This window comes from Papaver somniferum, chromosome 9, assembly GCF_003573695.1.
Source record: "Papaver somniferum cultivar HN1 chromosome 9, ASM357369v1, whole genome shotgun sequence".
Taxonomy (NCBI): Eukaryota; Viridiplantae; Streptophyta; class Magnoliopsida; order Ranunculales; family Papaveraceae; genus Papaver; species Papaver somniferum.
The window spans coordinates 73,792,792-73,864,880 of NC_039366.1; the positions used below are offsets into that span (position 1 = coordinate 73,792,792).

Consider the following 72,089-nt stretch of genomic DNA (forward strand, 5'->3'; position numbering starts at 1 on the left):
CGGACACACGACCGACCGACCGTGTCGTGGTCAATCCCACGCCAGTTTTATATTTTTAATGCATTTTTATTATTTTCCATGATTTGATGAAAATTCTCTCATTTTATCAAATCTCCTTCGTCTCGAGGAAACTCCTCGGTTTCATGGTACTTCCATAAATCCATAAAAAATAATATAAAATTAAGGAAAGGAGTATGGGGTGTGACCATTGGCCAACCGGCCATGCCTTGGTCCCAACCGGCCCCATAGCCGACGGTTCCTTATTATTTTATTATTTTTATTATTATTTCTCTAATTTCATGAAAAAACTCCTTGATTTCATGGTATTTTGCACAAATCATCAAATAATAATAATAAAATAAAATAAATTATGAAAACTTGTGGGACCGGGCCTTGGCCGGCCGGCCATGCCCTAGACGGTCCCACACGCCCCTTTGTTTTATTGTTTTATTATTAGTTTTCCTTGAATTCATCAAATTCCTTGATTTCATGGTATTTCTCTCAAATTAGGAAAAATTCCCTCAAATCATCAAAAATACCTAAAAAATATTAAAAAATTATGAAAACTCGTGGGACCAGGCCCAAGCCGGCCAACCATGCCTCCACGGTCCCACACGCCCTTGTTTTTATTATTTTAATATTTTTTGCTTCCCTGAACTCATGAAAACTACTTCAATTCATGGAAACTCCCTATATTCATCAAATTTTTCATAAAATCATCAAAATATTATAAAATTAAGGAAAAGGCACCACGGGACCGTGGTCACGACCGGCCAACCATGCCTTGACCACGGCGGTCCCACGCATCCTCATTCCTTATTTTATAATTATTTTTCATCATCTCATGGTGTTTTCCTCAGTTTCGTCGAAACCCTAATTTTGGCATATTTTCTCGAATGGATGCTCAATTGCACGCCAGAAAATATCAAAATTCTCAGGACTGAGACGCGGACGCCTTGGGGACACGAGCATGCTATCTTGACCGACCAAGATTGGCTCTTTGGCTCACGGAAGCCGGTCCCATCAATTTTCACAGTTTTGACCTAATTTGTACAATTGCTCGTATTAGGTCCAAAACTCTTCCAAACACTTTGGATTTTCATGAAGTGATCGTCAGGAGGTCACGTGACAACCCAGGGCCGGTTTCATGACTCCATGGTCGGTCCCTCGCCTCGTCATAATTAATTAGGTTTTCTCACCTAAGGCTCAGACGAGCGTTTTCGAATAAATGATTAAACCAACATTTGATCATTCTTTCACCAACAAATCGTCAACTCTTCAGGAGTTCTTCGTATTTGCTCAGGTGAGCATATGGACACTACATGGTTGATCCACGGTCCCATGTAGTCGCTCCCTCCTTCGAACCATGGTTAAACTTCCGACGAACCATGAATTGATCATCAATTGATCAAATTAGGGTTTCTGAATCCAAGGATCATCATTCCAGATTCCAACCTTAATAATTTTACGACGGCCTCATGGTCATTAATTTTATTAATTATGCTCGATTCAACGACCAGTATTCTAATTAATATTTTTGGTACGCTGCCAATAATCCATCAGATGAGCAACACATGCTCAGACGATCAAATATTCAACAATTCATCACATGAGAAACACTTGCTCAGATGATAAATATTTGCTAAAACCAAGGAATATTGGTTCAACAGTCAATATTCAACAATCCATCGAATGAGCAACACTTGCTCACTTCATCGTAAGAATTATACCTTTGTCTCATGGCATGTTCAATTCATGAGTTTCAGAACATCATGTTCGACGCTCAGCAACTAAATGGACTCATCATCCCATCAAACCACGAAGTCATCAATTGACTAACAAACCACGAGACGTCAATCGTGTCACTTGGGGGGATATCACTTAGGGTTTCGGTCCGGCGGTCTACGGCACGTGTGTTCAAACACACGATGGAATGTGAGCAAGTCGTGCAATCAGTTGAAGGAATTCACGAGGTAGTGGGTGGAAAATTGACCAAGTCTCCACACGTTGAGCAACTGGTTTCAAACACGATCTCCACTTCCCCACTCCTTGATTCCATCAACTGTCACACTTCATGGAATCATGGTATCTACAATTCCAACAATATAAATAAGTCTCTGAATCATGATTGAAGGATCATCATCATCAGTATAATCAATCTCACGTCTCATCGACAACACGAGATCATCAACTCATCAATTGAGCAACTACTCTCAATTGAGCAATTTCAATCACTCAGAGCTTATCGTATTCGGATTTCACACACCCAAAATCTTTGATTACCATTGATTCCACACATTTCCCATCTTCCCTCCTACAGATCAATCCATCCTCTCTTGTGACCGAATTTACTCTGAAATGGTCATTGTCTTGATTTAGGACGGAGTACTACAGATTGATCTCTCGAATCTAAAGCACCCCCTTTACAGCGGTGCATCTGTGTGAGGTTTAATATTTCGCTCGGTTCGAGGAGTCTCCTCCGTACGGTCGTCTCCTCAATTCCTTAAAAACCATCAAATCGTTTTTCCCCATCTACATATTGGCGACCACAGTGGGAGATCATTCTCTCGGTTGCAATCTCAATTCGACAGGATGGTCGGTCTTAGGTATGGTTCAGTTACCAATCCGGGTTCAACACCCAACTCTAACATTGCAAGTCCTAGTGGTACTCCCAACAAGTACTACTCCTATTAACGTTGCAGGCTCTAGTGGTAGCGCTAACACCACTCCTCCGGCCAGCAATATCACGTCACATGTTACTATCACTCTTCCAAGCACTGGTGCTCCAGAGATCGCCCCTGCAAGTGACGACACTGGCGCCATCAACAATCCACTCTTCGGTTGGTCTCCTGAAGAAACCAGAGGAAATCAGCTTGATCTCATGAAGGTTCAGACTGACGTGGCTGCAACATAGAAAGAGTTGTATGCTTATCTCAAAACTCTCACAGACAAGTTTGCGTCTGAACGAACTCAGCCTCAGCGCGAAAAAGGAGAAGCTAAAGAAACATCTTCAACTGCTGATCCTGAAATCTCTCCAATCCATGTTGTACAAGATGAAGAATTCCGCAAAGCTGCAGATGACTCTCCAGCAAAGGAACTTGCAGGCTTCATCGCTCGTGAGGACCTGGAACGCTTCATGGAGGATCGAGGAAAAGACAAAGCATCATCTGTTCATCGTTATCAACCTTCATACCCTGTTGCTACGCAAATAATTTCTTTCCCGAAGGGCTACACTTCCCCAACGTTCGCACTATATAACGGAACATGGAGCGCTCGAGAACACGTCTCTCGATCCCTGGAGGCACTAGGAGAGCATGAACAAAACGAAATGATCCCAATCTACAGAGCCTTTCTCTGCGACTCCAGACTCTCTCAGAACTTCATGAAGCAGCCAAACGATCAGCGACTACTACACCTGCTTTGCTGAGCAAAGTCTACAAGGTCGAGGAACCTCGGAGCAGCCGATGCCTGATCAACAAACAATACAATGTCCAACCTTCCATGAACGTTATTCTCAAGCAAAAGGAAAGCTCCTGCTCAAACATGAGACATCCAACACCTCATCCTACAAAAGCATCAAGAAAGGATAACCAATCTTACACAAACCTCGATCCGGCATTAACGAACGGGGAGATGATCGGACATACTCAAACTTATCATGAAGCAGTGATCGAGTTACTAGAAGTCTGGGTTCAAGATGGTGCAATCAAATCGCTGCTCATCATAGAGAGCCAACTGAAGAAAAATGAAGAAACCCAGGTTGTCACCTTCATAGATTCATCAAATCATCCAACAAGTAACTGCAATATTTTGAAGCAAATTTTCAAAGAGAAGGTTGATCCACAAATCAACGAGGGACTGAAGGAGTACACAAGAGTCCTCTCCCAATCAGAAGCTTTACACTCTCTGAACAACCTATCAAAGAGGCAGTTCAATCCTGGTCGAACGTGAATTGCTCTATCTGTCGAAGGCACGAAGGAGAGACATGTTCACAGCACTGAAACATCATGTCAAGAAGTCCATTCCGAAAATACTTCTTGAGCCTCCATCCACGGACCAAGAGGTGTACGACTGGGGACTGCTTACCACAGTCAATCTCAGAAGAAACGAATTGGGAAGAACGTTGATCGATGCTGACACCGCCATCAACAACATTCCACTGAAAACCATCGGATCCACATGCATCACTCGACAAGAAGATACTCATGCTCCATCTCAATCAGACCTTGAAGGAGCGCTCGGAAATACTTATGGCTACATCATTCTCAAAGTGAACATAAGTTCAACCTGGACAGAAACCAAGTTTCACATAATCAGGAAGATCCAGGATATGACACGTCCTTCAGAAGAGCGTGGATCCACGCTGAAAAGATGGGTACTTACAAAGCGCCTTTGGTTACATATCTCTCCAACAAAGAAAGTTCTGATCCAGAAGATTTGACGGACATTCCATCATCAGAGCACTTGGAGGAATTTCGAACTTTGACGAGATTGAAGCAAGAACCTGCAAAAGATGCATAGACATTCATCAAGAGGTTCCACACTCAGGCAAGTCTCATTCCTCCCGTGTCTACGTCATTTATTTCCTCACATGCTATGTAGCATGGGGACTTAATTCTGCTAGCAACTCTGCAAGACGTTATGAATGGTAACTTCACCGCATTAGTATTTTACCAAGTGGTTGAATCTGACATTTCTCTGAATCGATCACTGAGACGTTTATTGCTGAGATGATGTCCAAACATGGCAAAGAACACTTTGGGAGTTTCTACATAGCCTTGCAGGAGCGTCCATGTGTGTCACCAAATTAGAAATCTATGACTTCTACAGAAGTGTTGAATCCCACTGCTGCAACGAAAGGAATGCTGAATCAACAGAAGAAAGTCGGGGCCCAGACGATCAAACCTAAGACATGCTCAAGGGGTATGACGCTTCAATGCTCAATCATCTAAGAAGCCTTCAAAATTGTACTCCCAATCAAAGAGTACACCTTCGATAATGGCGCCTATGGCTTCAACACAAATATCTCAACACTGATTCAACACCAGCACAACACTACATTCGATAAGTCTTCATTATATCATTATAAGACTTCTGAAGCAGATGCAACATCATTCACACATGAATGTTACCAACTACTTCAACATACACTGGGAAACCTGAGGTGATTCCGTGAAACTTCATCGACGGGACTTCTCTACATCACAAAACCCTACATGACTGAGGAACTTGTTCCCTTCACCGATCTAGAACGGAGATTTCTGCTGCTATCTTCCACAACAATGTGGATTTACTTACAAAGCCGCTTCACGATACAGTCATGCTTTCAAGAGCACTCAGGTTGAACTACCAGTATACCGGATTCTCAACTCACTAACTAGTTCGTGAACGTAAAAGGCTCACTGGATGAAGGAACAAAAATTATATCTATAATCATAGTTCTAGCCTTTTCGGTCTTTAGAGCAACTTCAACCATGGTATCAACATCAACAATAATCTCTAGAGGAACACCATCCATGATCTTAGCATCGACAAGGATATCTGGAGCATAATAATTCATGGTCTCAGCACCAATAACGGTCTCAGGAGCAACATCCTCATGACAAGGCTCCATCAACTAACCATTCTCTGAAGTATTGCTCGAGGAAACGGACTTCTCGAAGTACTAATGATTCATATCAAGGCGTGTAGATATGAAATATGCTCACATGAAAGTCTTTCTGAAAATTGCACGATGGGCGGGCACAACACCAAAGTCTTTTACAAGATGTTCTCATCACCTCTACAAATGAGATACAACATACTTCAGCAAATGGGTTTACAAAAACGTACCAACGAGTGAGGAATGAGACAATACTTCCTCAACAAAATATGTTCGTCTATGTCTCTTATAAAACCTACCAAAAGGGCGCATCAATCGGACATACGAGATGAAAGATATGGCCTTTACCGTCAGGTCTACGAAATCTGAAAATTTTGTACGGGATTAAAAATTACAAATGTGCACGCTTCGTTGGATGACCTCTACAACTCCAAATTGAGTGATTCTTGTTTCATGAGATAACTCATTCTCTTAGATTCAAAATTTGGGGTAAATCATCAAATTCCGACGCCGTATGAGGTTCCTACATCTTCCAGAGCGTACAATATGCAAGCAGCAATTCTTAGACGGTATTCATGACTTCCACAGTCGATCGGTGTCCACCAGGTCTTTCCACTAAGTACTTCATCAAGGTACCTCCAACTTCGACCATCTAGGTCTTTACATAAATTTTTCTACATGGGTCCTCTATCCAAGTCTTTCCAGAAGAAGAGAAAATGAAGAGGAGAGATCTAACCAAAATACTGGGGACCGACGATCCACTGATCATGACGACCAGTTTCACAGTCCAAGACTCGTGGCACCAGACTCTCATGTGCTAATCATTCATCATAAAAGTAATGCTACCATTGGGATATGAAACCGTGGTCATTACATCATCCCCTCTCAAGAGCAACCTCAGCTATGGTCCCATGACCAGGGTTTCAGAAGCGATGTTCCTACGACTGACAGAAGCAAGATGGCGCTGCAAGCACCATGATCATGTATCAATCAAGGTGTCCTGATATAAAAAGAATCAACGACATTAAAATCCTTCACCAACCGTTCAAGACACAAGCGAATGGTCTAAGAAAACAACATGAGTGTTTACAACAAGCTCGGCTGAGATGATTTTACACTGTCCTGTACAAACCTACGAGCTGGGAGCAATTGGTGAAGAATCAAGGGATGGGTCATATACCATTCTCTTCGTATGAAGGTCCTCTACAACATATCCAAAATTCAAAACAATTGGAGAAACTAGCAAAGAGTTGTGGCCAAAACATTGGACCACATGCCAGCTGAAAATTTTCTGAAGGTCTCCTGGAAGTTTACTGTTTCGTCGATATCACATCCTAAACATGCTCGGAACTCAAAAGGCTTCTTTGTGAAAGTTTGGAAATATCCTGGGCATGAGGATACATGGGTCGACCGCGAAAATCCGACATCGGACGAAGATTCTACAACAATTTCAACGAAGACCTAACTTCTGAATTTTCTGATGACGAAATTCTTCATTCATCCAATCAGGAGCTACACCATCAACACAAAGCCGAACTTCATCTTCAGCCGATAGTCTCACTTGCTGAAGTCGGCGGTGCTTCTGCTAATGAGGGACGACTCTTGGATGATCGAGAGACATACAATATGTCAGCTTCCAGTATCTCTGAAAGGTTGATTTTCCTCAGTATGAGCATCCGCAGAAGTCTTCATCTTTGACTTGATATTTTTGGAGCGCTCCACGGAAGATCCCGAAGAGTGGCTGTAACCAGAAGTCACCACTATCGCCGCAAGGCATGGAGTCATGGATATACCAATAACAAACACGCAACAAAAATGGTAATCCTCGACTCTTACTTATTTACGGTTTCAAGAACCTAGTGATAATAACGTAAAAATCTCGAAAAACTTGCTCGCTTCTTCAAACTTGCTAAGACGAGCAAAATTCATCATTTAAAGTCAACACCTGACTTTGCGTGAAACTATGAATAATTCACATAACCTTTCATGTGAACATTCGCTGATTTTCTACATGTGTGCATACACCATAAAATCGCAAAACTCATACATACATTATTTCATCACGTATACAATTGCTTACTTTCAGCAATTGCTCAAAAATCATGACTTGATTTTCATAAAGCCGTGAACAACCCACGTAAATTTTTACTATGTGAACACTCACTGATCTTCAAAAATTGTACAAACGTCCATTCTACAATTGTGAAAACTCACATATAGACATTATTTCACCATGTATAATTGTCTACTTTCAACAGTTGTTCAAAATCAAAACATTGATTTTACAAAATATATATATTCAACGTGAAACTCATGCAAATTTGAAAAATACATCTATATATTTTTGCTCCCTCGCACGAGCATCTGTCTTTGAAGCGAGAGTATATTTTCAAACATTTCGGGAAGCTCGAAGATAAAAAATTTCATGAAAGCTCATAAAATTTTTTTTATTACTAACAGACGCACGTCTATTCAAAAAAAAAAAACTTTTCTCTCGTACGAGCATCCACCTTTGAAACGAGAGTTTATTCCACTTTGTGAAATCTCACATATAAAATAAAATTTTGGTTTTTGTGAAAGCTCATAGACAGAATTTTATATCATTAGACTCAGGTCTATTTTGTTTGTTCCTGAAACTAACGAACGAACAAGCATCTCTTCCTAAAACAAGGATTTATTTTTTAGGTCGGGTCCGTGAATCCTGAACCAACCAAGATTCCATCATCGAATCAGCGGTTCTACACCAATTTATGCTCATCAAACGACGCTCCAATCATGACATTAAAGCCTTCATCAAGTCGTGGTTTGCTCATGCTCTCTAAATCCGGTAACGTCTCAACTTACGACTAAGTTCAATTACTGGTATTATTATTTATGGCCGTAAAATCACCATTTAATGCTGACTTAGGAACACAGCTTTCCTCAGTAAGCAGGGGACTTAATGTAGATGGTGGATTTTCAACAAGGGCTAAAATCGTAAACTCATAATTATACGAAGCTCTGATCCAGCAATCAGACGTGAGTATTGAGACACGGGTCTCTCATCGAATTCTCAACGGAGAGTACTTTCTCTCAAAGTACATGTAGATATGTAGTCTCACGACTGGACAACAACATATCTCATGAATACTGAATACTTTCAGTGGTTATTTCTATATAGTATCACGAGATGGACGGCTCTTAGACAGCTTCCTCTGCTAGTATAGAGCGATAACGTCTTCAGGAACAAACAACGAGTTTACCCTGACTATATAAAGGATATGACTTACCGACAAGCTCATATCGGGATAATTAATGCTCCTAGACATCTTGCTCTGCTAGTATAGAGCCACAAAGTTAATTATTCCTAATTTCTCCTATTCCATGGTCGAATCCGCGACTGGCCATGAAATGGCAATAACAATTGTTCTGATTCTATGATCGAATCCACAACTTGATCTCATAGAATATCAATAACTATATTATCTCATTACTCTGATTTCATGATCGAATCCACAACTGGTCTCATAAATGGTAATAGATAAATCTTAATTACTCTGATTCTATGGTCGAATCTACGATCCCGTGGAATGGTAATGCTCACTTTATTATTCTTAATTCGTAGTTGAATCCTCAGCTGATCCTATGAATTAATAATAAACATCTTACTGCTCAGTTTTGTGAATTATTCTCCACCGAATTCCACAATTAGTAAAAAATAATCAACAACCGGGCGTCTGAGCTACCTCTAAGTAAGCCCCGATTCAAATGGTGAAGGTGTATTCAACGAAGATACACTAACAGTCACCGCACGAATGAGTATTTCAAAAATACAACGAAACGATGAACCTATGCAAAATAGGGAAGAAAATAATAAATAATTAAAAATATTGACCAGGGTGCTGGGAGCATGGACACACGACTGACCGACCGTGTCGTGGTCAATCCCACGCCAGTTTTATATTTTTAATGCATTTTTATTATTTTCCATGATTTGATGAAAATTCTCTCATTTTATCAAATCTCCTTCGTCTCGAGGAAACTCCTCGGTTTCATGGTACTTCCATAAATCCATAAAAATAATATAAAATTAAGGAAAGGAGTGTGGGGCGTGACCATTGGCCAACCGGCCATGCCTTGGTCCCAACCGGCCCCACACCCCACGGTTCCTTATTTTTTTTATTATTATTTCTCTAATTTCATGAAAAAACTCCTTGATTTCATGGTATTTTGCACAAATCATCAAAAAATAATAATAATAAAATAAAATAAATTATGAAAACTTGTGGGACCGGGCCTTGGCCGGCCGGCCATGCCCTAGCCAGTCCCACACGCCCCTTTGTTTTATTATTTTATTATTAGTTTTCCTTGAATTCATCAAATTCCTTGATTTCATGGTATTTCTCTCAAATTAGGAAAAATTCCCTCAAATCATCAAAAATACCTAAAAAATATTAAAAAATTATGAAAACTCGTGGGATAGGGCCCAAGCCGGCCGTCCATGCCTCCACGGTCCCACACACCCTTGTTTTTATTATTTTAATATTTTTTGCTTCCCTGAACTCATGAAAACTCCTTCAATTCATGGAAACTCCCTAAATTCATCAAATTTCTCAAAATTCATGAATTTTTCATAAAATCATCAAAATATTATAGAATTAAGGAAAAGGCACCACGGGACCGTGGTCACAACCGTCCGACCATGCCTTGACCACGGCGGTCCCACGCCTCTCCATTCCTTATTTTATAATTATTTTTCATCATCTCATGGTGTTTTCCTCAGTTTCGTCGAAACCCTAATTTTGGCATATTTTCTCGAATGGATGCTCAATTGCACGCCAGAAAATATCAAAATTCTCAGGACTGAGACGCGGACACCTTGGGGACACGAGCACGCTATCTTTACCGACCAAGATTGGCTCTTTGGCTCACGGAAGCCGGTCCCATCAATTTTCACAGTTTTGACCTAATTTGTACAATTGCTCGTATTAGGTCCAAAACTCTTCCAAACACTTTGGATTTTCATGAAGTGATCGTCAGGAGGTCACGTGACAACCCAGGGCCGGTTTCATGACTCCGTGGTCGGTCCCTCGCCTCGTCATAATTAATTAGGTTTTCTCACCTAAGGCTCAGACGAGCGTTTTCGAATAAATGATTAAACCAGCATTTGATCATTCTTTCACCAACAAATCGTCAACTCTTCAGGAGTTCTTCGTATTTGCTCACGTGAGCATATGGACACTACATGGTTGATCCACGGTCCATGTAGTCTCTCCCTCCTTCGTCCCATGATTAAACTTCCAACGAACCATGAATTGATCATCAATTGATCAAATTAGGGTTTCTGAATCCAAGGATCATCATTCCAGATTCCAACCTTAATAATTTTACGACGGCCTCATGGTCATTAATTTTATTAATTATGCTCGGTTCAATGACCAGTATTCTAATTAATATTTTTGGTATGCTGCCAATAATCCATCAGATGAGCAACACATGCTCAGACGATCAAATATTCAACAATTCATCACATGAGCAACATTTGCTCAGATGATAAATATTTGCTCAAACCAAGGAATATTGGTTCAACAATCAATATTCAACGATCTATCGAATGAGCAACACTTTCTCACTTCATCGTAAGAATCATACCTTTGTCCCATGGCATGTTCAATTCATGAGTTTCAGAACATCATGTTCGGCACTCAGCAACTACATGGACTCATCGTCCCATCAAACCACTAAGTCATCAATTGACTAACAAACCACGAGACGTCAATCGTGTCACTTGGGGGGATATCACTTAGGGTTTTGGTCTGGCGGTCTATGGCACGTGTGTTCAAACACACGATGGAATGTGAGCAAGTCGTGCAATCAGTTGAAGGAATTCACGAGGTAGTGGGTGGAAAATCGACCAAGTATCCACACGTTGAGCAACTGGTTTCAAACACGATCTCCACTTCCCCACTCCTTGATTCCATCAACTGTCACACTTCATGGAATCATGGTGTCTACAATTCCAGCAATATAAATAAGTCTTTGAATTATGATTGAAGGATCATCATCATCAGTATCATCAATCTCACGTCTCATCGACAACACGAGATCATCAACTCATCAATTGAGCAACTACTCTCAATTGAGCAATTTCAATCACTCAGAGCTTATCGTATTTGGAATTCACACACCCACAATCTTTGATTACCATTGATTCCACACATTTCCCAGCTTCCCTCCTACAGATCAACCCATTTTCTCTTGTGACCGAATTTACTCTGGAACAGTGATTGTCTTGATTTAGGCCGGAGTACTACAGATTGATCTATCGAATTTAAAGCACCCCCTTTGCAGCGGTGCATCTGTGTGAGGTTTAACATTTCGCTCGGTTCGAGGAGTCTCCTCTGTACGGTCGTCTCCTCAATTCCTTAAAAACCAGCAAATCGTTTTTCCCCATCTACACTTGCAAAACTTTACGAGGAGTTGGAGCATATTTCTCAAGGTGCTCCCACATTAAAGCTTGAAGAAACATGGTATTAGCATATGTTTCAATCTTCATGAAACCATCGGAGACACTGGAGTCTACAACTAGGGAGTCTAAATTGGCAAATAGCGAACCCAAAAATAGACTACCAATGGGAAGTTTCTCACCTTTATCCATCTTTATAGCGAAGGGAATCACAAATGGCTTCAACAAGTGTCCACTATCTTCAAGAATGTCTCTGGAGAGCCAGAGGACTTACCAACTTGTTCTGAGTAGTGCTTCTGGGATTTATGAGCAACCAAAATGCAGAACCTGAAGGACGCTTTTCGGGTTTGTACTGAAACACAAAGAATTCGTCATCAACGTTTGGGATGTTCTTGGTATTGTCCTCTTTTCTCCTAGAAGTCCTAGAATCATCATTTCTTGAAGATACATCAGTAGAAGCCTCCTCTCCGGAAGAATCCTCTCCAGAATCATCATCTCTAGAAGAATCATCATTTCTGGAAGACGCGTCTATAGAAACATCTTCTCTGGGAGTTCCCTCTCTAGAAACATCATCTTCAGAAGCGCTACTACGGGGATCAGTCATTTTTGGAAAGTTGTTGTGACATTCATACTCGAATTTCATTAACATAATGGAATTAAAGCAACAAAATAATTATGATGCTCACATCAACGTCTACAAAAATGGTAATCCTTAACTCTTACCTGTTTACGGTTTCACGAACTTAGTAATAATAGCTTAAAACTTTGAAAACTTGCTCACTTCTTCAAACCTGCGAAGATGAGAAAAATCTATTATTCAAGAGTCGACACTGACTTTTCACGAAACCATGAATGATTCATATAACCTTCCATATGAACATCCGCTGATTTTTTACGTGTACATACACTATAAAATCACCAAACTCATACATACACTACGAATTCATCAACTCATGGAAATATTGTTTGCTTTCAAAAAAATTCCATAAATCAAAGTTTGATTTTTCTTTTTAAAACAAAAACGTGAACAGGTCACGCAATTTAAAAAAAATCGTGAGTTAATAACTCACGTGAACTTTAGATAAAAAAAAAAGAAAAAAAAAACTTTTTGCTCGTACGAGCATTCGTCTATAAAACGAGGATCTTTACTATTTTTGTAAAGTCTACATGTTCCAAACAAAGTTTTGAATGTTCACAAATAAATTTTATCATGAACTACAGGTCTTTTCAAAATTCCTTTAACTCTAAAGATCATTATTCATTGTTTCTACTACAAACGAACCTACGTTCCTAAAAGTATTTGTGAAAGTTCATGCTTTGAAAATAAATTTGGGTTTTCATGAAACCTCATAAACAAAACTTTCTCTACTACAACTAGACCATGTCTACTCAATAATATATGTATCTCTTTCATATTAGGGATTTTTGCTTGTTTCTTATACTATTGAACGAACGGACATACGTGTTTTCACAAACAACAAATTTCTCAAAACCTATGCATGCATGCACCTATGGGATTTTTGTTTTATGAACAACTCATGAAAACACAAAACTCACGGCAAAAAAAAAAATCACGCACTTGGTCGGTGTCGGCCGGAAACAGGTCGGACGGTCGTCGATCGACGACGACTGAAATTTCCGGCGTGATTTTTTCTTCCTCCTCCTGTTGCCCGGCTGTGAGGGTGATGAGAGATGGTCGGTCAGCTTAGGAAAAAATTAAAAAAAAAAGGGTCTCTTTCCTTTTATATTAATTTTATTTTCAAAACCTAATAAAACATGGGTTTCCTTTTTTGGGCTTGGGTCCATAAATCCTAAATCGACCAAAACTAGACTTTTGACCGGCCAAATCAGCGATGCTTCGTCTTTCCGTGTTCAAGAAATCACACTCTATCACACTATCAGGGTCCTCATCCGAACATTTGCTCGTACATGACACCATTGGAGCAAATCGAGGATTCTGAAAATACCTTTGTACGACTGAGTTCAACCGCTGATCTCGTCGATTGAAAATCACCATTTAATGCTTACTGCGGAACATGATTGTCCCTCACTAAGCAGGGGACTTAATGTAGATGGTGGATTTTCAACAAAGGACAAAATCGTAAAATCATGATACTGCATGTTTCTGACACGACTTTCAGGCATGTGATGATTCATATTTTACGATATATGGTGAATTTGTTTTCGAAAGGCCTCCACTAGCTGAGCGTTCGATACCTCGCATTTCATCATGCCCTCTATGTAGAATAACATAATTGGGCGGTTATCCGTAAGATTGAGAGCATTAACGCCTTCAGGACGTCGGTGATACTCACTGTTCCCTAACTACAAGAGAGATACCCCCCTCTACATATAAGAAACATTGGGCGGTTCTCCGTAAGATTGAGAGCAATAACGCCTTCAGGACTTCGGCAACACTCGCTGTTTTCTGACTATGCACCTTTCAGAACGGGTATGACGCTTTAACTGGCTAATATCCCTTTTGATAGGTTAATTCTACCGTGACATTCACCACTGAATTCCTAGAAGATAATGTATTTTATCTCATTGCTTCGATTTCATGATCGAATCCACGGCTAATCTCATGGAATGGTAATAATCTTATTACTCTGTGGTCGAATCCACGATCCCATGGAATGGTAATGCTCGTTTTATTATTCCGCATTCATGGTCGAATCCACGGCTGATCCTATGGATTGATAATAAACAACTACTCACTTTTATTACTCAGTTTCATGAATCATTCTCCACTGAATTTCATAAATTAGTAATAAATACTCAACAATCGGGCATCTGGACTACCACTTAGTAAGCCCCATAAAATGGTGCAAGTGTACTTGACAATGATGCGCGAACGAGCACCCAAATGCACGAACGAGCATGCGAAAATATGGACAAATGAGGAATCTTGCATAAAATAGGAGAGAGAAAATAATAACATTAAAATAATGGAGAAGCGCCCATGGGCCGGGCCCACTGACCGGCCGGCCGTGCCTTAGCCGAGGCCGGTCCCATGCTTCCTCCATTATTTTTTCTTATTTTGTTATTTTCATGAACTCATGAAGACTCCTCAATTCTAACAACTTTCCTTGTTTGAGCAAAACTCATGGTTTCTCCATATTTTCGTGGTTTCATGAAAAATAATAATATAAAATAGGAAAAGGTGTTGCGGGTCCGAGCAACTTAGCCGGCCGGCCATGCCTTAGTCGTGGATGGTCCCACACCTTGAAATCCCTAATCTTTCATAAATTGTTATTTCTCTCATCTCATGAAACTTCCTTGTTTCAGCAAAAATCATGGTTTCCCCATATTTTCTCAAATATTGCGCAAACCATGAAAAGGCCAAAAGTCAACATGGTCGCATGACCAACTAGGCTACTCATGAAAATATATTAAAATATTATTATTTTAATATTCACGAAATATTGATCAAACGGGCATACTTGCTCATTCGAGCAAAATCGAGAATTTCAGTCAAAGATCGAACTCTTCTGAAAATCCAAGATATTGCTCAAACGCATCTCAAAAAATGTCGAAACTCTCAGGACTGAGACACAGGAATTATGGTGACACGAGCATGCTCCCTTGACCGACCAAGGGCGGCTTTAAGGCTTGCAACGACCCGGTCCCACGCGTTTTCACAATTTTGACCTAATTTGCGCAATTGCTCATATTGGGTCCAAACTCTTCACAACCAACTCGGAATTTGTGCAAATGCCCATCAGTTGTCCCACGACCACCAAGGGCCGGTCTCATTCCATCTTGGTCGGTCCCTCACTTTTTCATAATTAGGTTTTACCACCTAATGCTCAATCGAGCACTATTTCAATAAATGATGAAACTGACATTTAATCGTCATTCCTTCACCAACCGGTCAACTCAAGACCCTGGTGTACGCTCACTCTTGGGCATCACATGGACGTTTGTAGTCCCATGTGTTCGGTCCCTCCTTCGCTCATGACCTATTTTCAGCAATTCTTCAATTAATGAGCAATTGATCCAAAATTAAGGTTTCGATCAAACGCTCAACAAATCATCATTCTGAGCAAGTTCAAACACTAAATAAATTTATGTTGATCCAGCAAACAACACACGGATTAATTATATAATATTTGGTAATCTACCAATATTTTAATTAATATTTTATTGGGTCACGTCACCAATAACTAAGTAATTCGTCGAATTGAGTAATACTTGCTCAATTGCTCGAATATTGATCCAACTATCAGTATTCAGTAATTTGTCGAATTGAGCAATACTTGCTCAATCACCCAACTATCAATATTCAGTATTTCGCAATACTTGCTCAACTGCTCGAATATTGATCCAACCATCGATATCCAGTAATTCATCGAGCAATACTTGCTCAGTTACTCGAATGTTCTACTGAGCAATTCATCATTCATGCTCAATTCAACAAACCTAGACTCATTGTCTAATCAGTCAACGTGACTAATCAAATACACGTCTGTCATGCAGACTCCACGATTCGTGAGACATCAATCACGTCACATGGGGGATATCAATTAGGGTCTTGGTCTGGCGGCCTACGGCGCGTGGATTCATCCACGATGAGAATGTGAGTAAGTCGTGCAACGGTTGAAGGAGTTAGCAAAGTAATGGGTGGACGGTTAACAAAGTCTCCGCACAACCTGGAACTGGTTTCACCACGATCTTCCACTTTCCCACTCTTTCATTCAAGAAACCGTCACACTTACTTACAAGGATCAGGGTGTTCATCATTCTTGCAATATAAATAAGTCCAAATCGAGGACAACCGATCATCACCATCATTCGTTAACAACTCGATTAAAACTTATTCACAGAACTCAACTTCAGCAGTTCATCAATTTGCAGAAACCTTCAACACATCCACAATCCTTGATCATCATTGATCCCATACAATTCTCAGCTTTCCTCCTACAGATCAATCCATCTCCCTCTTTGTGACCGAATTGACTCTGGAACGGCCATTGACTTGGTTTAGGTCAGAGTCCTATATATTGATCTCTCGAACCTAAGCACTCCCTTTGTAGTTTATCTGTGTGAGGTTCAACAATTTGATCGGTTGAGGATTCTTGTCCACATGCTCGATTCTTCACTTTCCTAAAAAACCAGCAAACCTTTTTCCCCATCCACAACCACCATTATTGTGATGCTTTCAGTCTAGAAATGCACGAAGCCTGTATACATTTGTATACCCACAAGTGCACAACTCAAATGCAGCGAAGAACTAAGTATGTATACATATGTATACCTTAACTCTCCAACCTGAGGAACATACAAAGTGCCAAAAACTAATGCAAGGGGCGTTTCGTTGCAAGAAGAAATTCCCCAATACTAAGAAGAAGCAACAATTCAATTCTATAGGGTGCCCTTCGAATACACGGGGTGCCAGAGGAATTTGTATTTCTATACAGGAAAGAAACCTACAAGAGCAGCTCACTACAACCATAACGAAGCCTACAAGGGGCATCTCACTACAAGCAAAGTACCCTGTGGCACCCAAGGCGAACATGTAACTGACAAAGACGAGGAGGAAACCTCAAATTACACGGACGAAGGCTCGATAAATGCAAATACTTTTCCTTTCAAAAGCTGCAAGAACCAACTTTCAAAAGCAAAAGGGGGCAAACATACATCAATCATGGCGCCTCTACAACATCAACTAAAAAACAACGTGAAGGTACTACAATTGTAAGGTATGCTTATATATGTAGAAATCAATATAAAGCTTGGATTTGGAATATAGCTTTTAATGCGTGTGAAATAAAACAAACATGAAAAAACAAAGGGTTAGAACTGACACCCACCGTCAGAACTGACGATGAGGCAAGGCAAGACATAACTGCGCATATGTCAATACTCGGATCCTCGGGGCAATAGCTCCCTTCATGAGCCAGTAAGAAAAATTAAGATATCCCCTATATAGATACCTTGTCGAAGTAAAGCAGTCTTCGCGCTGAACGCGTAGGGTTACAGGAAAACTATTGCCCACGTAGGAACCTTCGCCACCACGGTACCTTCTGGCCAAAAAAATACTTAGGTAGGACGATGAATGTTCCACCACAGGTTAATCATACCTTAGCATTGAGCGATAGCTTGATTGTGCAACAAACTTGACATACTATGTCACACACGTAAATATTGTGCAACAAAACAAGCAAAATGCTATAACACACATTACCAAAAGGTGAAAAATACCAAATGGCGTATGTATGTATTTTATTTACGCAGGTACAACAATACGGCGAAAAGCTTAACCAACGATAAAAGTTCCAAAAGGTATACTTCCACTGCAAAGCAGTGAAGTTACAACAACGAAGGTACACCAGGAGACAAGTCCATACCAGGAAAGTAAAAAGATATCTTAGAGTCACCTTAGCCGAAAGAAAAACTAAAAGGTAAATAATATACGCCTAATCAATAAGCTCAAACTCAGCTAAAACTTAGCTGCATGCTAAGAGGGGGTACCCTTTGGCCCTGTTATATCTTGAACGAATGACGGCTAGCCCAAAAGTTAGCAAAAATACCTAAGCAACGAGCGAAGGCTCCGCTTTTAAAAGGGTGAAAACCACTACCCCAGTCTCAGCTTTCATTTAACGAAGGCGTGGACTTCATACATACATACATGCATACGTACGTACATACATACATAGGTACGTACATGCATACATACACACACACATGCATACATACATACATACATACATATATATATACAAACATACGCATATTTGTGTGATAATATTAGCATCAGAATCTTATACTTTGAGGGTACCTCAGCAAATTACTTCGATACTTCTATACTTCGATAGTACCTCAGCAAATTACTTCGATACTTCTATACTTCGAGGGTACCTCAGTAAATTACTTCTATACTTCGAAGGTACCTCAGTAAATTATTTCGATACTTATCTACATCGACAAACTACTTCAATACTTCAAAGGTACCTCAGCAAAATACTTCGAAGGTGTCTCAGCAAACCTATTCGATACTTCGATGATACTTCAGCGAAATAAACGAAGGAGAATCAAGATTTTTTCTTAAGGATCGTTCTTCGAACAACCCTCAAGAAAAGGGGAAAACTGTAGATACCAAAAATCTACCGTGCCACGTGGCACAATATTAAAGGTGGAGCAACTTATTATGTTACAACAACGCACACTACATATCTCCTTAGGATGCTAAGTTATGAAGTTATCTCTATCAACGTGTGGCGCAATGTTAAAGGTTGGAGTATCAAAGTACGCTAAAACAGAGTACACCAAATCACTACCAAGATTGCTTAATTATTAAGCAATAGGTTGTAGTATAGGAACATGGTTGTGTCTGTCTGTCAGAGGTAGCTGAGCAGTCTGCACAGCTTTTAGTACAAAGGCGCAGTCGTCAACAACGTGGGCTCGGAGTACGTGGCATCCTCTGACTGGCGAAGGTACGCGGCCAACGGAGGTGCAACTTGTACGGAGGTTTCACAGTTCACGATGGCACGTGGGGGAAGCTAAGGTGGCATCGTCTGATTGGAGATGGTGGGCGGCCAACGAAGGTACAATCTGTACTAAGGCTGGGTAGTTCCCAAAAGGAACGTGGGTCAGCTGAGGTGGCATAATCCGATTGGATAAAGCTTGCGGTGAACGAAGGTACCATTGGTATGGAAGATATATCAGGATATGATGGACCCAAAGACAACAAAGATATATCTGGAGCAGAAGAGGCTATAAATACCAAGCTTCACCAACAAAGAAAGGGGACTTTTGGGTGAGCTAGGATTAGAGAAAAGACTCATCTCTCTACTTTGTCTCTTATTTACTAGAGCTTCATACTTTCTTTAATGGAGTTCTTCCACCCAAATGTAACAAGATCAATAATAAACTTATCATCTTTACCTGTGGACGTAGGTTAAGATTAACCGAACCAGGTAATCTCTTGTGTGTTGATAACTTAGATGCACTTACATTATCTTCTCTCTTAGAGATTTACTTACTGAGTTATCTCTGTTTTCTGAGTTATCTGTTCATCAGAGATATCTCTTTATTTAGCTTATTTGCTTACTCGTCTCTGTATTACAGATATACCTTTGATTTCTTAGCATCTGCTCTTGCGAAGTATCTTTACTTACTTAGTATATGGTCTTCTGAGTAGATCTTATTTCGAACATACCTTTTACTTACTCAACAATATCAATTCAACTGAGGTATCCATACTACTTAGTATATGATCCTCTGAACTGCTCATATTACGCAGACTATGGGAAAATGAGTAGTCATAGTGTTTGAGCAGGTGAATCATTCTGAACAGGAGAAGCTGCGTGATGTTGTGAACAATTGTTGTTGTTTGATGCAACAACTGACCCTGTCATTGCAGTTTGGGTATCCTTCAAAATGTGACATAGTGATCCTAAACCTGTGATCAGAACCCCTACCTTGGCACCAAGCTCCTCCAACTGATGCTTGACAGCTCCATCCTGGATTTCAATTCTTGTACTTTGGCATGCGCAGGAGCAGGAAAATCATATTGTGTACGAGTAACATGACCAACAGCACGAACCCGTTCTCTACATTCCTTCCCAAAATCTTTAGTCACTACATCTATGTTTGGTACATGAATACCCGCAGCTTTTTTCTGGTTGATATCTTGTTGCACCTTCTTAAGCTTAGCCTGCCATGTTGAGTATAACAGCGCATGTGTCAGATATAAAATATATAGATGACTAGTAGAAGGTATACATATGAGTACTAAAATTTAGATGGCACACAAGCTGACTCACAGAGTGTTTTTGCGCACTAGGTATAATTGCCCCTCCCTCTTGAGTATGAGCTTTAATCCACACATCAGAGGTGTTGATTTCCACATCAGGAATCTCGCGCTCCTACCAATATGACGAGTCGATTTGTATTAATCAATCTAAAGAAGGATAATCATAATAGCCATAAATTGAGATTCATAAATCACAACATTACAGAAATCAATATACATACCAGTTCAGCTTTGACCAAAGAATGAGGTTTACGACTGGAGGTGTGAGAGTGGTCATATAGTTCTCGCTTCCTCTTGTATTCCACTCTACTTTCCTGTTGTTTAACATTGCTTTCATTCACACAGAATTATATCCATTCCTCCCTAGGTACACCAGGAGGAATATGTGCAATCCTTTCTTAATGATTTGGATAAATATCATAATGAGTTATTCGTAACTCATGCTTGCGTCTCCTCCATGGAGAAGCCATCGACTTAACCATGACAATCTTAGAAGACTCGGGTAAAGGATATGTCTCTGAGAAAAGATGGTTATCGATGAATATTCAGATGCATAGAAAGTATGTAGAGCTAGCTAACAAATTTATGTCATCATTTTAGCGAGCAAATCAGTATGGAAAGAATCAAATCATCACAAAACCAAATATCTTAATAAAAGTGTGAACAGAAATTATATTTGTGCTTGTAGTTCCTTCCAAATATCATCTTTTTTAGTATCAGACACATGCTTCCATGTTTTGAATGAGAAAGGGACGTGAGTACGAGCCAAGACGCCTTTCAGGTGGTCGTATGTTGTTGAATTTCTGGAAATGGGAAGACATTCTCATCTACTTCCGCTGCTGCCATAATAACCTGCAAAAACAACCAACATCTATGTGAGAAAGAAGTTAAACCTATAACATCTAGCCTTTGTCACTATCCACATAAACATATCAAACATAACCTATCAAGGATGCGCAAGTGATAACACAAAAATTAGGAGAAAGGAGCACAAACAGAACATATCAGATAAAAATCTCTAATCACACAAAGCTTTAAACCACATAATCGACACATATAAGCTTCTCCAAACTCTCATTGTAAGTAAGAGCTGACTGATAAATACCAGGAATTTCAATACTATCTATAGAGGAAGTCAATCCTTGCGATGAATGCAATACCAAAGACCACCCTTTTTCAGACGGATCCTTTGAGTAGAGCACTTGTGTCGCTTCAGATGCAAGAATAAATGGCTCATCCATAATTCCATCAATGCTTTTCATTTTAGACAAGTTAACCTTAATCAATTTTGTAATTGCATTAACCTTGCACCCATTAGTCTTGTCTTTCAACCTTCACCCAATCACAATAAAATATTATTTCTTCAAATTCCATAAAATTCATCTTGATAATCTTTCTAATGACTCCATAATAGGTCATTTTTGTTTCCTTGTAATTTGTGTCTGTGGACTTCGATCTATAACTTGTAATAGCTCTCATCGACACACCACTGTTATGTGATACAACCAACCCCTCGTAATCTTCAGCACAAAAATTAAATCTATTCACTTGGTATCTCTTATACGATTGCGCCTTGAAGAGAGGTTCATGCACTAGTCGCCAAAGTGTTGAATTTGCTTCATTAGCTTCTAACAACTGCAAGAGAACATGTGTGAAATCAAGATAATTAGTATCAAACCCAGTAGACACAAAGTAGTAGTAAAATATGAATTGTAATTACATAGATTAGAGAAAGAGAGTCAAGGTACATAATTTAGGCTAATATGTTACCTCTTCGTGTAACCACAAAATAAAACTCTTTGAGGGACAGTTTCTCTGACCATTAACATAGGATTCATACTTCCTATAATCAAAGGATAACTCAAAACAATTATATCGATAGACATATAACAACTTAACAGTTATGGAAAACTCTTTGCAATCCATCGTACTTAAAACACTTAAAGGTGTAAAATTAAAAACCTTTACCTTTGCTAATCATCTAATCCATCATACTTAGAGAGAAGCCATTTGCGAGCTTGTTCAAACTGCACCTGAGTTGGAGTGATATCCTTAACTTTACTTAAAGGCATCTCATCAGCAAACTCATTGTCATCATCAAAAAATGTCTGGAAAGTATGCTTATGAGTACCATCACCATCCTTTGATAAGCCCTCCATACCATACAAGCTCGCTTCTCGCAGCGTATACCCTCTTGCGATGCACCCATCAATATACCTTTTATTGCACACCAACCCTTTGAAACCCTTCATTAACCTACAAAATATCAACATTAAACAATAAAGTCAGTTACGACATGACAACACTCAAGATATATACGTTGGATAACATAATCAATTACTCAAGTTATAGACATTACTCAGATTACAGACATGAAACAACAAAATCAGTTGTGAAATTTTACCTCTCAAATGGATACATCCACCTGAATCTCACCGGACCTGAGATTAAAGCTTCATTTGCTAGATGAATCATCAGGTGAATACTGAACGACGGAGGAAAATGTTTCTCCAGAACACAAATTGCTTCTACAAGGATGGATTTTGCTTTTAGCAGATATTCTCGGTTTACAACCTTCGCGCACAGAATGTTGAAAAAGATGCTGATCCGGAGAAGAGAAACGCGTAACTCTTTAGGTAATGATGTTGCAGTATGAACCAGCAGCCGAAGCAAATGCTGCATTACTACATGGTAATCATGAGATTTAAAATTCCTTAGCTCCGGATGAATAACACTGACGCAGTTGCGAAGATTTGAAGAGAAACCGGAAGGCACCCTTAGATTCTTCAAAACTATACAAAAGTCAATTTTATCCTTCTTCGTCATCTCAAATGATCCTTTCTCCATTGTTGTTCTACCAGTCTCAGCATCCTCTTTCAACCACAACTTCTTTCTTATCCCCATATCTTCTATATCTTGACGTGTAACATGATTATCTTTTGACTTGTTGTTTCCCATCATAGTATTGAGAAGGTGCTTCATTATATTCTTCTCTGTGTGCATGACATCTGTAATATGCCGAATCGCATTTGAACCCCAATTGCGCAAATCAAAGAGAATAGATCTTCGAGTTAACAAATAATGGTTATTAACCTCATCTTCAACATTGGCATCATCTTCCAGTTCCTGAAAATAGATAACATAAAAACAAACTTCAAGTTACTGAAATTCAAACCACACCAATGACATCGAGAAGAAACAGGGGAAAGCAGGTAATGTTGTAACAAACAAAACAAGGAATGGAAATCCATGACACGGGGTATAAGATGACAGATTTGTATCAAAAAGACAAGTGAATTTTCATCCAACAAAGACAATGATAGCCAACAGCTTAAAAGTTCACCCTTAAGTGGCAGAGTCACTTCACAAAGCATATGTGTCGACTCCACTGTAATACCACTCAGCATTTACATGACATACATGGTATCCTCCTAAAGAATGGATCCAGACACTACTACGTGCATCATTTAAACACAATCATTTGGCAAACTCAAAAATAAAGAAACTGAAACATAAAAACTAATGAAGACAACCAAATGTAATACATCACAGAGGACTAACCTTGATGGTATCAGCTTTCCTTTTACGTTTCATACTTGCTTGTGATGGTTGTTTTCTCTTAGCCTTCTTGAAAATGATTTTACCTACAATCTCTTGTATCTACAGCCTTGTCAGTGGCCATGGAGTTGTACCATGCTCCACCCGTCCATCGAAATTTGTCCTATCATCTCGATACTTATGTTTCGATGGTATCCATCTCCGGTGTCCCCATGTAGCAGATCTTCTTAGTAAATGGCAGATAATCAGTAACAGTGCCTTCCCTACAAGTAAGAAAAGCACAATATCCATGAGTTACACATCCCGCTAAAGTCCCTAACGCTGGAAAGTCGTGAATAGCCCACAACAACCGTGCTCTCATAAAAAAAATAGTTTTGCTGAAAGCGTCAAATGCTAGTATACCATCCCATAACTGCTTCAACTCATCTACCAGTATTTATAAATAAACATCAAAGTTTTTACCGGGTGCTTTTGGGCCTGATATCAGCAACGACAACAATGAGAATTCCCGCTTCAATACACTACAAATGAGGCAAATTATAAATACACATAATCACCGGCCAAAAAATGTGTGCAAGACCGAAACACCCATTCAGATTGAACCGTCAGTTGATATCCCAAGTGTAACATTCCTTGGTTCCTTGGCAAACTACAGTGAAAAACTATCTGCACATCGCCAAGCTGAAGAATCGACGGGATAACGCATGAAATTTATTTATGACTTTGCTCTAGAATGCCAAGTCATTGCCTCCGCGATCCATGGTTCGCTGTAAAATCTTTTCAGCCTTGTAATCAACGAAAAAATGTCTTATCGTCTTCTGAGCAACAGTAGTAAGCTTCCTCTCATGATTAAAAACCTTCTTATACCTAGATTCTTGAAAAACATGACACTTCACCAGAGATGCACGATCCTTCTAATACAAAACACAGTCATTTACACATGCATCATATGTTATACAATCCATTCCTAGTTCTTGGATCATCCTTTTCACTCCTGGGTACTTAGTTGGCAGTGTGTTTTCTTCGGGAAGCAACTACTTCATCAACTCTAAGAGTGCAGTCATACCATTATCAAAAAGCCCATATTGTGTCTTTAGGTGATTCCACTTGATAGAAGCATACAATGCTGTCACTCCCTTAGGACACGACGGATACAACGGTTCTTTTGCACGCTCATAAACAGATTCATTTTTCTTCATTTTCCTAGTTCCAGCATCATTATGAACCCCACGATCTATTATAATATTGTTATTTACTATATCAGCATCGACATCCTCAACAACATCTTTTAAATTTCCCCCTCACCTATAGAAGGATCAACAGCTACATCTACATTACATTTTCTACATTCTCAGCTACATCGTCATTACTAGTGTTATCCACATGTGACCGTGATTCTACTTCTAAGTTTTCCCCATGAAAACGTCATGTCGTATATGTAGAGAGAATACCATACCTAAGAAAATGCATTGAAATTTCACTGAGTGGCCCCAATCATTTACCATTCTTACATCTACTACAAGGGCATGAGAATAAGGTATTTCTGCCACCAGTTCTATTAACAAACTCTATAAATGACCTAGCACCTTCTATGTACTGAGGATACATACAAGGAAATTTCATCCAGCCCTTATCAACCGTAGATGACATACCCTAAAGATAATATCTATGTTAAAATTCAGACAATATATGTACGCTACATCAGTACAAAATCAGCAACATTTTTTGATATGATATCTACTTCAATTATAACATGTACCTATGAATTTGATATGTACACAACATCATTTTTTAAAACTTTACTAAATCCATTCCATGAAATTGATATATCTACTTCAATTATAACCCGAATGTACATTTATAACAATAAATGAATGCAACCAAACAATAGAGCTAGTTGGCTATCCAAACCATAGAAACATATACTTTTTTTCACTTAAAGCTACATGTTAGAATTCAAGTGTATATCATGAATTTGATATATCCACTTCAATTCTAACATGTAGCTTCAACTGAGTCCCAACGGTAGGGTTGTCAAATTGAGCAATACTTGCTCAGTTGCTCGAATATTGATCCAATTATCAATATTCAGTAATTCGTCGAATCGAGCAATACTTACTCAATTGCTCGAATAATCCATGTATATTCAGTAACTCATCAATATTCAACAACTCGTCGAATTTACAATATTTTCTTAGACGAGCGATATTAATACTCATAAATCACTAAGCATTCGTCAATCATGCTCGATTCAACAAAACTTAGACTCACTGTCTAAATCAGTCAATAACTGACTAATTAAAACACGTCTGCCTTGCAGACTCCACGATTTGTGAGACATCAATCACGTCACAAATGGGGGGATATCACTTAGGGTTTCGGTCTGGAGGTCTACGGCACGTGGATTCATCCATGACGAGAAATGTGCGTAAGTCGTGCAAACGGTTGAAGGAGTTAGCAAAGTAGTGGGTGCACGATCAGTCAAGTCTCCACACAACATGGAACTGACTTTAACACGATCTCCCACTTTCCCACTCTTTCACTGAAGAAACCGTCACACTTACAGGGATCAATATGTTCACAACTCTGACAATATAAATAAGTCTCTTAATCCATGATTGAGGACATCATCAACAATCGTCCACATAGAATTTCTCGAGTAACTACTCTCAAGAATTCATCAATCCACCAGAACTTATTCGAACTTATCAGTTCACTAATCATATTGCAGAAACCTTCAACACATCCACAATCCTTGATCATCACTGATCCCACACATTTCTCAGCTTCCCTCCTACAGACCAACCCATCTCCCTCTTTGCGACCGAATTGACTCTGGAACGGCCATTGACTTGGTTTAAGCCGGAGGCCTACAGATTGATCTCTCGAATCTAAGCACTCCCTTTGCAGTGCATCTTTGTGAGGTTCAACAGTTTGCTCGGTCGAGGATTCTCAATAACACGCTCGATTCTTTACTTTCCTAAAAAACCAGCAAACCGTTTTTCCCCTTGTACACTTATATGAACATAAAACCCTAAAACTTATCTTGAGAGGTAGAGAGATCAGAGAACTTCTTCAAAAATTTCAGAAATCATAGCAATACCAACTGAAAAAGATTTTCAATCGGTTATAAAACTACTTCTCCAATCTTAGTATTCGTACCATTTCTTTTCACAATTGGCTGGAAGGCTTTATATGACAGAGCACTACCATTTTGTTGCCCTTAGAGGCCTGATGCCCCAAAGTGGAGCTTTCCCTGCTTCCTCTTCAGGGCCGGCCCTGACGTCAGCTAGGACAACCACCTAAGTCTTATAAGAGTGTTAATCTAGCAAGTAGATTAGCAGTCCACATCAGTGGCCAGCACTGTTTGGTTCAACGTCAACGCTATTTGGTTCAGCGCAACCAATATCACCCGTCAGATCAAAAAATAAATCTCCCTGCACTGAACCATTCAGCGAAAAGGTGATTTTCTCAGCGTAATTATCTACCTGCTAGTTCACCTGCGAGTAACTGTTAGGAGAGAGAACTAGTGTTAACAAATAGACAACATTTTTTTTTCTAAATTGCAATACATTTCTGCTAATCTAGATCAATTTTTTTTTAATCTGCGAGAACAAAATTTGTTTGACCCAGTATGAGATAAGTCTTGGCTATGTTCCTGACTGTGGTCAAATGAGTCGTAATTTTCAGTTGTTTCCTGGCTAAGTAGCAATCATCAAATAAGTCAGGTGCTCATGTCCATTTTCAAGAAAACACACATTTCGACCGATCCGTATGACTAGAGATAAATCAATGTCATCCATTGATCGTTTTTTCCAATCAATGGATGGTAATACTTACTAACACAGATCCGCATGATGCCTCCACGTGGTTACAAGAAACCACAAATTTGTCACCGATCCGTATGACTCCGAATAAATCAATTTCAATCATTGATCATTAATTTTAATCAATGGCTATCTTTCATTCAACACTAGACACACAGATCAAATCCGTATGACTTAACATAGTAGCTCTCATCCATCAAATTCTCTTTTCATCAACGTTCCAAATCTCTTCCTGAAAATCATTTCGAAATGAAATCTAATAATTCCCGCCTGAACTCTTTCCTCTATTATCTATAAATACCCTCAAATCCCACCATAAGTCTCACACCAAAATCAGATTCCCAAATCTTCATCAATATCGAATAGAGAAAAAAATTCAGAGTCGAGAATTTGAGTTTTAAGAAATGGCAAGAACAAAGCAAACAGCAAGGAAATCAACAGGAGGAAAGGCACCAAGGAAACAATTAGCAACAAAGGCAGCCCGGAAGTCAGCACCAGCAACCGGAGGAGTGAAGAAGCCCCACAGATTCAGGCCAGGAACTGTTGCTCTCCGTGAGATCAGAAAGTATCAGAAGAGTACAGAGCTTTTGATCCGCAAACTTCCTTTCCAGAGATTAGTTCGTGAGATTGCTCAAGATTTTAAGACTGATTTACGTTTTCAATCAAGTGCTGTTGCTGCTCTTCAGGAAGCTGCTGAAGCTTATTTGGTCGGTCTTTTCGAAGATACTAATCTCTGCGCCATTCATGCCAAGAGGGTTACCATCATGCCTAAAGACATTCAACTTGCTCGTAGAATCCGTGGTGAGAGGGCTTAGATGTTTCAGCTATTCTAGATCTGGTCTAACAATGAGTTGTCCTTTTGGGTATTTTTAGGGTTTCTTTTAATGTAAAATCTTATGAAGTTAATCTCTGTAATAGCTGTTGAAGTTTGATCTTAATGAATATAAAATGATGGTTTTAATTTACAATTTTGTTCTCTGGTATTGATAAATTATGTGATTTTTGATAAGCTTTTCTACTTATGGTTTGTGGGTTTCTCATAACTTCTTACTGGTTGGATTTGAAGTTTTGTTATGCTTCAGAACTGTTAGATCTATATGCTCCAGCAAAAATATAGATTACGAAATTGAGATTTGAGACACAGTGAAACCTTCAAACTGTTGTGAGAATAGAAATGCTGTTAGCTAGTCCTCACTGCAATGGTGGATTGAATCTCAGCAGATTTTCAAACTGTTGAAGGTCAATCCAGATTTTCAAACTGTTGTTTAAGACTTGAACAACGCTTTCAGTAATTCAGACATAGAAGATTTTCTAACACTTAGAATTCAATATAGATTTTTGATATAACACATTCTTGGTCCTATTTCAGTTACACAATGATCTCGTAAAACTGGATGACATGACAAGAAATGAAAAGATAACAAATGGTCTTTTTCAGTTGTGAATTATGGATTTAATCAGGATTTTGCTGATCCTTCAGTGCGGGAGAGGCTCTATCATTTTGCAGCCTTTGAGTATTCAATTGTAGATCTCCTCAGACATCAATGTTGGTTAATTTTTGTTTCGCCCTATCATTCTGCAGCTTTTGAGTATTTGTAGTATTCAGTTACTTGCACAACTGAGACTAGTTGCCAAATTCTAACCTAACTGAAACCCAAACCAAGAGATTGTTGGTGTCACCAGCTGCTGAAATCCAACCATGAGATCGCTGGCCAGACAACGTTGACATACTCAATAGAATGTCAATCCAGTTTCTGCTCTTCTGACAAATCTCCGGCATTGGTTGAATTATCATCGTCTACGCTCCCGAAAGATTGGTGTCTTTGAGAAATCACCAACAAAGATGATTGCTGAATAAAATAGTTAAAATGTTCATTAGAAAAGGGTTTGAGTTTTACTTCATCCTTATTAGTGCTAAAAGGAACTCAGAAATTTTGCTTAGATACAGAAATATTAGTGTCTATTAGTTTCTCAATGACAAGCAGAAAAATAAAGAATTAACTTTTATACAAACTGATGAATCTAAGAAACAAAAACCTTAGTTCCGGCAATGATGGTCCCATTGAGGGGATGTGTAGCACAGACAGAAACACCTTCTGACAAAGGAATGAACCGATTTCGTGCTTTTTTATTCTTCTCTTCAAGAATGCTCTGTATATCCTCACTACACAAAAAGAAACCAGTAAGACAACTTTTTGATAGCAACCTTGAAAGCAGATGAATAAACCATAAAAGCATCATGGCACGTTAATGCATTGTCCATTTACACAAAAGTAGTATTTCAAACTTGGTCCAAAAACTTAGACCTTCAGACTTCATATTTTTGTTTTTCTAATCAGCAATTCAATTTTGGTTTTGGAACCAGCATACCGAAACTTCCCAATTTCCATCCCCAAATTGATTCAACAAACATCTCCGCACAATGGCAGAATTAATGCATGCATGGAAAACAATAAATTTATAAGTCAACATTTTTCAAAGTAGATTTAGCTTTTCTTACTTCAAGTCCACATGGCAAGCTGAGTCTGGCCTTGGGTAGAAATCTAAGAGATGAATCCCATCATCAGATGATGATCCGACCGCATAAATCTGCACCAATATTGAGGAAGTATGGTTATTACGAACAGTATAAGTACAACATAGCTAACAATATAAGTTAATAACAGTTTAACCTACTTTTGTTATTCAGAATTACAACAGTGTGTTTTCGTATTATAATACTTATTGTATGGATTAATTTGTTTATCATAAAACCGCTAGGCGGCTAGAGAGATCAACTAAGTATTGACACTATATCTCCTTCGATATCCCTTGCAAGAAAAGAGGGAAAAAGCAAATGCCAACAGTATAATTGAAAGGACAGAGACTAATATTTTACATTAATGGTGTTTGAATCCTACCGAACTTGTAGGCAGCCATGATGGCTTTCTCAGTGACAAACAATTGTTTGACATGTCTGGACCATTCCTAATTCCTCAACAGTAACAAAAATGGTAAGTAGAAGAGCAATAACTGATATTACATCAATTTGATACAGTCATGTAAAACTTAATCGACTTTACTTACAGCCAAGCAGGGGGCGGGCAATGCATATGGGTCACTTGAAAGTTATTGGTATCCAAAACACCAGACCTACGGAAATGGTAAAAGTCAATCTAGGAAACTGATTTATTTTCTTTAGTCAACAGAATTGCAGAAACAAATAAAACCCATACATAGGTTTTCATGCAAGCATATGATCTTTGCAGTGTTACCTAAACAACAACCAACAGCCTAACTATGATTAACTTGAAAATACTTACAAAGCATAAATGGAAAATGTAACTAATCAATGTAACATACCAACCATCATCGAGGTGGAAAGCCAACTGATACGAGCAAGATGGATCAAGGTCAATAGAGTGAATCTCCTTCGACCGAATGTCTGATTGTGCCTACAACATACTAATAAGTTATAGAGAGAATCACATTTTGTTACAAGATAATTGATTAATATGTTGTCTGAGAATCTTAGGTTTCCATACTTTAAACTCGCTATTAGATTCGAATTAGAGATCACATGGGAAAAACAGGTTTCACAATCAGCACATACAAGGTAGAAAGATTTAAGGACCATTATGCACATGATGTGTTTTTTGGTGATGGTATGACAGTAGGCCTCTCAGTCTCTCACCTTCAGAGGGGGAATGTGGAGAGTTTTGTAAGGAGGCCTGACTTTCTTTCAAGAACTGAATTCACAACACAACCTACTTTCATTTTGCTTAGTTCTTCACAACAAAATTTTATTTTAGGAGAAAAAATAAATGGTAAGAAGCACAGTCTTTTCCTATAATTGCCAATGGGAAAACAAATTGACTTGCCATTTGGAAATACCAAAAGCAAGATAAACACTTTGGAAAAAAACAGGATCATGCAATTGAGTGCTACCAGATGTAAACTTAGGATACCTTCAATGATCCAATTCCCTCCAACAGCAATGCTATCTTCCATGATGTTAGGGGAGAATGAGATACCTGATACACCAAGGAACGTATTCGATAATAACAGATTATAGATACAAATCAAAAGTCAAAGCAGCGAACCAAAAATCAGGGTTTCGACTTGGTATTCTAAATTTCATCTAAGACTGACTTCCAGTCCTGTCATTTAGATCAGACTAGAGAGTAATACATATTTGGGATGGAAACTGCCAGCTTCACATACTGAGGGTAAGAATACAAATGTATGCCAGTTGTTTTTACCTCTTTATGACTCTGAAACGCACAAGATGTTCTTCCTCCACGAAGATCCCAAGCATAGATGATTCCGTTTTTACCAGCTCCAAAAACAATCTACATAACCAACAAGTGTAATTTTGCAAATGTTCCCCAGTAAAGAGACTAAGTAGAACAGAACATCTTTTCAGAAACTGCATGTAAATGGATTTATGTAAGAACATTATAGGAGTTTCCAAGCACACAACTAACTTGATTTTCCACATTTAACTGGATACTGTTAAGATTGCTCCGGGAATTAGTACTAAGCTCCAGACATGGAAGGTTGCTCACTCGCCTGTCCCATAGGTTGATAGCTCCACTCATATCAGATGCAAGCAACCTGAACAAGATGATAAGATAATTTGGAATCAATGGCACAACTAACACATAAAAGCATGGTCTCAACTCTCAAGAAATCAGTACTAGCTGTCTTAGTTCAAAGAAAAAGAAGAAGCAGAACTACAAAACGGAAGTGACCAAATATTAGCACAGGTTAAAACCTGACAACCTAAATAGGAGTCTTAGATCGTTACTGTAAATCCCCAAAATATTGATGTTAGAGTAGATACTTCCAAAAAGCTCTTAAACGACTTAACATGGGTTTAGAAACTACTTTTCTTATGCCATCAGAAAGAGTAAATGTGAGCCAGTCTCTGTATTCAAGACAACATTTACTTTCAAAAACAATTCTAGTGCCTTCAGGCCTCAGGTTTTTTAAGGCATGTAATTTTCAGAGAAATTGGCAGTTTGGTACCCATATGAATGTTTTGTGAACCTCACAGCGAATCACTCCCATTAGCGGTTCGCACATCACAATAGCAATTGCCCATGCTAGGCTGTACTTCACGGCTTTGTTTCCATTACAAAAAATTCAAGAAATAGTGTAATTGGCGTTCTAGTTCCGCCGAATGAAGAAGAGTCAACTGCATTTCCCCGTACTTGTTGGGGTGTCTCTCCTTGTGTGCAATCAGCCCCTAATTTTCAAAGGGTGTTACCTTTTTAAGTTATGGTAGTGGACAAGGAGTTTCCGTAACAAGTAGCATAAAGTTTTCTTGCTCCAAAAAAATCAGACGATCATGTGCGCACTTCATTGATGTTAGAAAGAGAGAATTTGAGTTAGAGTTTGTCTTGACAGAGAAAGGTGCTCCGTTACGGGAATGTTTGGTTTGGGTTTGGCAAAGTCGACTATCCGTCATATCTAGCATATATTCTTCTCTTCATTTGATTATACAGCTGAAGGACACCAAAGGTTGTGTCCTTGTTACTAAAACGCTAACTAACAAAACCTAGGTATTGGAAAAGCACTGAAGCCTGGTTACTTAAGTTAATATTGCATTGCTAGGTAAAAACTGAAAAACCTATTCGGTATCAAATAAACAACAAAATTTATGCTAAACATTGCAGGTAAGCAAAACAAGGTCAAAACATGCATCATAATGCAACTAGAAGGTAATGCATATTATACATAAGGAAACCGTAAATTAAAGAAAGACACAATAATGTAAAGCATAATTAACCAACCTTGACTTGTCAGATGAAGTAAAAGAAATATCAGATAAGCCTCTGGGTACTTCAAATCCATACACAGTGACAGAAGGTCTCTTCCTTAACACCTGACAAGAGATTTGTCATGAATATTGGGGGTCAAGGTTAGAAAACATGTATGACCAAATTTGGAAAAATCTGCATTGCATGTTTTAATGTGAAAATGATTAGGTGCACGAATTAAAAGCTTCTAAAGGCTATGGATGTGAAAACATTCTCTTTAGCTAGTGCAGACACTACCATACAATGCTAGTACCTTTACGGTGTACTAAAGAATGCAGAGAACCATTTGCTTTTTTCCATTCATCAATATCTTAAAGTTATCTGCAAAAGTGAATTTGTGGTGTATGAAAGTTTCTTTTAGTTATCAAACATTTTCCTAATTCTTTTATCTTCGACGGGTATCCAACTGATGTTACATAGTAAAAGTTCCAGACACTGATTAATGAAGTCCACATATCAGGTGTATTTAGGGTGCCATGGATGCTATATAAGTACTTAGGAATACACCATAATGTGCTCTACTGAATTTATAAACACTGACAAGTCACAACCATCAACATATTCCCTGAGGCTATTACGAGCTTATGATGTAAAGCAGACAAATGATAAGAGAGACTCACTTCAACTGGTTCGGAAGAGACATAACCAATATCAAATATTAGAACTTCATTACTCTGCACCGATGTGCAAGCAACCTCGTCTTGGTTCGCAATATTCCACCGAACAACATCAAGCTGTTGATTTGTAGAAAGGTGCAGCAAGTGCTTTGTTTCATCTTCCTTCAAACCTACAAATAGCCAATCATAGATACTTTAAACAAAGACGTGCAAACTCGGGCTGGCGTGTGTGTCTGTGTCTGGATGAAGAAGAGCACCACTAAGTTTCAGAGTATAACATACGTCTATCAAATATGGGCAAGCAAGAAAGCAGTGGACAGAAAGAACTACATCAAGGAAAGTTACGCTTTTTCTGTAACTGAACCAAAGATTTTTTATGAAACCTAACAAAATAGATAAGAAAAGTGCTACATGCTCGGTCATGAAAAATTTAAAACACCTTTAGAGAACGAATCACTCAAGTTATGGACGCAGGCCTACAAAAGCTCAAGTCAAGCAGGATGGATTACTAAGCCAAGTCCCAGATGCTCATAGTAGAGGACGCATCTTCTATTAAGCTGGGGAATGAAAGGATCTAAGAGTGACCCATGAAGCAATGGTCCAGTGACCTTTCCATGGCATTGAGTCCTCTAGTTAAACTAGACTATCAAATGATGTACAATAAGAGTCCATGTTCATTGATTTTCTGTGCAGGAACAGGAAAACTTGGAGAAAATGTCTTGTCCTAGAATCAGCCAAGCCAAAGTGCAAAGTGTTCAGGGAGAAAATAGCTTATCATATAGTTAACAAGAGTTTGAATTATTACATGGATGCATAATATGCGAAGGCCTCTTACACAAACTCATTACACCCCATATGCAAGTAAACATTAACGTATTCTGTTGATAGTAGTAACAAACTTACATGGCGACGAGCCATTGCTGAGGCAATAGAGAGTTTCAAAATCATGAACTGTTAGACACCCGGATTTTGTTACCGAGGCGACATATACCCCCTGCAAGTCTCAAAAACAACAATTCACTAAAAGAAGTAAGAGAAAAAGTTAGAGAAATATCGACGAATTAGAATGTTAAGAGTAATGTACAAAAGAAAAGCACTACTCTAAATCATTTAATTGAAGTAGAACGTCACACTTGATACATCGAACCTGAAAAAATGTGACGCCCCAAACTAATTAAATGCTTTTCACTTCAAGCACATTGAAACAACAAAATAAAGAGAATCCTTATAATTTGAACAATACTGAAAGTTTTTGACAGTCGATGATACTACGACACTACGAAATGGATTCAGTGTTCACCTTGCTGTCAAATTCGAGTGCAGATATCCCATCCCTGTGAAATCAAATGAAGAAACATGGATATTTCAAAGAAAAAAATTTGCCCCAACATTCATGAATATAAATAAACAAAAATAGCAATACTAACCTTCTAAGAAATAGGCTAGTGTTTCTATTTGCAATATTAATCACCCGATTCATCTGACAATTATCAAAACTATTCAACTCAAATGAACACATCCACAAATATAAACTCACAAAAGCAGAACAAAGGGTATAAATTTCGTACATGAGTTCGACAGGCCAATCCACCGGATTCATACTCGTGTGGAAATGCTCCTATCTGGCCAATCATATATACAGTATTAGGTTTAATTTCGAAGTGAAGAGTAAAGAGTTTAATTTCATAAGTTAATCAGAAAAATTATCGGTCCCCTAAATGTAAATGCAATGAGAAAGGAAATAACCTCAGAGTACGATTCAAGCAACAAAGTGGAGACATCGTGGCGGTATTTTGGAGAATATCTACCAACCAACTCAGCAACGCTCCTCTCCCATGGAGGCCTGTAAAAGTTAACCAGTCAAATTCTATTGATTGTAGTGAAAGTGAATATTAAGAGGAAGAGGGAGAGAGAGAGAGAGAGGATTGCCTGCACAGGAAAGATGGTTTAGGGTTATCAGGAGAAGGGGGACAGTGAACTACGTATTTCTCCATTAGATTGAGAGCTAAATTAGGGGTTTGAATATGTGAGAGACAAAATGAAAGACTAGATAAAGGCCGAGGAGATGATGATTCACGGATTTAGAAGGCGGATGAAATTTCATTTCCCGCCAGTTTTATTGTAAGGGCGAGTAAAACGGTGTCGCATCGGGTCGTAGACTGTTAAATTGTCAAAGTACCAAAGGGGATAAATACCGAGAAATTTTGTAAATTATACGAGTATAATTGTCGGCCTAATTGTCAGATTGCGGATATCTTAGATATCTTGTGCAATCGTCGAGTCTGCTAGCTGGGTGTTATCTCTGCTGCAGTAGAACAAGGTAGTCTGTGAGTATGCGCGCAGCAATCGGCGACAAAGAGCAGCATTGTTACCACCATCGACGAGGCCTTCAATTTCACTATAATTGTTAATCGAAACATCCATGTGAAGTTGGTGGCATCACAGATCTTCAGCAAATAGTGGTGATGGTGCTGATCCAGGGCTAAGAATGTTGATAAACTATCTAATGGTTGGTTAGGGACTTGTTTGAGGTCACACACATGGCAGTCATCCGAGTACGGCTATTACATGCTCTTTCCCAGTTTCTAGCTCTAAGACTAGGGTAGGGGAGGAAGAACCAAGAGGTATTTCTCCCAAGTATACTAACAGCCTAACAGAAATGTGAATACATCAAAGAATCAAACACATGAAAAGAACTTAAAACAGAAGTATACTAACAGCCTACATGAAAAGAACTTAAAACAGAAGTACAAAGACACAGCATCCAGGAATTAAACCAGCAATTCCAAGGCCATACTTCCGGAATGGCATTGGTAGAGTATTTTGATTAGGCTCTGTTATTCGTTCAGTACAATGGCGCTCTATTTCATGGACCAATTGATGATTTCCCGTGAGATTAATTTGTATATATATCATAATTGAACTTTAGGCCACCCCGCCCACAATAATTTTTTTTTTTAAAAAAACTTCAATTTACTGTCTTCCTCTCATTCTTAGCTATCACTGTCGTTAGTTTTACCCTTGAGATTGATTACTGCAAGCTCCAGTTCAACAAATTCTCCAGCACACATCGGTGGATATTTCTCAGCAAGTGGGGAATCTGCAAAGTGACCCAAGGGTTCTATCGTCGCATCCGAAGCTATGTGCGCGAATAACTGCTCACCCAAAACATGAATATCGTCAACTACTGGTACGTATCAAATGAGAAACATAATATTTTAGCAATTAACATGTGCTATTATGAAATGAAAGAACGAGAAAGAAAGAAATAAGTTAACGGATTGGAAAAAATAACTCACTGTTGAAGACACTCGCCACAGACTGCGGTTTTGTTGGCGCGCTGCTTCTACAGCTTCTAGAGTTCTATTGGTCACAACAACCTCATGCATTCCTGCTTGACACTCCCCACCTGTCAACCACTCGAGCTGCATAGCACAAGCATTACGGTAAGATGGAGGCGTTACCCCTGAAATACTTATAACTCAATAACTAGGTTCCCAAGTATATGACTGAACCATTTTAAGAGAACTTTATGGAATTATAGTTCAAAAGAATCACAACCAAGATACTCCAGATAGATTTAGGTCATTTTCAACTTAATGCAATTTATCGATTGTCCACTATTTGAACATTTGTGGATAAAGCTATCACTTCGTTTGAAACATCTCTCATTTTTCATACTCATATGACATGGTCTCATAAGGTTAGTCCTCTGGACCATCATTGCAATGTATATGGCCTATATGTGAGAATTCAATATCATAATGTGTGTTATTACATGATGAGTACGATACTTCATTGAGAGAAATATTGTTTTAAATCATTGGTCCTTTTCCATTGTGCTCATTTCTTATTTCCTAGTTCAATTTGTTGTTTAAGTTAGCTACCGTGGCAGAAGTATACATATTGTGAACACTAGACGCTAAACTGATTTTCACTTGCCTGCTTTCCTGTTTGGATAAGGAGACAGCCAACGGGAACCTTCACTTCCATTTTCTGCCCACTTCTCAACCAAATGTTAAGTCCAGGAAATCTGCTTCTGCCATGGATAGTTAAAAAGTTCAGGTCATAGTGATAGCCTGCAAAGACGGTGCCCTCCTTGCCATATCGTTGAAGATCACTTCCTGTTGGAGCAAGCAAATGAGGCCCCTGTCGATTGATCAAGAAAAGAATCTGTCAAAAAATCTTTTCGTGTGGAACTGGAAACAATTAGAAACTGAATTAACATTGATTCACTCACTAAACCAAATAAGTTTTCCTTTCTCTTCCGCGTTCCATTATTATTTAACTATCTGCTAAAGGGATTTACCCAAACAAGGCAAACTTTGTTCCTCAACAATATTCAAGCACTTCTAATTCCTGTCGCCTAACAATTTATGTTCAGTTCAACAGTAGCTTCACAGCTTTGGCCTTTGCAGGTCTCACTTTTTGACTCCAAGGAAGAAAAGTACACATCGGTTCAAAGAACAGACACGTGTACAACCTTATATCTTCTTTGGTTTAAAATTTCAAAGAATTGCGGAAGGACGAACTAGGCAGGTTATGCAGATGATATTCTTCAAAATGCTAAGCAAAGAACAAGTCATTTTTCCATTAACGTGGTGTATTATAGCATAACCACAAGTATGGTGAACCTAATTTACCTATGTAAGCAACATTTGAGCATATTACAAAGTACAATCCCAGGCAAGGTTTTTCAGATGACAGTAAGTGCATTAGAAACCGTAGTTTACCTGTTTCATTAGGGAAGTGAAGGCATCCTTTGGCAATCCGAATCCAATTGCCGCCATTTCAGCTACAACCTAAAGATGATTTGAAAAACATAACACATTACAGCAGTAACTAAGAATTGCCAGGCACAAGGAAGAATAAAAGATCACCTCAATCGCGTTAATCATTTTGTAACCCCACGAATCCATGGTTTGCTTCCATTCCGGAAAACCTTCTGGTATGACAGGTTCAGCATTTAACTCCTACATGAAACGGACAAGAAGGATCATCAAGACATCAAGTGCATACCGATCACTCGATTAGAATGCCACTGTGACCGAATTTTTACATACCTGAAAGCAGGTTTTTGATGGTCGAGGACCCACTCTCCACATATACCGCCACTTTGGATCAGGTCCAACTGGGGTAGATGGTTGATTCTCCTTGGGCATTGTGCTTAGTTTCTGTTGCAGGTCCTTATCAACTAAACTTCGAGGTACCTCAACTCCTTCTGGAGTCACACCTACCTGTTACTACCACAAAATTCGAACAAGTCAAAAATTTGGCGATTTCAGACTTTCCATTGCTAGCAAAAATTAAAGGAATTGCAGTCTTTTCATTATTCATTTCATAATCAATCAACATAGTAACATCTCAATTACAAGAGTTTCACACCATAACAAACAAATATGATCAAAATTAAATCATGCAAGACATTGATTCCTCGTGAATGATCAGACAGATATTTCATGACATATCTAAAAGAAAAACCTAATTTACTAGAACTTCGATTTAACATATCATACAGATAAATCATAAGACATCCAACTCTAAATAAATATCTGAAAAAATAAATTAGTGATTTCATCGTAATTGATTAAAGAGATAGAGAGACCTGGTAATGCAAATGAGAGCGTTCCTGATGACGTTTAAAATCGTCTGGTTTATCGAAATACTTCTCCATCATATCTAAGAAACGATCATTGTCTTCAACAGAACATCTTGGATCTTTGATTAAAAGAGCACCAGTATCTCTCAGTATTCTACTTACTTCATTACATAAATTTTTGGTTTGGGGATTCAACTCTTGTTCTACTGATGAATTGGACTCATCACTTGGACTTAATAATTTAGTTGACAATTCTAGATACTGTGATAGATCTATCACTGGTAGTTCCATTTTCTTCTTCTTCTTCTTCTTCTTCTTATTTTTGTTCTTCAAAATGAATCAACTCCGCAGACTCAAAAAGCACTCAAATCTTTACTACAAACTTGATTCGTTATGTGGGGATTAAGCGTTCTCCTCACTCTCTTGCTCTCATGGCCCTGGGCTTGAGAAGGCTATAAAAATTTCGAGCCAGAGAAGGAAGGTCATGAAAATAAAGAAGGCTGTTTTTAGGCATACCTAAATCTTTCTGGGCATAATGAATAAAGATAAAAAAGGATGTCGAATGACAAAATCAGAAACCCCCTTAACCAATTTTTTTTATAATGGCAAATATGCCCTTTCTCTATTAATGTTAGTAATTCTGAAAACTTTTGTTTAGTGATTAAGATAATTCATAATTATAAAGTTTTGGGTAGATGAAAAAATTTGGGGAAAAAATCAAGTTTTTATTGAGAAGGAGAGAAGGAAAAGGAGAAAGTGAGAGAAAAAATTTCTTGATTCAATGGAGGATGAGGAGGGTCATTCTTCATCTAAAAAACCTAGGAAAATACATATCAACTACAACAATGATCCAGAAATGGCTGATTTCTTAGATTATGAGAATGATTTTACACAAACTCAAACTCAAGATGATGATTTTTATGAGCCAAATCCAGATGATGAATACATAGATGAGGAACCCAATGCTTCTAACACACAAGTACACTTATATTTTATGTTTAATCTCACTTTTGTAGCTTGAAATCATCAAAAAATTGTATTTTTCATCATGGTTCAGCGAACCAGGACTAAGTTTGGCTTGAAAATATAAGCCGAACCCACTAAATTGATGAACAGTTTGGCTAGCTGAATTTGTTAACGTTATACGCCGAACCTTCATTTTCCAACTTCCAACCTATTTGCAAGATCCTAATTCAGCTTATATCAAAGTCTAATAACAAGCCGAACCTATTCCTGAGAGTTAGGTTCGGTTTTCACTCTAAATATCGTATCAGCCGAACTATATATTTTTCTAAGTTCAGCTCATATTCAAAAAATCACATCAGCCGAACATGATACTGATTTTCCATGAAACACTTAAATTCATACACATTTAGGGGTTAGGCTTTTTATTACATATGTTTTCTATTGTGCGGCCCTTTCATAGGATGAACCAAACAAAAAAAGTGGAAATTACTAAAAGTGTTAAGAAAGTGAAGTCTAATGATGGAGAATACCAAGGTCCATATTAAACTCATTAAAATCAATGAGATCTTGTATTCAACTTCAAGAGAATGAAAAGACAAACACAACTCAAAAAGAATGAGGTCATTCCGACATCGGACGAAAAAGTTATGGCCAAAACAAGATCGAAAAACTTGAGTGTGCAAAGAGAGGGTTCGGCTGATAACTAAACAACACGAGCTAGCCGAACCTAGAGCCTGCAAATCAATATTTTCGAAGTGTTTACAGAGAGAGGTTCGGCTTGAAAGTGATCTAATCGAGTCAGCCGAACCTGACAACCACCTTGGGTAAATTTCACTTCTCAGGTTCGGCCGGGAAGGTTTGCAAGGTATTAGCCGAACCTGACACTGTTTTGGGACGTATTTAATACACATTTTGGGGTTCGGATAAAAATTTGACATTTACGGTTAAGCCGAACTGTTCATAGACACTTCCAGGGTGAAATTTCAAGAACAGTTCGGCTCAAAACTCAACTCAATTATCAGCCGAACCCGCTACTGTAACCGTCAAAACCCCCAAGTTTTTAGCAATTTAACCCATTCAATCCATGAAAAACAACAAATAAAAGATTGGGTTTGTAGGGAATACATTCTTATCCTCATTTCAGTATTTGGAGCTTCAAATGGTTGAATTTCGGATTCAATTTCTGGTTCAATTATAGTTTTTACACCTTCATCTTCAATTGGTTCTTCTTCTTTGATTCATGGATTGGAAGAGGATTTAGAACACCTGACGTTTGCTTTTTTATTTGTACGATCCATTATATAGTTCAATTTAACCGATAATCGAATTTTGACGAACCTATAATTAATTACGGTGATGAAAAAAATCTGAGAGAAAAGGAAGGTGGTTTGGCTGGAGGAAGAAGAAGAGATGTTTATGATAGTTTATTTTTTGATTTTAGGTTCAAGGGTATATAGGTAATTGAACTACCCAATAGACACCCCTTATAAGGTCACCTAGGATGGGAAAACTATTTTGTATGCCTTGAAAGTTTTTGGTATGCCTAAAAACAGCATTCAAAATAAATTTAGCTTCTGACCGAAACCGAAAACAAAGCCTTTTTCTCCCCGAGCAAGTCAAGGCTAGAAATACTGTTTCTTTAATTTAGAACGATTTTTTGGGGACCAGCCTTTTTTTTGAGGGGACCATTGTTTTATAAGGCCATATACCCTATACTTATAAGGGATGTCCTAAAGTGTAAACATTACTAATTTCCCCCCTAACCCTAATTGAGATTATAACTAAACAAATAACTACCAAAATATAGAAAAACCTAATCTAATCTATTAACAAAAACCAAAATCGGACTACCCTACCGCCGCACAAAGAAAAAAAAATCTTCTTCTTCTTCTTCCTTTCAACATCGTCTTCATCGATTAATCGTTCGATTCATAAAATTTTCATCGTCGATTAATCAATCGACTATAAGAATGGTTCTTCGAAAGAAAACCATCCGACTTCAAGGAGAAGGTCCTCGATTGGGACATCTAGCAAATCAGCCAAGTGATTTTGAGATTCATAAAGAAGCGGAACAGTCAAGTGAAGCCATAATCCAATATAATAGACGCTTGAAGAAGCCTGATTCTGCCATGTGACCGATTCGCAGGTATTTTCCAACAAACCCATTACTTTTAATTTGATTTTGATTCGTTTAATTGAATAGAAATCATCAAAATAGGGTTCAAATGGAAGTTACAGTGCATTGTTCGGTTAGGACGAATTTCTAAAAAAACCTAGTTTGTTAACCGAACTTCCTGAAAGGAAGAACACGAAGAACAGTTCGGTCCTATAGGATTCAAAACTAGGTCACCGAACTGCCGGTTCGGTTAGTTCGTAAAGAATCCTAAAACTTTTGTCAAACCGAACTTAACCTATTTTACAACAAAATTTTTTTGCACATGTAACCGAACTGTGTTATTTTGCCCGCTATTTTGAGTTTTTATGTAACCGAACTGAGCTATCTTGTTCAGTTGGTTTGCATAAAATTCTAAAAATATTTATTAACCGAACTTTACAAAAAAATAAAAAATAAAAAATAAAAAATTCAATGTAACCGAACTATGTTATTTTGCCCAATATGTTGAGTTTCAATTTAACAGAACTTGTCTAACTATGTTGAGTTGCATACATGTGGAGTTCGGTTTATTCGCCAAAAACATTGATAAACCGAACTCTTCACTAATAGTGACCAATGTTGAGTTCGGTTTGTTCGCAAAAAAACCTTGACAAACCGAACTCTTCAGTGGTTGCATACATGTGGAGTTCGGTTTGTTTGCAAAAAACCTTGACAAACCGATCTCTTCATTAATAGTGACCAATGTTGAGTTCGATTTGTTCGTAAAAAAACTTTGGTAACCGAACTATACTCTGGAACACAAAATTAGACTTGACCTATTTTTCGTGAACTTTTGCTACTAACCAAACCTTCCGCTGAGAACCCTTATGTTGCATCTGATTTAGTGAATCATTTATCGGTTAAGCTAATATCTTTTGTTTTCTTGATTAGTGGGAGAGGCAAAAAATCAAACCAACCTTTACCGGAAGATCTGAGAACTCCCACGCCTCGAGGCAGAGTACACTTAGGTGCCGCTAAGCGTGGAACCCAAAATGCCAAGTTTGGAGGTGGGTCATTACCGGGTGTTGTCATCCAAGATGGTGTCAATAGAAATAATGTTGACAATGTAATCCAACAAGTTAATGAAGAGATCGTGGAAGAGATGGGCAGTCAAGAACATAATCAAGGTGGAGAAGGTGAACCAGCTGAAGAAGGAGGAAATGAGGATGACGATGATGAGGGTGAAAAAGATGAGGAAGATGGAGATAAGGATGATGGTGAATCAGAGGAGGACTCGGGTGAATAATAAGAGGAAGAGGAACAAGTATAAATAGTGGGAAAGAAACCTAGAAAGACGCCTACAAAGCCTTGTGCTAGATATTCATACATTCCTGATGACAATTTGTGTTTGCCACAAAAGAAGCCAACTTATGGTACTCCAAGAGATGGAGGGGAGGTATTGATGGGCTACAAAAACTCATGGGCTGCCAAGATCTTTGCGACAAAGGTATGGTTCAATCTTAACCATCAACATTTCTCAGTCATTATATTATATTTTGACATATATTGTTCTTTTATATACATATATTAGTATATAAGATATGATATTGTTTTTGTAGGATCATAATAATGTTGTTCATGTTTTGAAACGTCAAAAGAACAAGATATGGAATATAGAGAATGAGTGTGATGAGGTCCGCTTGGCGGTATTTGATTGTGTGCTATGGAACGGGATACAACATGAGCACCAAAAATTTGATGTTGTCACTGTTTCTGCATTTGCCGAGAGGGCTTATCCAGAGACGGATACCTTTCATCTACCGTTTGGCGAGATGGCAATAACTCCGGATGATTGTTTTAGAACCATAACCATACCAATTACGGGAACAAGTGTTCGAGGTGGCTACGATCCCGCGATGAGTTATGAACTTCTTGAAAAGCTAGTCGAAAAGTGTCTAGGATGGAGCGATAAAAAGGCACAATGTGAGTTTAGACGAGCTAACAAAGAGCCTAAGGAAGGTGATGAGTATAATGAGTTTGAGGAAGACCGCACGTACAAGAAGAAGTTGAAAAAGATCAAGCTCAAAACCTTGTTTGATGAGTTTTCAGGGACGAAAGATTTGGTTGCTCAAGGAAAGTTGGTGATGACAGAGGAGAATATTAAGCACCATGTGACTGCTTATTTGGTATATCAACTAGGAACCATTTTCTTCCCCGACACTTCAGGTCACTGGTAAATGCTCATTACCTCCAGCTATTGGACCCCCTGAATGAGGTGAACAACTACTGTTGGGGCATTGCGGTTCTTTCATTCGTTCAAGCGGAACTCATAAAAGCTTCGAGGCTTAAGAGTCTATATTTTGGAGGCTTATACACCCTTGTTCAGGTACCCCGTTAAATTATCGTTTGTGTTTTTCAATATATAAGTGAATGAATGTATACTGTTACTAATCATATTGCGAATGTATTATTTGTTTCCTTTTCTCATAGGTTTGGGTGTACGACCACTTCCCTGAACTGCAATTGTCTCATGCTCACACTCCTTGGCCTTATGGGAAGCCTACAACTGGTAAATATGAATTTTTGAACTCACAAGAAAAGAATAAGAAAAAAAATGTGTTGGAGTTGAGGGAGACATTGGATAAGTTAACAGTGGAAGATGTGGTTTTCCATCCTTACACCATTGCATCAGATGAAGACGAGGAGGATGTTGAGGTTATTGATTTCTCACCTGTTGCGGCTTATAATGGACCGTTGTTTTATCCTGGAGGTTGTACAATGTATAATCCTCGAAGAGTATTAAGACAACTTTCTTGTGTCCAAAGTGTCCCACAAGTGGAAAACTTCAACTTCAAGGTGAAGAAGCAGGGAACTAAGAACTCCGAGAAGAATTTCTCCCCCAAATACGATCCTGCTCCATCAGTGGACCACTGGAAGAACTTTGGTAATTATTTTTTTTTCCAGTCGAAGAGTTACAAGATACGTTTGATGAGCCAAATGCCGCTGACGAGGGATATATGGAATGGTATGAACATTTTTCTCATCCTCGTGTAATAAACAGTGTCCAACAAGCTCGTGCTGATAAAGCAAAAGCGAAGGCAGTGGAGAAAGAGGCTCAGAAAATTATGAAGCATACCCCTACGTGTGGTGATGAGGCCTTGATCTTGTGGAATTCGGCGGTAAGATATTTACTCTTATTTTTGTTTTTCAAAATGTTATAAAGTATTGAAAAATAATAGTTACTTATGTTTTTGATTGAGAAAAGGTGAAGGAAAGTGGTAAATTGTTGAAGAAAATGATGGCAAAAATCTGGAGTGGAGAGCCGATGGACACTCGACAACAAACAGACCTCTACAACCAATGGACTAATGTTTTTAATCCCAACCTTGTCGATACAAGCCAGGTTGATCCAATCCAGACCATGCTGTTGAAGAGGAGTCGCCGAGAAGGGGAAGGTTCAAGTCGGATGGTTGAACAACAAAGCAGTGGAGATGACACTCCTAGTGACGAAGGACGACCTAAAGCTCTTAAACGCAAGAGTAGAAAAGTTTCTCGTAGTGGTCATGGTAAATGAGTGATTGCAACAATTAGTACTTTGTTTCCTTATGTTTGGAAGACTTTTTTATTGCGGATTTGGTAGTTTGTTTCCTTATGTTTGGAAGACTTTTTCATTGCGAAATTGGTAGTTTGTTTTCTTATATTTGTTTCCAACATTTAGATATGTGGATTAGTAAATAAATTTCATAATTTGGTTTTTAATTTGTGTTTTAAGGGATTAGTTCGGCTATTTGACTCATAGGTGTTTCATTAAATTCAAAATTTTAAGAAACAATTAGGTAGTTCGGTTAGTAGATTAAATATCGTAAACAACCGAACTTGATGGTCCATAAGTTCGGTTTATTCGTAAATTTTGTAATCTAACCGAACTCAGCTACAAAAAAAAAAATCAGAAGTTACAGAGTTGTATACGGTTACTTGCATTTTTTTTGAAGGTAACCGAACTCCAACGTTCGGTTACCCGCAAAAAAATGCAAGTAACCGAACTTATGGGTTCATAAACCATCCTTAGTGTAGTTTTAGTTCGGTTACCTGCAATTTTTTGGCAGGTAACCGAATAATACTCTGTAACTTTTGAATGTTTTTTGGTTGCTGAGTTCGATTACCTTTGATTTACGGAACTAACCGAACTTAAGGACAGCGAAGTTCGGTTATATGTATAAAGTTTTCAGGTAACCGAACTGAGGAGTCCGGTTTTGTCGATGCATTTCTTTTATAACCGAACTATCTATTTTGAAATTTGAATGACACAAATTTCAAGTAACGGCTATTTTTATAGCCGTTATACACCTCAGTGGTATAAATATGTGTCTCATAGTTAACATTTTGTCTCAAAATCTTCTAAAAATGGCAGCTACTACTCCTAAATTTACTCTAGATGAAGATCTTTCTCTTTGCAGAAACTACATACTATACTATCCAAAAAGGGGTGAAGAACGAAGAATGAATGGTATTATGAATCAAAGTTATTGGGGGGAAATTCATGAGAAATTCTGCTCCGAAACAACAAATCCTCATAACCGTGATCATATAGCTTTGTTCATTCGATTTGGAAAGATTCAAGATAGAGTTGTGGAATTTATGGTTTTGTTTCGTATTGTAAGGCGGTATCGACTTAGGAGTGAAACATTCGAAGAAATCATTTTAACAGCAAAAAGTGAATGGCGAAGATGGAAGAGAAAGAATTTCAAATATGAAGATCATTTCCGCATCCTCAAAGACTTTTTCATAACGCGTTTCGGGTATTAAATGTCCTTTAATAGTTCGTCCATGTCCTGTAATCTCATTTCCTAACCGAACTTTTGTCCTGCAATAGTTCGATGATGTCCTTTAATCTAAGTTCATTTCTATAAGCTGCATTTCAAAAAACACAAAAATATGACCAGATAACACAAAAATAAGACCAAATTCCAAAAAACACAATCTTTCATTCTTATGTTGATGTTCAAAGAATACTTAGTTTAACTAATGGTACATTTAATCATCCTCAAGGGAAATTGAACCTTCGTGTATAATTTTGTCAGATTCCTTCAAAACTTTCCACATCTCCATGTTATGTTCATACATAATGCACCAACCCAACATTGTGTCGAGGTTAAATCCAGGCCAATAAGAGTGGCCACATATCAGAGGCAATGGACAATTGTCTTCTAACCGGAGGCCTATAAAATGGTTGTTGTTAATCAACGCAATCACCACTCTCCTATGTCTAAGTTGCTCGACACAAATGGTTGTCTTCGGAGTGTATGTGAAACTAGCACCTTTTGAGAAATAGCGAACCACGCAATTGAATGCGTCAACGATTAAGTACCCACATATCGGCATATGCCCATACAATGATCCCTTGTGATTGGATTGGCCCCGTGGAGACGGTTTTGATACCTAAAAAATTGCATATTGAGACTAGCATCCCCATCGGACAATATTGTCTTGTAAAATTCCGGTTTCTCCTTTAGCTTCATCAAAAACCTTTGACGGACATAAGTGATTTGATTATCATTATATAGCCTGGCACCTTGGGTGAAAGGCCCTAGTTGTTTTACGACAACGTGGAAACATCAATTACCATCCGGAGGGACGTCATGGGTGGATATGACGTAATCTCTAATGTAAGGAGGTAGCTCTTCCAAAAAACCTTTTATCACCAAGAGGTGGTGTATCATCAATTGGAGCCTTTAGCTTCATGTCTTGTTGAATTGGTTAGCTCGGTTCCAAAGGAGTAGGTTGGGTTGGTGGAGAGTGTAACATTGGTCCTTTTTTCTTCATATCCCGTTCACTTTTCTCGCCCTTTTCCATAATATTCCTAGCCCTTTTCTTAAAATATTCTTGGTACTTCGCCGCGGTATGCTCATACCCCGAAGGATCTCTAGTAAAAAGGGTCATTTCGTTTTCCTCTTAGCCAACACCTTTGCATATTCTCTAACTTTTTTTTTGGTTTCTTTGGTTCTTGGCCTACCTTTTCCCTTGCCTTTATTCGGTTCTTGCACGTTATCCAAAGTGTGCAGATAAACGATTGGCCGCATGTCATCCCAAAAGATTTGCCTTTCGAGTTTGTTCATGTTCCGGCACATCTCGATCACGATTCTTCCCATTTCGTTGTCACCAAACTCTTCTCCGACATCGCCCTTTGGAGGAGGGACAAAACTTAATTGTTGCCAATGTGGATCTATATCTCTTAAATGGATTATGCCATGTTCATACTTAGCTATCATATGGCGACAAGGGAGTCCCATAAACTTCATCATGTTGCAAACACACACCTCGTCCGGCTTGGTTCCCCATATGTCGATCAAATTCACCTCAACCATTAACCTCTTAATGCAAGCATGTGAAACATTATAGTGGAGTCCCTTGAAAAACCGAAGGTCCTCCATTTTCTTGATGTTACCACCTTTGTCTACAAGCTTTTTGTACTTCATGATGAGGCTTTTTTGGAACTTCTCTTTAATTCTCTCAATATTGCGGTTGAAGTAACTCTCCATTGCGTTAAACACAACCACAAAATTATCGACACATCCAAAGAGATTTTTCTTCAACCGCTGGTGAGCCGATTCTACCAAACTTGTCGCTTGATTCTCAAAGTGTTTATAGTTGTTGGTAAAAGCATAAACGAAGCGCTCTTTGTGCGGTTCCAACCATTTCTCCACCACATAAGTTATCATATCCTCCGGATATTCGGGGCTAGACCAATGTTCTCTAAATTCGACAATATTTAGATAATACTCTTCTTCGGTGAGAGGCCAAGTCAATGCCTCCTATTCCCCGGAGAATGCAATCCATTCAGCGTGATTTATGGTGTATTGTTTATCGAATGCCTCTTTTGCATCCGCTTGTTCATCTTCCGGTAGCTTACTAATCTCTTCCAATCCTTTCCTCTTAGGTGGACAAAGTTGAGGCTTGCACCTATTCATCACATTGCACCATATATGAAATGTACAAAGCATATTATGTGCCAATGGGAAGACTTTCTCTATTGTGTTCATCAATGCTACTTCATTGTCCGTCACGATAACCCCGAGGATATCATCATCTCGTTAGATTGCCTTCACTTGTTGTAGCGCCCAAGTGTAACTTGGTTCTTGCTCGACCTTTAGAAAACAAAGGGCAACGGTAAACGGTGACTTCGTCGACGTACGACCAACAATGTTCAACAATAGCATCTCGTATTTGTTTGTCTTGTAAGTGCAATCCATTGTAAGAACTTCATGGAAGGATTGAGCCAATTGAACACTCTTCGGATGAGCAATGAAGAGATGAGTTATTTCTTCTTCCGGACCAACCTTCTTTTGAACCGCGTAGTCTTTCTCTAGAGCCAAAAAAAAATTGTTGCATTACTTGTCTATGCTTCCATTCATTCATTTTAATTCTCTCAATTTCATTTTAAATGGTGGACAAAGATGATACGTTATCCGGGTTATCTTCCTTTAATAAGCGAAGCATAACGGTAGGTGGAATACTCATTTTCCTATACTTAGCAATTTTTTCCATTTCTTGAGGAGTGAGCCTTGCGGCCATTACATGTCCTTCAAGATCTTCCGGACGAGGGTGGTTATGATGACATACCACCTTATCCATAGTTAGAAACCATTTCTTCGTTAATTTGCTCTTGCTAAATACTAGCTTGAACGGGCATTTAATTTTCTTTGAGCATGTTGTGTTCTTCCTCGTCGTCTTTCCTTTATACTCATAACCCTTCCTCTTGTGACTAACATCGGGATCTCCACTTCTCTCACAAACCATTTCAAAATGAGTTTGGCTTTCTTTTCCATTCAAAACTAAGACGCACTTGACTCTCTTAGCATGTTCTTTATCCCAATTCTTCGCATCAATAGGTAAGTCAAATACCAACTCATTAGCATGGTGATGAGATGTATCTTCGAACAACATATCAACCGGAGAAGGTTGATCATCCATTGGTATAGGTTGGCATTCTATCTACAAGAAATGTAACAACATCAATTGGAATTACATTAGAGTTCAGTTACTTGTAAATTTTATCGCAATAAACGAACCCAAGGTTCGGTTCATAAAGCAAAGTTGACATGTAACCGAACAAATAACAAATAAACAGTTCGGTTACTTCCTATTTTATCTAGGTAACCGAATAGAAGCCTGGAACTTCAAAAAAAAAATTGTTTGTTAAGTTCGGTTGTTTATGCTGTTGTTTCGAGTTTGCGAAACAACCTAACTTAATACACTTATTATACACTTATATTATGTAAAGTTCGGTTAGCTAGTTCGTAAACATGCAGTTTGCGAAACAACCGAACTTTGTAAACTAAGTTAACTCTTATTTGTATGTAAGTTCGGTTAGTTATTGGTTAATTGGTTGCACCAACCGAACTTTTTACACCAAGTTAGATCTAATTTTTACGTAAAGTTCGGTTTGTTAATTTGTTACGAACCAACCGAACATAACACTGGTAATCCTAGAAACTTCCATTAATAGAAAGTTCGGTAACCTGCGTGTTTGGACCAAGTAACCGAACTGCACTTTCAGATGAGTTTGGTTACCTGTTCTTCACACGATGGAACCGAACTACACCTTCAAAAGAGTTTGGTTAGATGTTCTTCACATAGGGTAACCGAATCGTCCCAAATCCACTTGAAAAAATTACATTTTTAGGAAAGTTTTGACCAATTCAACATACATTATCTAAGTTTGGAGCATACCTGGACACCCAAATACTCTTCCTCCGGTTGTGGTTGATAAAATCCATCATATTCATCTTGAGATTGAGTTTGGGGAAGAATAGAATCACCATATAATAAATAACTGATACCCGAATCATTGTGAAGATTAACACTCTAGAAGAGGATGGAGATGAAGAATCAAATGAGTTTTCATCACTTGAATACCCAAAGTTAGTGAATTGGATTTTTTTTTTATTTTCCATGTTTTTTTCCTTCATCTTCTCTAACTTTACTCTCTCAATAATTATACTCATCTAATAAAAAACTCATCTTTTAATTTAATCTCACTAATTATTTTCAACTAAATCATTTCACTAATCATAACCTAAAATTAATTATGAGGGTAGTTTAGGTATTAATATAAAATCTAGATATGGGGTGACCTAGATTTACTTCTAATGTCTTTACCCAAAATAAAACCATGGTCCCCCCTAAAAAACAGTGGTGCCCAAAAAATCGTTCTTATTTTAGCTTCTGACATCATATACAAAAAAGTTAATATACCAAAATTTAGAGGGTTGGAGGCTTGGAGCCCAGCTTGTTGCTCGGATTCCAATTAGTTTCATTCAGTCTTCTCTTGTTGTTGATGAAGATTAACTATATTTAAATTATTAATCATACCAAAATTAGCATTCTCATTTTTTTCTTCTGAGAAACAGATAGAGGAGAGAATGAGAAGAACATATCGAGATTGAGAGAAAGAGTGAATAAGAAACAGATCGAGATTGAGAGAAAAAGTGAATGGGCAAATCATATTTTCCGATCATCATCTAATGATCAAATGGAAACCCTACTATGTAGAAATCAGACATTTTGATATCAGAAAATTCAGTAATAACAATCTCAACAGTTCAACCAATCCCTAAATTAGACTCTTTCGGCACTTACATTAGAGTAAGAGTAAAATCCATTTGCTTAAACTACGATGATTACCTTCAAATACTAGGAAAATTTAATAAAGGTGTAGTGAAGATTCATCATTTAACAAAACAAATTTTTACAAATGAATAACACAAAATATAATAAGAAACAACAGGTGTCGTAATAAATATTCCTGAAATGGAAAATCATGCATGTGTACAAAAAATATGCACAAACTAGATATGTGTAACAAATATGCACAACTCAATCTCTAGTAGTATCCATATTGGTTGATGATGAGGAATAAATATCCACTTTTTTAAAACATTTTGTGCAGCAAATATGCACAATTATTTATTGCATCCGGTATACGCAATTATTCTTTGACAACATAATGACTTGCGAAATATTCTTGCATAAAAAAGTTCATGGAAAATCATATGGATAGAAAAGATGATACCCGCCGAAGGAAACTCCTTCGAATGCCATAATCTGTATCTGTATATAACTGTCTTCTATGAAAACTTTGTTTGTATTCACATAACCCTTATTGATTTCTCATTCAGTAAAGTTTGATTAGTCTTCTCAATTGCCTGAATTACTATCCTCAGCACCAAATACAAACACAGAAATCAAAAAATGACAAATAAATAAATAATATCATATGATCCCAAAATTTTACTCAAATTCTTCCGAATTCTAAAAAAATCAAACAATGATCTCCAATTCCATTAAGAAAACCAAATCCAGATCATAAAATCAAACAAACAACCAAAAAAAATCGTTTTGGATGAATATGAATACCATCTTCAGGAGTAATGAAATTAGCATAACCATAACTAAGAGATCGTCTAGTTGCAGAGTCTCTACAAACCCGAGCGGAAGCAAAATTCTTCAACCTAGAGAATAACTCATCCAAATGTGAATCAGTCACATCGAAATGCAGATCACCAACATAAAGTGATGCAGGAACTTGAATAGTTGTTGCTTCGTTTGTAGAAGAAGGGGATGGTGAAGTATGACTGGCTGTCATTGTAGGAGTAGCAGCCATTTCTAAAAACCCCTCTGTATATATACTTCAAGTTAATCAAATAATCAGAAGAAGAAAAACAAAAGCAAAAATCTCTGTCTTTCTTCTCCCCCTAAGTAATTTTTTTTTGTTTTTGTGTTTGTATTCACAACTTCCAAATGTTGATGTGCCATGCTCTTCGAAAAAAATACAGTATTTCCAAAATCTTGATTCATATCTAAAGATAAATCATATAAGTATTTTGTGAAAGCGGAATAGCTTATAAGTATTCACTTAGGTTGAAGCATACTTTTAAGCTAGTAAAGGACGTCGGGGGAATCAAGTGATTGGAGTCTTGCGAGATCCAAGAGACGTAAGGGGCACGACTGAAGCTTAATTTCTTTAATGGTTAATTATATCTCATCTACATTCTAGTCCGAAGTCTGATAGTAGGCTAGTGTTTGTAAAGTCTTAATACAATGCGTTGTTCAAACTGAACTAGATCCCAGAGTTTTTCAGCACATTGCAGTTTTCCTAATTAACAAAACTCTATATGTCTTGATTTACTTGTTAATCATGCATTGTAATCGTGTTTGCTATAATTAAAGTAAAAGCACGTGATCTGATAAATAACCTAGACAATTTTCAAGCTTAAATCTATATAAAACCTGCAAGATTTATTCTTGAGAATTCGTACCTTTAAAGATATAGATTACCATACTTGTTCTTGTTGGAATTTGGTTCGTGTACGGTTCTGGTACATACTAGGTCGATTCCTGGATATTGATTTTTGAGATCGTCCAAGTAAACCTACTCACATATCAAGTGCAAGATCTCAACTGTTGATCTTTACTACTGATTGTAACAAGTTTGTCCAAATAGGTTTCCGAACGAAAAAGTTGGTGGTGTACTTGGTACCCTCTCATTTTCAAACTCAAAGGCGAATGGGTTTCTAGGATGGTAAACAAAGATCAGTCCGCACAAGGGTCTTCCACTAATGGAATAAAATTTATAGTCTTGGAGTCTCCAAGAAAATTCAATTGTCGCATCACAAACATATAAACAGATATATACTACAAGTTAAATTTTACAGTCATATTGGCCCATTATGCTTTTCTATTTGATGTTACATCGTTAAAAAAAATTAAATGGTATCAACTTGCTTATCAAGTACATTGTAAAACTTTATTGTGGTATTAATATTACAAGTATTATTTGGTTGTAAATATAAAATGAAAGAGGTTCTTTTATGCTCCATATCTTATCAACTTTCATTAATGTGGCCATAATATCCATGTTCTTCACACTTTTAAGGTGGGTGAAGATTCATAAATGAATAGATTTTACTTTCAATATAAAACATCCCTTACCATATCCTAACTTTATACCATGTTCAAGTTCAACAACTCGTTTAAAACTCAAGCAAGAAAAATGAGAGGCAACGACATATCAGACTAAAATTTTAAGGTTTGATTTCATATTAAACAATTGTCCCAAACATCCGATGCGCTACACTTCTATGTTCCATCATCAGTTTATTGCAGCAAAAAATAATGGTGTATAGTTTTTGTATGTTCCAAAATAGAAAACAAAAAATCTCAAATGAAAGACTGGCACGCAAAGTTATCATTTGTTTGCCAGTTGCTTCGATAGAATTCATCAATGCAACAAGGAAAGTCAAGTCCTCAAAACTGATCGAGATAATCCAAATAGTTATTGTTGAATCGATATTCTTCTGTAACTTTTCCTCCATCTAGGAATTGTCTCTGACTCGGCATGGTATGTTTGAACAGTCTCCCGGTGGGTCTCTTGATAAAAGCTATATTAGAAGAAAAAGAATAAAAAGAGCTAATTTAAATTAATGATTGAATGTGCATATCCCTACTACAATTATTTTAAGTAGTTTGATAGAGCCATAAAGCCTCATGCTTCTATCCAGTTTGCGCATATAAAATGTTTTTATGGACATGGGAATAAAAAGAGTCCAATATCGGGCACACTCATTCAAAGAGTGCGCACTTGTTTTGAACGATCGGTTATCTAGTGTATACAAATATATATTTAATTTATTCTAAATCTCTAAAAACATAATTAGATATATATCACGTCTAATAATACCTAAAATATAGGATTCTTAAAGCATGAAATAGTTAATATCGACTTTTAATAGCTAAACTATATATTCATACATCATTAAAACAAAATTGTTTAAGATAGAAATAATTTACCATTGGCTTAAACACACCATAATTAATTTACTAGGTGACCGTTGAAATATACTGTGTATCTTACATTCTTATTACCAAAAAAAAAGTATATAGAAATGAAATTTAAGAATTGCATAACATTAAGACAAAATTATTCAAGAGTTATTGCATATTTTAGTGATAAAAAAAGTGTATCTAAAAGAGTAGTTCTGCCACCGGATTTCTTTATTGCGAATATTATAGAATTGTAGCTTTGTCCTACTATGAGCAGACTTTTGTTGTGCAGAAAAAACTTGGTGCGAGGTATACATGATGCACTTATTGTTGATCAATGGTAGTACTCAGTTAACACGATGATCAATCATCATCGTGTTTTTATTCTAACTAAATAAGAGTTTTTTTTTTTACAAATACTAGATTTTATGTAGGATTAGATATGATATAATTTTCTTTCCTTTTTTTTGATTAGAATAAAAACAAAAACAAACTGAATTTTGTTATATAGGTAACCAGAAATTTTAAACAACTAATGAAATCATTTTGTCTTGTGCGCGAAATTAGTCTTGAATATAAGAACGAAAAACAAATTACCATCTTTGAGTCCTCCAACATATGCATCATCATTAAGCCCCTTTTAAGAATCCTATTTTTGATTTTGAGGGTTGCATAGGATTCAAATGTTTAAAAACAAGATATAAGGAGACGCCATCTCATGCAAATGTCAAATTTCCACCCATAAATGAACCTAAATCTAACAACTATTCATTAAAAGAAAAAGATAAACAAACCTGTTACTTTTCTCCTTCATAGTCCATGATGAAGATGATGAACTCTAAAAAAAAGGATTAAGAAATCAAGAAGTTTAAACACCTTAACAATCAAATAATCTTCCATCCATAACTTGTATTAGGTAAGAATCGACAAACTCACTATTTTTTGTTGTTGTTGTTGTTGTGTTGTTTTTATAGGAACGGCCATGAACAACTAAACTCCTAGCCGTAAACACTCTCTACTTCATGATACTATTTTATCATCTTGTCAGCCCTCAAAACATCCCAAAAGCATTCCTAATAATACTTTCCTATTTAATCTATCCATTTCGGCCCTACGACTGTTAATGATATGCACTTATCACAAGTTATTAATGTTGCATCAGTACTCATATTTCAAAATAATTGACTTGTAAAAACACATGCACATCATCGTAACATGATCCTGAGAATCCATAATATGGGAAATCTATAATTGTCTTGTCCATATTATCACACAACATAAGACGCGGGATGTTAAAGTCGTCTGCTTCATAACTATAGCATGATATTATGACAATTGATTCAAGTATCGTCTTGGAAACTCTTCTTGAATGATAATCATGCAATAAAACGCCAAGTGAAGGATCTTTTGAGACGTTGGATCACGTGGCAAAATTTCTGACATTAGGCGATGCATCTGCACACCTCGGATTACCACTCCTTACAAAGTCATTATATAATTTTGTCCAGTCTTTAGAATTTTCAGGTTTACCTTTTCTCCAAATATGGTACCTAAACTTATAGATACTCAGATGAGAACCGTTTGAAATTTTACTTACTTCCATATGGATATTCAACCTTTTCATGCTCTTTGTATATGCCATACCCAAGGGGGATAAAAATACGAGTGTCAGTAACGATTACAATTTCATTGTTAAATTTCAGGCTCACGATGAAAGTGTTTGATTCATTTAGCCTTTCTGTAGAAAATTACATAAGGTATGGTTTAACAATAAATTACAGACGGTGGTATCACAACCCCACTCCTTAATTCTTAATAAAAAAGATATTCAAGTAATTACCTGAATTGTTAATATATGGATTCCCCAAAAATCATTGCATCATTAGTGTTTTTATGTGTTTTTCCATTAAAGTGACAAGACACACATGTAGACTTTTAGATATCTACAATACAAAACAAAGTTTGGATAATTTAGGCAAGATAAAGAACATATTTGTTTTTGCAGTAGATAAATAAAATGTTGTAGTCGTCCACAAAAAGTGATGTCTTTGATTGAAAGTTAGAAACACATCCAACGGTCTTAATTTTCCTATTGTACTATTAATTCCCTACTAATTTTCTAATATTTTTTTTAATTTCTCATAACATCATTAATTATCTAAATAAATATCTTATAATAATTTTTTTCTATTAATTTCTCATAACATCATTAATTATCTAAATAAATATCTTATAATATTTTTTTTATTAATTTTTCATGATATTATATATTAATAGATAATAAAATTTGCTCGGATCGTGAATCTCCATGGATAATTATAGGAGATTGTAACCAAATGCTTTTAAAGGGAGAAAAACAAGGAGGTGTTCCTTTTGTTGAAAGTGAGGATGAACCTTTTAAAAAGCTCCTTGAGATTTTCTGTAGAGGATGACGATTACGAGGGATCTAAATTCACCTGGAAGGAACTGAAAATATACAAGAAAGATTAGATATTTGTTAATACAGATGACAATAATCAATTTAGAGACTCAGTTTAAAAGATGCTAGTTCCATTAGGGTGGTCTGACCATAGCCCTCATCTTTTAAATACGAAAGGGAATAAGAACAATAATCTCTCTTTCTTTTTCAAGTTTTTTGATACTTGGTTAAAAAATTATTGGTGTGTTGAACTAATTAACTCTGGAGTACTGATACTACTAATCCTACAATTTCTATGATACACAAATTAGAAAACTTGGTAATCAATTAACTTTTTGGAAGAATAATGTTTTGGATTACCAAAGAAGAAAATTAAAGAACTTCATTCTAATCTGGAGAAACTAAATAAAGTAAAACCAAATAGGTATACTCAAAACAAGATAAATACAACAATGAATACTTTGGAAAAACTTTATGATACCTGAAAAGAAATAGAAAAATAGCTTTCTAGAGATAATATAGTTAATCTAGGGGGAAAAAGGTACAAGATAATTCCATCTAAAAACTCTGATGAGAAGAAAAAGAAACAAAATATATTGCTTGTTAAACTTTGCAATAGAGGAAATTTTTGATATTAAAACGAAAATTGCAGAAGTTCTGAAATGTTATTTCAAAACCTTGTTTCAGGCTATGCCTACAAATGAAAATAATGACATTTTTTCTCATCTATTTGTAGGAGTAACTGATTTATATACTGCTAAGTTGATGGAAATGCCATCTGGGGAGGAAATTTGGGATGTGGTCAAAAGCAAGAAACGAAAAAAATCTCCAGGTCCTGATGGATTTCCAATTTTTTTTTAAACATAACTGGTCTTTAGTAGGTATGGTACACGACTTCTACTTTTCCAAAAACCTAAATTAAACTTTCAAATATTTAATTTCAAACATTAAAGATCCTAAAGCGCCAACTGGTTTTCGACCTATAGTTCTGTTGAATATTCCATATAAAGTTATTTTTAAACTTTCAGCAAATAGGATGAAAGTTTTTCTAGATAAATTGATATCACCTTTTCAATAATCTTTCTTACTTGCAAGACAGGTTTCCGATAACATTAATATTGCACATGGTTTAATCTATACATTGAATCATAAGACGACTAAAATCGAGGGATTAGCAGTAAAGATTGACATGTCGAAAACTTTCGATGGGATCAACTAGGATTTTCTAATAAAAGCAATTAAGATTTTGAGTTTCTGTATTGATTGGTATGGGTTAATCAGACAACATGTTTCAACTTGTTTTATAATTGTGCTTTTAAATAGTAATATTTGGGATTTTTTTAAAACCTAACAAAGATCTTAGGCATGGAATCCTTTATCACCCTATCTATTTCATATATGCATGGAGGTTTTTTCTAGATATTTGATAGATAAGAAGAATTGAAATAGATACAAGGAATCAGAATTAGTAAAAATAGTAAACTTATTTCTCATTTTCTTCGGCAGATGATTGCCTTATCTTTACAGTGGCAAATCTGCAAAGTTGTAAAATCAGTCAATGTCTTAAGAGAATTTAGTTTGGTTTATGGACAATTAATTAATTTTGATGAATCGGGTATCTTTTCATACTTAGGGTCAACTTTATTCATTGACAGATCAAAATTTCAAACTTTTGAGTCAACTGATCAAAAAATGGAGGAAAGGGTGAAAGGATGGAAAAGTACGATTCTTAATTAGCCAAGTATATGTTCTCAATAGATTGATTTTGGCCAGTCTTCCTGTCTACCAAATGGGATATTTTAAAATTCCTAAGAAAGTAACTAGCATAATCAATTCAATCCAGTTAAATTTCTGGTATGATATGGAGTTTAATTCCAAAGGTTGTTATATAAAATCTTGGAATTTTCTTTGTAAACCAATAAGTATGGGTGGTTTGGGTTTTTAAGGAAGCGAATAAAATGGAACACTCAATGATAGTTAAAATTTTCTGGAAAATTGTGAGTCGACCTATTTCATAGTGGTTTCAAATGTTGAAAGGAAAATACGTTATAAACAAGTCAACTTTTACTTTGAAAAACACTACCAGCTCTTCTTGGATGTGGAAGTGTGTGCTGCAGAGTTTGAAACTGATTCATAGATATTCATTTTAGGAAGTAGGAGATGGTCAATATACAAACACATGGATTGATTAATAGATACCTGATGTAGATATTACTTTGGATCAATTATGTTATAACATGAACAACTCGTTAACACTTGTATCAAACTTGATTAACTCTGATACAAAATAAGTGGAACCAAAATCTAATTAATACTAACTTTACTCATGTTATATCTCAGTCAATCATTAATATAAACTTTTTATATACTTGAATAATGCTCTAGAATAGGAAAGACCAAGATCGAAACTAATTAAAAATGACATTTTCACTGTGAAATCTTTGTATGATAAACTAAATGGAGTTCATAATGTTGTTGGGGAAAAAGATAAACTCTGTAAAACAAGATTGCCTCAAAGAATAAAATTATTTCTTTGGAAATGCTTAAACAATACTTTGACAGTTAAACAAATGATGGAATGTTATGTGGATACAATAGAGACGAACTTTATTTTTGTAATGATAACTCTGATTCTTTATTATATCACATGTTATTTGAATGCTAGTATAAAATGTCAACATGAATGGTGCCTCCTTTCGCAGGTGGAATTATGAGTAATATTGAGAACATGTGCTTTCAAGAACATTATGAGTTATGGATTGCAGAAAATGAACTTGTGGCTGAAATTTGTGCAACTAAGTGTTGGTTCATCTGGAAAGGAATGTGCACCAGGACTTTTGAGGATAAATAATCTACCTCTTCCATACAAACATCTATCTTTATAGAGAGGCATCCAAATTTCTGGTGTAGTCACTCTGAAAAAAGTAACCCAAATATAAATCAAAACTGTTCAATTTCAGGCCCAAGAATTCCTTGGGAAAAATCATTCATGAATTGTCTAAAACTCAACTTTGATGCTTCTTTGATTTCTTCTACTTCATATGTTGGCTTTGGTCTGATTTTGAGAAATGATGCATGTGATGGAAAATGAGCCAAGTTAGGAGTGTTCAAAGCTACATTCTAGAAAAAGCAGAAGCAATATCTCTTTTGCAGGGAGCTGAATGGGCTAGAGAAGAGCAAATGAAGAATTTTTGGATTGAAGGTGACTGCGAAAGAACGATAAGATTTACTAAAGGAAAGGAAACTTTGATGCCTTGGCAGATCAGGGAATGGTGAAACACTATGAAGATCGTGAAGGAATGTTCGAATTTTTTTAAGTTTCAAATTTATTAACAGAACTGAAAATTAGGTGGCAGAGAGCATCTATGGATGCAAGGAAATCTTCTCTAAACAATACTCAATTTCACAAGTCCTTTTATTTTATTAGGTAAGTTAAATGGAGGAATAAAAACAATATAGCTGTAACAGAAGAAAACAATACTGCAAGACTATTGTTTGGTGATCTTATCAAGGGAATGTTCCTAGTGATGAGCAGTCAACATGCTAGGTAATCCTTTTGTCAGTTTTATTTCTATTCGGTTGGGTAATATATATTTTTAATTCACGAAAAAGAGGGGGAAAAGGTTGGTTAAATATGTGGTAATTTTTAGGTCACAAAATGCAGGGTATGTGTCGGTCGAGCAAGGGCTATGAAGTGAGGATTCTCATTCAATATGAACGAGTCTCACTGGATTTGAGAAAATCAGGTGCCATTATGGGTAGTGGACCTCCCCACTTTCCCCTGAAATCACTCACACACTCATTGGATCAAATGAGTGATCGACGGTCTTCACTAGGCGGCTGATTGCTTGGGGAAAAAACATCCTAAATGTCCGAGGATATGGCTCCTAGGAATATTTTTCAGAGTTTTATTAATTTAAAATTCTTTAAAAATGGATCATTTACAAGTTTTGATATTAAACTAACCTAAAAAAAAATAGGTAAAGCGATTAATATTTAGCCGCTTGAGTTTTAAAAGAAAAAAAAAACAGCTGAAAATCAACAGCTTATATTATTAGATTTACTCATCACAGTAACAAAGTCCCTCGTTAAACTAGTCTCTCACTGACTTGGGCAGTGAATAACCGTTAAAAATACTCATTCCGTAGTCCCTATAGTTGATATAGTTGCTGGTGTCTCTTGTACCGGTCGATCCAACTCATCTAGATGAATCCGATGTATGAGTTCTGAAGATGTTAACACATAAAACTCGTATTACGCGGACTCTCAGAGTCTCTCTCCCTAATAATTATTTTTTGTGTTCCCATCATCTTAGCCCACTCCCCCTCCTACCATAGACACAATGTAGGAACCAGTGGTTGCCGGGTTGGTAATTTCATAAAGTCACCCCAACTGCTCGTGTCAAAAATAAATAAATAAATAAATTATCATAAAGTCACTGTTTTAAATACAAACTGCATTCGCAGAGAAATGGAATGCAACTATCTGGCAATTATGTGTGTAAAAGAGAGAGACATCATGCTTCAAAAGTTTACAGTCCAGCCAACTTTTCCTTTCTCAGTTTGAAACACACACATTAAAGAAAAGGAATGAAGCTCCTTATTTATTTTCAACAATTAATGTCCTAAATCTGAAATCTATTTGAAACTATTCAAAGAACAAACAAATTGTACATCCTTAATTCGGCTGCTCCAAAGTAGAACAAACACAATTCAGCATTAGAGAATTTAATGAATTTCATTAACTATAAGTTACAAACTTACAATATTACAGTTCATGCCCACAGATAACTTTAGACTTGAGAATCTTATCTTGCACATAAAAACCAGGCATTACCATGATTTTTACTTTCACCGGAGACTGCTGCAACTTCTGCCGTTCCATCAAAATATCCTCCATAAAATGAGAATCAAAATTCCTGTTCTCGTCAACTCGAAGAATCGATATAGGTGGACTGAATGAAAACGCTAACAAATGGAGCAACCAAATACATTTTGCCGAAACGAAAAATGACTGAAGGAGTTGCTCAGGCCACGGTCTACTCCAGTTCAGTGTAGATATTATGCAACTCATTTTCTGATCACAGAATTTACTGAATTCCTCGCTGTAATATTTCGTCCCCTTTCTTAAAACTTCATTCCAACTCAAATTTCTTAAAGCTACGAACGATGAAAACTGCGCTTTTCTTTGTTTGTTAGGATCCAATACTTTTGGTGTTCCATTTTTCTGGAAAACGCAATTCTCAAAATCTTGATAAAGTGACTGATTAATAAGAGCTTCCAGGTGATAAAGAACTGACTTGGAATACCTGGAATTCAAATTCAGTTTGTATGGTTGAAGAAGTAAATTCAACTTATCCATTAAATTAGAATCTGTTTCTTCGATTTGACTAACTAGAGTTTTGCAGAAATGTTTCACTGATAATCTCGCTTCTGATACTATCTGTAAAAACCCTTCCACCATTGCTTCATGACTAACCGGCATAAAATCTTCTCTACTGATTTCAATTGATTTTCCTCTTTTAGAATGCACTCCTCCTCCAGACAATTCAGAAACTTGGGTTTCTCTCCCTTGAACTGTTTGTTTCAGAGCGTTCTTTAATTCTTCACAGTAATTCTCCAAGTACTCTAATTTTTGCTTAAGCTCACCTAAGGAAGATTTCATTTCAGCAACCTCCATTAAAGCTGCAGTTTTATTCTCATTAGCTTCCAATAACTCTTTTTTCAATGATTCAACGGACATAATTCCTAACTCCTTAAACATTTGTGACATATCTTCGGATTCAGCTCGATTTGGCGATTTTTCACTCTTGTTTTTCTTCTTCAATTTAGCGAATAATCTCGTAAGAATTTGCCCTTTGTTCTTTGTTTGTGACGATTGGTGAGAAAGTGAATGAGAATCTGAAACAGGAGGTAAATTACTTGAACTCTTGCTATTATTAATAATCATATTGTTGTTGTAAATTTCGGCTTCAGTACTAATAGTTGCTGGTTTGCATCTATTACAAGTAGTAACAGATTTGATTTCTTCTGAAGCAATTCTTCTACTTGATTTAAAAATATCTATATTTGGTGACGATTGAAGAACAGTTAGATGATTTGTACAAGAACTTGCGAAGGATTTATGATCTTCAAAAGTTGGATTCATTCTGTTAAATGAACTTGGTGATAATGTGTTCCTTAAAGATGGCTCCTTTTTGTAGTCTGATATATAATCCGTTTCATCTTCATCTACTCCTCTTTCTAAACCAAATCCATCCCAATTTTCTGATAAAACTTGACTGTTCAATTGAATTTGTTGATACCCAGGTAATGGATCTTCTTCATAACTCTGTTTCAAAAGTAGCCATCTCAGTTCAATTACAGTATAGAAATTCAAACAGGATTAAAATTCATAGTTTTACCGTCAGAATATAAGAAACTAAAGATTCTTCATTTGTAACAGTAAATATGATGAATTAAAAAACAAAAACCCATCTCCAGTAATTCATGGATAATCAATAAATAAAGAGAAAAGATAGAAACTTACAGGAGTAAAAACAGGATATTCTTGGGAAGATAATTGAGAAGAATGGCGAAAAATTGAAGGAGAAGCAGAGGTAGGGTAAACTCTAAGATTGGCAGGACTATTGTTGGTGTTGTTATTTTGCATTAAAGAAGCATGTAAAGCTCTTAATTCAACTGCTTTGGCAATGGCACCTTGAATTTCCTGTCTGCTAATTTCATTATTATTCTGAAACATTCGTGAAGTTGTTGTAGCAGCCATGAAATAATGAATAGTTGAGAGTAAGAGAACACATAAAAATATCTGTATTAATTGAATGAATAGTTGTAGAAAATGGAGAAAATCTAGGAGGAGGAGGAGAAGTACTGGTAGTAACAGAGAAGAAGAAGAATAAAAAAGATTGAGAGGTGGGTATTTAAGTGTTTGGACAGAAGATGAAGACCATATCTATCTTGTAGAAGGGAGGGAATTTAGAACCAAACAGGGGATACTTCTGAAATCCAATTACTTTTGTCTTTGTTCCAGAGCATGTGAAGGCAGCTGCCAAGGAAGGAAATGGATCATCAAAGTGGGGAGAGTAGTACATTTTACTCAAAGGACTTGAACTTGAAATTACTGAAACGCCCTTTGCTCATGTAAATTTCTTTCTTAATTACTTAAGTATTATTATGGTTAGTGGATTTATCAGTGTAGAGTGGTTCGCACGTGAGATGCTGAGGCGATGAGTGGGGATGAGATGGGATGGGAATCGGATGGCCTCAAATATCAACTTTTGAAGAGAAACTCCCCAGTCCCACTGAGAAATTCTTTTTGGACATCATGCTTCTTTTCTCTCCATCATTAAACATCACAACACTTCATAGTAGAATTGCACTTTGTTTCTTCACCATATTGATTCATTTTTGTAATGCCAAGTCAACAGTAAGATAGTGCAGTAATATTTTGTGCGGGATGTGGGTTACTTTTTTTTTTTTTTTGTTAAATGAGTAAATAAAAAAGCTGGCTGAGACACTCTCTAATATTAACCTTTCTTTCGAGACGATCTCCATGAATTGATATTGCTGAAAGTGGAGAGAGACATGGAGAAGGGAATGGGAGGGAGACAGAAAAGTCCAAGAGCTTAAAAACAGTGTCTCTCTGTCGTCTCTTTTTCCTAATCCACTCTCCACAACATCTGAAAGAGAGTTTTGGGGACGGGGACCAATTTGACTGTTACGATATTACCCCTGATGTTTGTCAAAGAAACAAAAAAAAGGATCATCCCTAATTTTCAAAGGCTGCTACAAGGGCCATTTCCTTCCCAACCTATTCAAAAGACAAAAAATCTTTAGGGGTTCGAACAGAGAAAATGTGCATGGAAAAAAGCTACCATGCTCCCGAGCTCATATTGCTTTTGATCCTAATGGGAAAGAGACGAGGATGGATGACTAGCAGTTTACCGTTGTATCCTCACCAAGAAGTTTGCTGGTTTGATAAAAAGATACAATAACTTTCCAGACTGTATTGGCATTGGACTCGTAGTTAATAACTAAAGCATATTGAAACTAAATCTCAACTAATCCCACTTCAAAAGTGGTTCAAGTTTGTCAACCTTTGTTTGGCCTTAAAGTCACTCCTCTTTTTGGTAGCGGTTTGACTAGCTGACTAAACTACCCCTATTATATGTGCACATTGGAAATATCAGGTACAGAGGTGAATTAATTACCAAAAATCTACATACAAATACCATCAAATATGTAGCAGGGATCTTGACACCTGACTTCGAGTTAGTAAGAAATCAGGTACAGTACTACAGCATATTTTCACTGCAAATCAACTTACGTGCAAGACCGATTGGTTAGTTTGTAAAGTACGGTGGACATAATTGGAAATACCTTTTTTTTTAGTTCTACGGGTAAAATAGATGCTATTTTATGCTTCAAAAAGAAAAATGATATTTTATAGCAAATATAGATACTTATTGTGCCTAGCTTAATTGGGGCATCCGAATTAATTGGGGGTCATGTACTAGAGGACAAAAAAGGTCACTAGAACCTTGGGTCATCCTTACAAAAATACTTTTTAAATGGCTAAAATACCCCTAAATGATTAGAATTAAAATTTAATTAATTAGTGATAATCTTAATTATTTAATGATAATCTTACTTAATTAGAGTTAAAAAAAAAAACCAGATTTTTTGTCTGCAATTTTTAGTCTAACTTTTTTTTTTGTCCAGATAGTATGAAAAATTGTATTAAAAAATTTCATTGACGACCCTCAACAGTCGTTAACGTTTAGACTGTTTAAGTGACGACTTCAATTAGAAACCATGACCCCCAATTAAGCTAGGTTATTGTGTCGTCTTAACTAGCAATTTATTTAGTAATGTTGCGGCTACGAATTTGTGTATGGACTGTTGTAAATGTGTATCCTTCTTTCGGGAATAAGATCCGTTTTGTTACCTCTCCTGAGTTGTTAAAAAAGGAAGAAGATGGGTTTTGTAAGTATAGATGTGTTGTTTTATGTGAGGTCTCTTTCTGGATTACACGTAAGGCACAAAGTGGCCGGCTTGATGTGTCTCCATCATTTGTACAAGCCTGGAGTGCACTGTATTATTCTCTAACACTGCACAACAAATTTTCGATTCTTTTAGAAAATTTGCTTTTATATTTTTACGTGCTTTTCTAGTTATCACGAATTATAAAACGAACAACATTTTCACGTGCATTGTATTTATAAAGTCCCTAGTTCTAATGGTTATCCTCCTAATTTCTTGCGAGCTAATTGGAGCATTGTAGGAGAAGATATTATGATGATGGTCCAAAATTTCTTTAGTTCTGGTTACATTCTAAAAGAGATGAACTCCACTTTCATCTCTCTCATTCCAAAAACTGAAACCCCACAGCACCCTCCCATTTCAGACATATATCTCTTCGTAATACTACTTACAAAGTCATATCCAAGCTCATAGTCACTCCCAAATAATTGCCATCATGAATGGTGCACAAATGATGAGTTAAATGCCAATAAAAAGGTGCAAATATATACAATATTTGGCACTCATCAAATACCCCCAAACCTGAATTTTACTTGTCCTCAAGTAAAACAAAACTAAGGAAATCCTACCTATACCACTGTCGCTGGTCTCTCGATTGCATTTAGCGAATGCAATAAGCCTTTTAAACCACTAAGTGTCCCTAGTGGACGAGTTGAAGTCTCGTGAAGGTTTGCTTAGAACGTACCTACAAAGTTCTAGGACAAAATATAAGCTCAGATTCCATGAAATGTGACATGTGCAAGACAGTAGAAGTTCACAGCAAAATGGAGATGTCAATCTAGCTATCAAAGGCACAATCCTAGCACTGATAACAAATAAATACATGTGATAAGAGTGTAAAGTGTATCTACACATGTGTAAAGAAAGATCGGATGTTATGACTACTAATCACCAAGAGATAGTTTCTCAGGCTAAGAACCGAGGTCGAAATCTAGCTAGCTGTCCGGACTTTACGAGAATTGTGAATGAGTTGGAGGTATTTCACAATTACTCGCGTTGTACATCAATGGCATACACCCTTCCTTGCTTATAACACAAAAACACAAAAGATGACTCTTTACATGACTCTTATTTACATTGACTACTCTCTTTTATTTTTGGAACAAGAGAGGATGGAATTGATAAATACTTGATTTTTTTTTTTGATTTTTTTCTGAATATATACATCGTTTTTTTTTTTCTTGAAAAAAATTATTTACAACATGGTAACTCTTTTGATACATAAGCAAAAAGAAACAAAAAATTACATGACACTTTGCAAGAGGTAGCCCTTTTTGATGCACCCAGTTAAATTCGATGGTTGTCTTTCTTAATGTAACCTCCACCTTCTATCCCAACCAACCAAAGAACAAGCTAGTCAAGTTTCGTTCAGTATTCTAAAGTGATTGGAAATCACGACTTCCGATAGAACACCTCAAGGTTGAGGCTATACATGTATTGGTAGATCGTGCGCGTTCAAGTTTCTTATCACTATGTGAATTGTGCTAGAATCAGGGCGCCTAAATATCTAGACTAAGAATCCTTATGTTTACATACATGCACAAGAGTCAACATTTCAAGGTAAATGAGCTCCATTTTTATGTTTTTTTCTTCGAATTTTTTTCAATTTTTTATTTTGATTTTTTGATTATTTTTTTTTCCCAAAAAGAAAGAGTTCTGTTTTCAATTATAGCATGTTATCAAAGTGTCTACTTTTCACCCCCAAACCTAAACTAAACATTGTCCTCAATGTTTCAAAAGATAAACATGATTATAACACATACCATGAGAACGATGCTAAGTGTAGAAAAAGGAAAGAGATTACCGGATATTGGCGAAAACAAGTTTTGAACTCCATTATTCAAGGCAAAACCCAACAGTAACTCAACTGAATTCACATTGGGTTAGTACAATATATACAAGAAACATATGATTCCACTAAACATTACCTACCAGATTATATACAAACAATTCACTATATACATACAGTCTAAAGAGTTGAGGATCAACCCAAAAGACAAAGTGTTGAAACATAGACAGTTTCAAACAACTATAGTTGGACTGAAATGAGAGTGAGAGTGAAAGACCAAATGAGCTATCCCTAAACCTGGATTTTACACTAGATATACTATTGGATACGAAATCTCACAGTTTTGGGGTTCATCATGCACAAGGTCTAACTCGAAATGGACTTTGCTAGGGACGGGCAAACATGCATATTCCAACTGTGGCTCCTTAAAGGTGTTGTATTTAGATGCAAAATAGTCCAAGAGGACTTGGGAGGCACACAGTTCCAGGCCTAGATTAGGTATTCTCAGAAAAGTTGGTTTTACAATATTGTTACAAACCAAATCTAGGTTGGGTGGAAGGCCATCAGATTGTGACTTAAGTAGGAAGGTGACATCTAATTTTCTCACATGCATGAGATCAAGAGTACCAATATTATCAGTCACATCAGCATTTTCTAAGTCATAATCAAGTTGTGTAGCATGCTTATCATCACAAAACAATTGCACAAGTCCAAATTCAGAATCATGGTTATCCGAAATATCCAAATCAGCATCAAAAGAAGCAATATATTGTGGCTTAAGTATGGAATCAGACACATCAACTATATTTTCATGCATAGGTTCCTTAGTGTCAACAGAAGATTCAACATTACCTAAGTCATGCTCTTCACAAGATAACTGCACAATATCTAAATCAGTAGCCTCATCACATGTATATGGAATACTAGAAGAAACATCATTCATGAAGGTCGGGGTAGAAAAGCCTAATAATGTATTTGAACCCAAAGGTTCCATAACATTTTCAGCATAGACATGTTCTTCTAACATAACATCATCATCATCATTATCATCATCATCACAAATACATGAAAATCCTACTTTGTCACGACCGTTAGTGTTTTTCGTCCATACATCTGCTTTTAAAATAGGTGAATATGGATTGACATTTTCAGCAATAGGGTATGAAACACTATATCCAGAATTAAACTCATTGGGAAAATCAACATCTGACTCATGGTGATTACCCATATTATGTGGCATGGTCCTAGTTTCCCTACCGGTTTCCCACTGATGGGTTTTCTCTGCAACTTCAGCTAGAAATGACCATGCATCGTCCACAGTTTTATCAATGAACTCACCATTACACATAGATTCAACCAAGGCTCGAGACTTAAAGTCTAGTCCCTCATAAAGAATGGTGACCAGTCTCCACTTCTCAAGGCCATGGTGACGACACTCAAACAACAAATCATTAAACCGTTCAAAATAATGAAAAAGTATCTCTCCATCTAACTGGACAAAACAATTAATACTTTGACGAATAGAGATGGTCCTATGATGGGGAAAGAACTTTTTGACAAATTGATTTGTGAGTTGGTCCCAAGTGGTGATTGACTGCGGTCTCAGACTGGAAAACCATGTTTTTTCCCTTTCCTTTAAAGAAAATGTAAACAAACGCAATTTCAAAGAGTCTTCAGACATATAGTCAGATTGTATATCCCGGACAATTTGTTCAAACTCTCTTACATGATTATAGGGATTCTCAGAATCGAACCCTAGAAATATAGGAAGTATTTGTATCATGCTTGCGTTTAGTTCAAATGGGCCATCAGTCTGGGGTAAGACGATACATGATAACTGACTTATTCTGTTAGAGTACATGTATTCATGGAGACTACGGGGTTTATTCACATACTCGCCCATTGTTTTCAGAAAAATTTGGTTTTGATGGGTTTTGAAATTTTTTGGATTTGTTGGGTTTTGAAAAGAAAATTTGTTTTGAATGTGGGAGAAATTTTTTGGTTATTGGGAGCAAATTTGGTTTTAAAATTGGGAGCAAGCCCACATTGGTGGGAGAATGCACAACCCACTACGCAGTTTGAAAAACAGCCTACAGCTGTGAATTTGGATGAAGTTTGAACAGGCCCAGTTGGTATTTTAACAGGTCCCAAAGCATAGCCCAATAGTCTTCAGGAGGCCCAACAAGTTATTTGGAAAGTGAGGAGCCCAACGGGAGTTTTTGAAATTGGAAAACTTGATAGATTTTCAAAGATTTTAAGCCCTCTGTTCTCAAAGTTCCAAAGTTGCTGTTTTGAGTACAAAGCCCAGTTAATGTTCAAAGTTATAAGCCCACAGTCCAATTAAAATTACAAGCCCAAAAGTCCAAAAACACAAGCCCACTATTGGGTTTAAAATAATATTACAAGCCCAGAAAAAATATAAACCCAACAGACAATAAAGAAGGCCCAGTTGGGCTTTGCTAATGGGTTCAGGCTTACTTATTTTTGGAGGGAAGCCCGTTGGGATTTTATCCCCTTTTCTTTTGTTGCACAGCCCAGTTGGGCCTTGTTCAATCTTTCAACTCCAACAGCAGCAGGATCACCTCTTCAGTGGCAGTAAGCTAGCTCACAGCCCACAGCAGCAACAAGTCATGGTCTTTGGCCCAACATCAGAAGAGAAGGACCAAGATCAGCTTAAGAGTTAAGAATGGAGATGCACTGCTAAGATGGAGTGAAAAACAGTGCAAGAACAAGTTGACAGTGCAAAT

General features: G+C 37.1%; 4 protein-coding genes across 4 annotated transcripts; 1 reads left to right on the top strand and 3 right to left on the bottom strand.

Moving 5' to 3' along the window:
- Positions 1-28,505: 28,505 nt before the first annotated feature.
- Positions 28,506-29,159, top strand: LOC113309661 (histone H3.2). The gene has a single exon (XM_026558134.1). The coding sequence runs from the start codon at positions 28,595-28,597 to the stop codon at positions 29,003-29,005; it is 411 nt and encodes a 136-aa protein (XP_026413919.1). The 5' UTR covers positions 28,506-28,594; the 3' UTR covers positions 29,006-29,159.
- A 307-nt stretch (positions 29,160-29,466) lies between these two features.
- On the bottom strand, positions 29,467-36,726 carry LOC113314069. Its single transcript, XM_026562848.1, has 17 exons — positions 36,541-36,726; positions 36,358-36,454; positions 36,180-36,233; positions 36,039-36,091; positions 35,912-35,945; positions 35,515-35,605; positions 34,615-34,781; positions 33,968-34,059; positions 32,657-32,786; positions 32,432-32,521; positions 32,138-32,203; positions 31,533-31,624; positions 31,257-31,322; positions 31,091-31,157; positions 30,691-30,779; positions 30,228-30,354; positions 29,467-30,040 (listed from the first exon to the last, which is right to left on the bottom strand). The coding sequence occupies exons 1-17, from the start codon at positions 36,603-36,605 to the stop codon at positions 29,933-29,935; spliced, it is 1,488 nt and encodes a 495-aa protein (XP_026418633.1). The 5' UTR covers positions 36,606-36,726; the 3' UTR covers positions 29,467-29,932.
- A 578-nt stretch (positions 36,727-37,304) lies between these two features.
- LOC113307665 lies at positions 37,305-40,680 on the bottom strand. Its single transcript, XM_026556112.1, has 7 exons — positions 40,217-40,680; positions 39,675-39,848; positions 39,492-39,584; positions 39,345-39,413; positions 38,554-38,760; positions 37,911-38,036; positions 37,305-37,766 (listed from the first exon to the last, which is right to left on the bottom strand). The coding sequence occupies exons 1-7, from the start codon at positions 40,499-40,501 to the stop codon at positions 37,605-37,607; spliced, it is 1,116 nt and encodes a 371-aa protein (XP_026411897.1). The 5' UTR covers positions 40,502-40,680; the 3' UTR covers positions 37,305-37,604.
- A 22,408-nt stretch (positions 40,681-63,088) lies between these two features.
- LOC113313331 (IRK-interacting protein-like) lies at positions 63,089-65,553 on the bottom strand. Its single transcript, XM_026562095.1, has 2 exons — positions 65,041-65,553; positions 63,089-64,842 (listed from the first exon to the last, which is right to left on the bottom strand). The coding sequence occupies exons 1-2, from the start codon at positions 65,275-65,277 to the stop codon at positions 63,280-63,282; spliced, it is 1,800 nt and encodes a 599-aa protein (XP_026417880.1). The 5' UTR covers positions 65,278-65,553; the 3' UTR covers positions 63,089-63,279.
- Between the last annotated feature and the right edge of the window lie 6,536 nt (positions 65,554-72,089).

What these genes read in the sequence shown, in the direction of transcription:
- LOC113309661 (XM_026558134.1), top strand. Translation starts at nt 28,595, where the DNA reads ATGGCAAGAACAAAGCAAACAGCAAGGAAATCAACAGGAGGAAAGGCA.
- LOC113314069 (XM_026562848.1), bottom strand. Translation starts at nt 36,605, where the DNA reads ATGGAGAAATACGTAGTTCACTGTCCCCCTTCTCCTGATAACCCTAAA. An exon ending in CAGCAATGGCTCGTCGCCAT is followed by an intron (nt 34,782 to 35,514) that starts GTAAGTTTGTTA and finishes GGCTATTTGTAG; the next exon opens with GTTTGAAGGAAGATGAAACA. An exon ending in AGTTAAATGTGGAAAATCAA is followed by an intron (nt 32,522 to 32,656) that starts GTTAGTTGTGTG and finishes TTGGTTATGTAG; the next exon opens with ATTGTTTTTGGAGCTGGTAA.
- LOC113307665 (XM_026556112.1), bottom strand. Translation starts at nt 40,501, where the DNA reads ATGGAACTACCAGTGATAGATCTATCACAGTATCTAGAATTGTCAACT. An exon ending in GCTCTCATTTGCATTACCAG is followed by an intron (nt 39,849 to 40,216) that starts GTCTCTCTATCT and finishes TGGTAGTAACAG; the next exon opens with GTAGGTGTGACTCCAGAAGG. An exon ending in AAATGATTAACGCGATTGAG is followed by an intron (nt 39,414 to 39,491) that starts GTGATCTTTTAT and finishes AATCATCTTTAG; the next exon opens with GTTGTAGCTGAAATGGCGGC.
- LOC113313331 (XM_026562095.1), bottom strand. Translation starts at nt 65,277, where the DNA reads ATGGCTGCTACAACAACTTCACGAATGTTTCAGAATAATAATGAAATT. An exon ending in AATATCCTGTTTTTACTCCT is followed by an intron (nt 64,843 to 65,040) that starts GTAAGTTTCTAT and finishes CTTTTGAAACAG; the next exon opens with AGTTATGAAGAAGATCCATT.